The following is a 72,089-nucleotide window of genomic DNA, read 5'->3' as shown; positions in this document are numbered from 1 at the left end:
TATCGTCTCGGACTGCGAATATGTTTGAAAATCAAAATTTTACTTTTTGCTTTTGATTTTTCTCATAATTGAAAACTTCTCAATTATATTTTTCTTCATCAATCATATATTTGTTACTGACGTAACTTTGCTGCAGAAGCTAGTTACACATCGTTCCGATTCAGTCGAGCCGTTGATGATCGTCCAAATTCTATCGAGCTACTGTTGGTACATGATCTTTTGTTATATGATATACTCGTTCATTGATTCTCGTATAATTATTCTTTTAAAGATATAGTTTACGTCGTTTTATTGATAACTTCTCATTGATACCATAGTGATTTTGATGCTACCATGATGATGTTTTGTTAATACTTTGGTCATGGTGATTTTCGTTGATACCATGATGATATGTCATTGATACCATGGTTATTCTCGGTGGTGCCATGATGATATTTCGTTGATACCATGGTTATTCTCGGTGATTCCATGATGATATTTCGTTGATTCCATGGTGATTTTTGTTGATACCATGATGATGTTTTGTTGATACCATGGTTATTCTCGGTGATACCATGATGTTGTTTCGTTGATACCATGGTTATTCTTGGTGATGCCATGATGATGTTTCGTTGATACCATGGTTATTCTCGATGATGCCATGATGTTGTTTCGTTGATACAATGATTATTCTCGGTGATATCATGATGCTTTTCATTGATACCATGATCATTTACTCATTTTTATTGATATAATGATGATATTTTGTTAATACTTTGATGGTATTCATTGATCACTATATTTATAAATGTTGTTTTATGTAGTATATACACATATCATTTGTATCACGTAATCACACATTTTGTACTTTTACGTTTATACTTTATGTACCATATGTTGTCGTGCGTATATATGTCGTCAAAAGAGTGGCGTCGCGAACCATCTCTTATGGCATTGTGAACGTAATTATTTCATTAACGATGCTAATAATTTTCATGACATGTTTTTTTTTGGAGTCTATGATCTATGTAGGATTGATCAAAGAATTGATTTTATGAAGACAAACTTGGTGACAATAAAAGATTTATGAAGATATGTTTGGTGATGCCATATTGATGGCAACATGAAGACATGTTTGGTGATGCGATATTGATGAAAAGCTACACAGCAGATTCACGGAGACACTTTTGATTACAAACTAATCGATAGCTTTTACACCTCTTTATTGAACCTTTGTATTCATTATTGTATTGATAGGATAGGAGTAATGTAACTCCTCATAAAACATTCATTGTAAAAGGAGTGATGTAGCTCCTCGTAAACGTTTGTATATTCAATGATTTTTATAATATAACGGTGGGTGTATATAGAGCTATGGGTTTTTCCCTTGATCCCCCAAGGGTTTTTTCATCCACAGTTAGGGACCCTTATTTGAGCGGGGGTGTTGAGCTTATATGTGAAGCTACTCAATATATGGCTTCTCTATATATGGCACCCAGGTCCCCTCTATATATACATCATCTCATGTGTGTATTCTACACACTTTGGGGTTCTACTTCTGTGCTCTCCCCTTCTCTCTCAACACTATCCACCCAGATTCACCTTCAAAACAACAACATCGCAACCACAAATGTCTGCCCCATTATGGCAACACACATCTACACACCTTGGAAATCTTAAACGCACACCATGTGTACTCCCAAATTTTGATTACAGATTGCAACCACATACACTCAAACCTCTCTCTCTCTCCCATTGCACAACACAACCTTGCTTCAGGGTTGCACACAACCACACCGACATTGGCAACACACATCAAAGTAGAAGAAAAAAGAAAAGAGGGATGGGAATTGGACACAAAATGGGGCAATGGTGAGCTTCTCTTTTCCCAAAAATGATTACAACCTTATCTTTTTCACATTGGAGATCTCTCCTCCTGTTCTCCTTCTCCATGTTGAGAGTTACAACCTCTTTCTTTAGAAACTCGGCATGTGAGCACCCCCTTGCTATTACAGGCTTGCCTTTGCATGCTCGGCCTCAGATGAGCCTTGTGCTTGATCTTATGGGGATTTTCACGGCATTGTGACAATCCCTCTATGGAACCACCCCCTCACTAAAGTATTTGGGTTCCCAAGGGCACTGAAAAAACCCATGCGTGTAAAATTCCACATCATTCCCTGCTACAATAGTACAAAGCCACCACAAATGGCAATCACACCACCACAACAAGCAACAACACCGTGCACCTCTCGATCGGACCGTGCACACGTGCAGGCCGCCATAGACAAGACCACAAGCTCCAAGGGATCTCTCTCTCATTTTGATGCTCCTAATGAAGTGCTGATCTTGACTTTATATCCTCCACCTCGGGGCCATGTCATCAAATATAGGCCTATTGGCCTACCACATGGTGGCCCTAAGCTCACCCCCATATTTTTCAAAAAAAAAATTGTCATCAAAACAAGCTTTTCCACTTACTTCTATTCTCTAAATACAGCAATGGATCCCCTCTATATATATACCACCCTATGTGCGTATTCTACATTTTTCATATATCATATGATGTACATCATAACATTTGGTCCCACATAACAAAATCATTGAGCATTAAGAAGATATTTTAGTTTTACATTATGGATATACCACAACATGACAACACACGTCACGATTGGATGGGCACAGAGGATACTGGATGGGGGATGATAATCAGGTGATGGCCGATTGGAGTGTTCGTTCATGGACTCAAAATGCAATGCAATCCACTTCAACAATTACTTTAGTAGAAGAGGGGGGGATAAGGAGGCCCCCACATGAAGAACGGTGTTTTTCTTTGACGCAAGCATAATGTGAAACTAAAATATCTACCTCACTCTCAATGCTTTCGTTATGTGGGACCAAGTGCTATTATGTACATAGTGTAATATATGTAAAAATAGATGTCACGATTGTAGTATTGTATATACCTTTTCGGTATAGCAACGCCCTAGACGTGACACTATGGCATGTTTTTTCACATAAACATATACCTAGTTTGATTTGGAAATGTACAATCATCAAGTGTTTCAAAGTGTCACGCTCCTTTTGCCTGGAAAGTTCAATCCGAGCGATCTTGCACATATGTAAGAGATGCATCCAAAGTGATTTCTAAGTTAAAAATGTTGAGAGAGAAGGAGAGAACACAGAAGTAGAACCCCAAAGTGTGTAGAATACACACATGAGATGATGTATATATAGAGGGGACCTGGGTGTCATATATAGAGAAGCCATATATTGAGTAGCTTCACATATAAGCTCAACACCCCCGCTCAAATAAGGGTCCCTAACTGTGGATGAAAAAACCCTTGGGGGATCAAGGGAAAAACCCACAGCTCTATATACACCCACCGTTATATTATAGAAATCATTGAATATAAAAATGTTTACGAGGAGCTACATCACTCCTTTTACAATGAATGTTTTATGAGGAGTTACATTACTCCTATCCTATCAATACAATAATGAATACAAAGGTTCAATAAAGAGGTGTAAAAGCTATCGATTAGCTTGTAATCAAAAGTGTCTCCGTGAATCTGCTGTGTAGCTTGTCATCAATATCGCATCACCAAACATGTCTTCATGTTGTCATCAATATGGCATCACCAAACATATCTTCATAAATCTTTTATTGTCACCAAGTTTGTCTTCATAAAATCAATTCTTTGATCAATCCTACATAGATCATAGACTCCAAAAAAAAAACATGTCATGAAAATTATTAGCATCGTTAATGAAATAATTACGTTCACAATGCCATAAGAGATGGTTTGCGACGCCACTCTTTTGACGACATATATACGCACGACAACATATGGTACATAAAGTATAAACGTAAAAGTACAAAATGTGTGATTACGTGATACAAATGATATGTGTATATACTACATAAAACAACATTTATCAATGTAGTGATCAATGAATACCATCAAAGTATTAACAAAATATCATCATTATATCAATAAAAATGAATAAATGATCATGGTATCAACGAAAAGCATCATGATATCACCGAGAATAATCATTGTATCAACGAAACAACATCATGGCATCACCGAGAATAACCATGGTATCAACGAAACATCATCATGGCATCACCAAGAATAACCATGGTATCAACGAAACAACATCATGGTATCACCGAGAATAACCATGGTATCAACAAAACATCATCATGGTATCAACAAAAATCACCATGGAATCAACGAAATATCATCATGGAATCACCGAGAATAACCATGGTATCAACGTAATATCATCATGGCACCACCGAGAATAACCATGGTATCAATGACATATCATCATGGTATCAACGAAAATCACCATGACCAAAGTATTAACAAAACATCATCATGGTAGCATCAAAATCACTATGGTATCAATGAGAAATTATCAATAAAACGACGTAAACTATATCTCTAAAAGAATAATTATACGAGAATCAATGAACGAGTATATCATATAACAAAAGATCATGTACCAACAGTAGCTCGATAGAATTTGGACGATCATCAACGGCTCGACTGAATCGGAACGATGTGTAACTGGCTTCTGCAGCAAAGTTACGTCAGTAACAAATATATGATTGATGAAGAAAAATATAATTGAGAAGTTTTCAATTATGAGAAAAATCAAAAGCAAAAAGTAAAATTTTGATTTTCAAACATATTCGCAGTCCGAGACGATAACCCAAAATCGGTGCAGAATTTAGAGAAACTTTCTTCTGCAAAGTTATAGACCACATCGATTCCAATCCCCATCGCGGGTAGTTTCTTCTGCAAAGTTTTAGAACACATCAATTCCGGTCTCTCACGCGGGTAGTTTCTGCAAAATCGTTTTCAGTAAGCAGAAAAATAAAAAACAAAAAGCGGAAGTTGCTTTTCAGGTATGTACGCAGTCCGTGAACGATAACTCAAAATCGGTGAAGAATTTGAAAACACTTTCTTCTGCAAAGTTGTAGACCACATCGATTCCGGTCTCTTCAGCAGGTAGTTTCTGCAAAATCGTTGCCAATTAGCAGAAAAAGCAAAAACAAAACGCGGAAGCGGTTTTTCAGGTATGTACGCAGTCCGTGAACGATAACTCAAAATCGGTGCAGAATTTGAAGAAACTTTCTTTTGCAAAGTTGTAGACCACATCGATTCCGATCCCTTTCGCGGGTAGTTTCTGCAAAATCGATTTTGATCAGGAGAAAAATCGAAATCAAAAACGTGCTGCTCTGATACCATGTTGAGAGAGAAGGAGAGAACACAGAAGTAGAACCCCAAAGTGTGTAGAATACACACATGAGATGATGTATATAGAGAGTGGACCTGGGTGCCATATATAGAGAAGCCATATATTGAGTAGCTTCACATATAAGCTCAACAAAAAAATGAGGGGTCAATATGAAATTTAATCCCGCTACAATTTTTCCACCATTTTAGGGACTTTGCTGTTGCTAATTTGGATATTTTATGGGCAAAACAGGGTATTTTTTTTGTTTAAAATGAAAAAAAAAGGTCATAACATGGTTAAAAATGACCCTTAAATGGCTCAAAATTACACATCACTTACGGTTTTGTGAATAGGAGGGATGAAGGAACATTTTAGAATTACAATATCAGCACTTTGAGCTCTTTTGTGAAGGGATATAAAGCCTGCACCTATGGTCTGGTAGCGCAGTCCTCTGCTGTTCCAACCCTATATTCGAGGCTCTGAGGCCATCAATTAGGTTTTTTACTCTTGAAATGTTTAGTAGGGATGGTCTCATTAAGTTATGAATCTTCCATTAAATGGCTACGATGGAGAATTGAAGCATTTGTTTAGGGTTATTATAAGGGCAAAAGAGCACTGCAACTATGCAATTGGCTACACCAAATCATCACACACATACATTTTTGACTTGATCTTGGGTCTTTTTCAACATAAAGCTTTCATGGCTGGATTTTTGTTCTTTTTGAGTGTGCTTTTAGCTTCAAATCTTCTACGACTTGCTTGATTTTGTTGCTAACTCTCACACTCAGAGGCCCAAAGCTTTCTTAGCCGCACTACATATTTTTGAAGATTCAAAAGTGAAGGTCTAGAATCAGAGCTCTAAAACTATGGAGCAACAAGAGTAACAAGGGGTTTGATTTGATCCAGTCACAATGTAAATGTCTCAAGCCTTTCTAGTGCTTATGCTAAAAGGAGTGAGATTTTCTCAACCAAAATGCTTCAATATGTGGTAAATAAATTGGAAGAGTTCAATAAAAATGTAACAAATTATCTTAGTGGGTATGTAGAGGAGATGTTACAAAGTTTTCAGCTAATTGTGGTTCCGAAGATCAGAGAGCATGTAAGGGGAATTAGAAATGAGCATGGGGCATCATGGAAAAATTTCAATCTAGCCTTAAAATAAGGGTATTTCATGGAGGACTCCTAAAGGGTGACAAAGAGAACTTTTTAAAGTGGGTAGTCAAGCCAAAAGAGGGGCTTTCGTGTACCGAATTGCGAAAGGAATTTGATTTCTTCTATGATCAACTTTCAAGGACTAAAAAGGCTACCCTAAATTCAGATAAGACAGAGTTATTTTTGCAAGCAACAAACAAAGAGATTCAAGAGAAGCTAGATTTACTACTTGAGGCAACAAGCAAAGAGATTCAAGAGAAGTTAGAGTTGCTACTTGAGGAAAAGGATGTTGAATACGGATTAAAGACCAATTGGAATGAGGTCAAGATGTCATTTCACTACTAGCTAAGTGACAAGATGAAGAGAAAAAATGCTTGTCAACCCTACTCAAGCCCCAAGTGTTTGTGAGAGTCCCATTAAGCCTGTGATTGTGGTTCCAAAGAGTTAAAAATCCACCCTTGATGATATTTCTAAAGGAATGCAAGAGCTAAAGTTAAAGCTTACAAGTCTAGAAGGAAAGGGTCAACTATCATCTCAATCTACATGGTAAAACGACCTCAAAACAGAGAAGGCTTTCAAAACAGATGCATATGGTGTGATAGTGCTGACCATGGAAGGAGGGATTGTGAAAGTTTCAAAGATGCTTTGATGAAGGATATTTTTTTCTTTAAAGTTGGAAAAATTCACATAAGTGAAGCGGGTAAGCTCTTGGCGACAAACTTTGGCAAAGGTGGGATGAAGAAGCTAGTTGAGGACATAGCTACTAGCCATTCCATATCAATTGTTGAGGAAACCGCCTATGGGTTGAAGGTAGAACCTATAAATAAAAAAGGAGTCAAGGTTGGAAAAGAAGAATCTAATGAGATTGTAGAATTGTGGATTGCTATGAAGGATGGTAAAATGACTAACAGGTCTTGCATGAAGCTCGAGATTCCATTTGGCTAGAAACAATTTGAAATGACCCTGTAGAATCTTTTTCAATGCATGCATACATTGCCAAATGTCAAGCCAATGAGGCCATTGTCGAAGAGAAACGGAAGTGTGAGAATGGGGATGAAGGGCCTTCAAAACAAGACACGAGGAGTGGAGAGAGAAATGACACAGTGACTCATAGATTAGCTTCCCCCCAAAACAGATGCCTCAGACTCCACAAAGTTCCTATGCAAGAAACCTCTAAGAAAAAGCAGAAGGATGCAACAAAAGCTATAGCAAAAGGTCCAGCCTGCAAACTCCAATCTGATATAGAGACAACAATTGATCTTACAAAGGTTTTGGAAGAGAGGATTTTGAATAGTAAGGTGGAATCTTGCTAAAGTAAAGGGTCCGGCCTACAAACTCCAATCTGATATAGAGGTAGCAATTGATCTTGAAAGGTTTTGGAAGAGACGATTTTGAATAGTAAGGTGGAATTTACCTTGGATGAGATCCTTGGCATAGCAAAGAGGGAGTTCCATGAAGAAAATAATTGATATCATCAAAACTAAGCGGAAGTCTCTTATTGAATCTATCCATATACAGGGTGAATAAGAGACTTTAAATGCACTTGGACTACAAGTCTATGGAAAGCAAGGTGATGAAACTATTGTTGGATGCTACAAGTCTAGGGGAGGTGTAAAATAGATTTTCTTCTTAAATGATGAAGACAAATTTGAGACTACTCTTAAGAGTTATTACTTTAAGAGTCACTGGGAAAGAGAAACTATTGAAACCCTAGTAAACGGGGTAGACTTGGAAGAGCCATAAATTGCACTTATAGATCATGGGTCAAAAGTTAACGTCACGTCAAAGAGTCTATATCAAAAAGGAAAATGGTGGATCGATATAAACCATGGATGGATGATCCGTGTAGAAAAAAGCTCATAAGGGAGTTGTATGGAGCTTGTCTGAATGTAAGGGTGACTATAGGGGACGTGAAAGATTATGGAAATTTCTTTATTCAAGAGATGTCTACGTACCCTCTTATCCTTGGGCAACCATACATCACTAATACTCGTATGGAAACAAACGTAATGGATGATGGTTTAGCTTGTGCAAGGATAAGGAGTAGGATGGGAAGCGTGCAATCTAGTTTCTTACTATTTGTATGGATCATGAAATTCTTAGAGAGAAAACCTTGTCAAAGACAAACAAAGAATTGAAGGATTACATGGATATGAGGAGTTTTGGTGATGTACCATTGTAGAGCGGGATTGTAGTGGTATAAGAAGGGAAAAGTTCTCCCATGACGTTGTCAAGTATTTTTTGGATGAGTACAAAAGCCATAAATGATGCCAAAAAAACTTGCTGACCACCCTCATGTATATATATGTACATAGTGCTTCCAGCTTTGAAAGTGTCCGTGTACAAAACCCTGTACAAATGCTTGGTTTTGGTCAAGCTGTTGGTTGAGTTTTGGGTTGGTCGAGATTTCAAAAAATAGTTTTTAATGAGAATTCCTAGCCATGCTTGATAGCTTGCAAATCGGACTCCGACATCATGAGTTACACGCACTCGAAGTGGATGGTTTTTCACTTAAAAAGAGGCGGCGGATGCACGTGGGAAGACGGCAAGTGGGCCGACTTGATGGTATTTTTTAGCAATGGTATGTTTACGAATTTCTAGAGTTAGCCAGGGTAATAAGCTCCAAGCCATGCTTTACGGCGCTACATTTAGTGGTCGGGGTCACCCGCTACGCCTCCGAGAAAATGGCTCAAGTTGGGGGCAAAACAAAAATTTCAGGTTTGGGCATGGGGAAGTTGGGAAAGATGGGAGGATGGTGCTATGTGGCAATGGAATAACCCCACATGGGGGGGAACATGTGAAAATTGGAGGGTATAAGGGGGGGAGTGGGTACCCCTAATGGTGTATCAAAGGAGTTAATGGAGCTTCTTGGCCTTGCTTGAGAGGGCTCGTGGGATTTGGGGAGAGGAGGGGGTGCCCAATCTGTGTTCCCACTGCTTGGACACGTGCCTGGCCCTTGTTTTGGTCCCCAAACACTGTCCCCCCCCCCACTTGCCTTGGTCAAAAAGTGGCCGACAGCCCATTTTTAACCCAAAAAAGGCTCAAAATGGACCAATAAAAAGGTGCCTAAAGGGGGAAATGAAGTCGGCTAAGAAGGGAGAGAAAATCCCTTGGGATAAGAACCAAAAAATCCCCCTTTAATAGCTGTATTTTCCTGCACATCTTTTTTTGCTTACAGAGACTTGTTTTTTGGAGCTTTTGAGAGACCTTCCATCTTCAAAAGCTTGTAGCTTTCTCGTCGGTTATAAGAATCAAGCATATGGATGCTCTACAAAGATCCTCACGACACAAGCTTTGTCTTCATAGTCTCGATTTTCTAAAATTTTAGTCATGTTTCGACTTTGGTGTTTTCTTCCGTAATACAGGGTTTCTTTCCAACGGTGTGACTTGTGCAGAGCTAAAGAGGCACTTGTTTTCCTTGTCATTTGCACGCGAAAATTGTTTTGGTGCCCCCATGGAGGAGAAATCCTCATGTGCTCCAATTTTCACAAAATTTGTCTAGTATGCAGACAGAGAATGTAAAGGGGATGTGGGTCCTTATGGACAACCGCCTCTGTATGTGCTTATTGTGGATAGTAAGTGAGGTGGTCATTTAATTTGGATTGCAGCCTTTGTGAGGGTCATGAGGTTTTGTGAAGCCAAGCACTCGGGTTCGGGCTGCCCAGTGTGAGGTGGATTAGGTACTGGAGTGATCCATCGACATCCCTTGCAGTTTCGACATCACATGTAAAGTCTTTATGTGGGAATCAAACATGGCAAACGAGTTTCCTAAGTTTCATGGATTGCCTAGTAAAAATACACACTCTTTTATTGAGAAATTGGAAGTTACTTGCTTGCTTCGGGGCATATAGGATCCGGCTATACTGTTATGACTGCTGCAATACAGTTTACACGATGAAGCAAAAGCTTGGCTACAAAATTATGGAGTGGCGGCACAGGCACAAACGCCAGGGATTGTGTTGGACTATAATCATGTGAAGCTGGCATTTTTGGCACAATAGAGGAATGTCGAAGCACCTAATGAAGTTTGGCATAAGATTTTGGGCTACACTCAGAGGGCTCATGAGAGTGTGTATGATTTTGTCATGCATTTTACCCGCCTTTGGGATAAATGGGCCCGAGCATTGGGAAATAAAACCCCTCCTACCATGTTATAAAAGGACCGTTTTGTGGCAACCTTGAAGGAGAGTTTGAAGTTTAAAGTTGAGTTGAGTGGCCTACCACTTTTGAAGAAGCAGTTGTAATTGCCAGGGGGAAAGAATGGAAAGCTCAAAGACTTAACGAGTATGGGAGAGTGGTCCATGGACAGGTTAATGGTGGCCAAAATGAGGAGAGCCAGGTAGAGGCTGGAGTTCAACCTATGCGAAGGGCTGTAGACACTGAGAAATTGCAGCGTAATATGCAGGACATGATGACTATGATGCAGGAGTTACGGCTCAATGTCCTTGGTGGTGGTCGTGGTCGTGGTCGTGGCGGTGGTAGAGGGGTGGCCCAGCCATATGAAACTCAACCTAATGCCAATGCAGGTCATGGACAAGGTGCTCCTCAGCCAGCAAGAAGGTTTATCCCTACTTGTTACAATTGTGGTAAACTAGGACATATCAGCACTCATTGTACAAAGCCAAAGAGGATGGGAGGTGATATGTACCCACTTCCTCAGCAGGTTTGTGGCAGGTCTAATGATTATGCCTTGGATATACGAGAGGATCATGGTGCTGAACAAGAGAATCAAGATTCAACATCAAGTGGTCACGTGGGTACTATGCAAGTTGACAATAAAGAGGCAGATATGATGCCATTGGGGAAGCATGAAAGGGCACCAAATGGTGCTGGCCCTAGCAAGAAGAAAGGGTAAGAGAAAGAGGGTGAGGATGCAAAGACCAAGAAGAAAAGGAGACCTTGCAGGAAGTTTGAAGTAGAGGATTTTCCATTGGGAGAAGGTCAGACAACTTATAATCTCAAGAAGGATCAAAGTAAATTGTACTTTTGGACAGTTGATGAACATGGTACCCAAATTTAAGAGGCAGTGGAAGTCGTTAGTGAATCCTATTGAAAAAGAGCCGAAGCGTGGTCATTTCAGAGTGTTGTCTCTAGAGGAGTTACCCGATATCTGTCCTGTGGTGAATGCTTGGCACAAAGGTGTGGGCATGGGAGAGGCCTACATTGATGAAGGTGCGCAAGTTTGTGTGATCACACAGTCATGTGTGGAGAGACTTGGCTTGATCATGTCTGGAAGCTCAGGGTTCAGGATTCGACTAGCAAATCATGCCAAAGTTAAGTGTTTGGGACTAGTCAAAGGTTTGGAGATGGAGTTTTTTAATGTGAAAGTCATGGTGAACTTTCATGTTATGCCGGCAGGTTTGGGAGCTTTTCGTCTCATATTGGGACCACCTTGGTTAAGAGCTTTTGCTGATGTACAAAATTGGGCCAAGGGCACATTCGCTGTGTATAGGAAAAAGGGAGAGAAGAGGATCTTTGATATGATTACCAAACAGCCTCTGGCATTAGAAGAGGCGTCTGAAGATGATGAATCTGAAATCACCAGTGAGGGAAGTTCAGAGGATTCAGATAGTAGTGCTACTTCGAGTTCCAGTGACGAGGGTGAAGTGTCCTTTTTGTTACTAAATGAAGAGGATAAAGAAGATGGTGAAGTGCTGCAGATTTCAGAGGATATAATGCGTCAAGTCGGTTGGAGCATCTTGAAGAGTTAATGCAGCCCGAGTAGGAGCTATCAGTAAAGAAAGGACTTGTTCAAAATATGCTAAGTACAGATTTGTCACAAAAAGAAAGGGCAGAATACATGAAGATGATGGACAAGTTTCCGAATCTTTTCATTACATCATATCAAGAAATAAGGGGTTTTGTTGGGGACCCAGTGAAGATTGAGTTGATAAAAGGAGCAAAGACACTGAGACAGAAACTAAGAAGAATAGGTAAGGAGAAAATGAATGCTTTAAAAGAAGAAGTGGATAAGCTTTTGAATGTAGGGTTTATTGTTCTAGTAGATAATGCTGAGTGGGTCAGCCTTTTAGTGGTCACTCCCAAGAAGGATGGGCGTTGGAGAGTTTGTGTTGATTATAAGCCGTTAAATGCAGTGGCCAAAAAGGATCCTTACCCGTTGCCTTTCGTTGATCAACTCTTGGATACAGTGACTGGGTTTGAAAGGTATAGCGTCTGTGATGGTTATTCAGGATACTTTCAGCTTATCCTTGCTCCTGAAGATTGGAAGAAGACTACCTTTATCACTCCATGGGGTTGTTTTTACTTTCTTAGCCTTCCCTTTGGGTTGACAAATGGGCTGGGGCTTTTGAGAGAAAGGTAGATTGGGTTCTTACCCCATTCCTTGGGAAGTTTGTCAAAGGGTTCATAGATGATTTGTGTGTGTACAGCTCACGCAACGAGCATGTTCAAAATCTTGAGATGACTTTTGCAAGGTATGATGAATGCGGGGGTCAATTAAACCCTAAAAAATGTCATTTGGCACAGCCAAGGGTGAAGCTTCTTGGGCATATGATCTTTGAAAATGGAATTGAAGCAGATCTAGGGAAAGTAGAAGCTTTGCTATTGCTGTCATCCCCAAAGGATACAAGAAAATTGGCTACTTTCATTCAGAAGGTCAAATATCTATCTCGTTTCATACCTTTGGCATCAAAGCTGTTGTATCCTTTGCAACAAGTGGTCAAAAATGACTCTTTGGAGTGGACACGTGACTGTGAGGATGTTTTTGAGAAAGTTAAAGAAGTGTTGAGTACTTTACCTGTTATGCAGGCCCCTAATTGGGAGAAGGAGTTTTATGTTAACCCGTCAGTTGGAGAAGATTCTATTGGGGCTATGTTGTTGCAAAGAGGGAAAGCGTCTCAGTAAATGAAGCCTGTTTATTATGCTAGCAGGGTGAAAACTCCTCATCAAAGAGAGTACTTAGAGGTTGAATTGGTGATGATTAGCATGGTCTATGCATGTAGACGATTTAGACATTACTTGTTGCAGAAACCGTTCACCTTTCTCACCAGTTTTTCATTGATTCCTCAATTGTTCAATAACTCAAATATATCAAAGGCAGTGATGAAATGGGTTATTGAGCTGCAAGAGTTTCAATTCACTTTCTAGCGGAAGAGAGTACTCGGGCTACTTTGGCAGACTTACTCACTTATAAAGAGACTCCTGTTTTGGTTAAAGAGGAGGTGGTCCAAAGGAAAAAAGTAGAAACCCCTGCTATATCAAATGCTTCACTACTACATTTTGATGTCTCTTATCGAAGAAGTCATGATGCTGCTTCTGGTGGGGTTGTTATTTATGATGTGCAGGGAAATCTTGTGAGGAAGCAAGGGTTAAAACTCAATGCAAAGAGTAATAATGAAGCGGAGTATATGGCTCTTGAAGGCGGGTTACACATTTGTCTACAATTGGGAATCAAACTTTTGCAAATCAAAGGTGATGCGTTGTTAGTGGTAAAGCAAGTGTTGGAAGTATGGAAGAATAAGAATCCTAGACTGAAGAATCTATGCTTCAAAGTGAAATCTCTACTCAAAAAGTTTGAGGCATGGAGCTTGAAGCATGTTGAAAGGACTGAAAATGAAGAAGCGGATGAGGCCGCGCAAGCAATGATTACTTGTGTGTTTGTGTTGAAAGCGGATGCCCCTGTGTATCATGGAAGAGATGTGTTGTCAAAAGAGGTGGATTTCGTATTGACCGGTCTCTTGCCTGAAGATTTGCCTTCATCTAAAAAATATGCTTTTATGAGAAGAGCAAGGAAGTACAAAATGATTGGTGATATGCTTTACGTGAAAGGAAGTGATTTGGTGTTGGGTCATGTGCCTTGGAAGGAGGAGATTTACAAAATTTTAGAAGAAAACCATAAAGGGTCTTGAGGAGGTCATTTTGCTGTGAAGATTATGCTTCACAAGATCTTGCAAGAAGGCTATGTTTGGCCTAGTATTCAACGGTATGTCAATCACTGGTGTAAATCTTGCTTGTCTTGTCAAAAGATGGGAAAAAGGGTTCTTAAACCTGAGCTGCGAAAGACAATACTGGCTAATGAGGTGTTTGAAAAATGGGGCCTCGATGCTATTGGGCCATTACCCACTACAAGTAAGAGGAATGTGTATATATTGACAGCGGTGGATTATTTATCATGTTGGGCAGAGGACAAGGATGTCAAACAAATTACCAGCAAGGAGATGGGAAAATTTGTGTACGAGCACATATGCTGCAAGTTCGGGGTGCCATTGGAGTTATTGTCTGACAGAGGGCCAGGGTTTAGAGGTGAAATGTTTGATTTCTTATGCAAGAAGCTTGGCATAGAGCATAAATACAGCACCCCTTATTATCCGCAGTGCAATGGACTTAATGAGAGGTTTAATGGATAATTGGTGAAAAAATGACTTTAACACATGCAAAAACTTAGGACTCAGAGTTGCCTTGTGCGTTATGGGCATATAGAACGGCAATAAAAACTAGCACGGGATTCTCACCATATCACTTGGTTTATGGCAAAGAAGCCTTGATGCCTATTGAAGTGGAAATCCCTGTACTCAAGTTTTTGTCATTGCAAGATGAAGAGCAACAAGATGCTTGGCAACAAAGGTTATTGGATTTACAATGTCTGCACCTAGACATGCTTTTGGACTTGGATTACTATCAAGAAATATGTAAAAAGGCCTAGAAAAGAGCTAATGAATGCATGAAAGATAAGGGAATTGAGAAAAGAGATCTTGTTTTGCGATACAATGGTAAATTGGACCACACTTTCCAAAAGAAGCTTCAGATCAAGTGGGAGGGCCGTTTTATTGTTGTAAACAAGTTTGATAATGGGACATATCAGCTGGCTCATTTAGATGGTACACTACATAGCTGCCATGTTAATGGTTATAGACTTAAGAATTATTTAGCATGGTTGATGACTATTGTGACAGATGAGATGCTATCAATGGAAACAAAGAGTGTAAATGCGCCACAAAAGGTGGATGAGGTTTCTGGGGATGAGCTGCATCAATTGTTCACCCTGGAGACCTCTGCTTGTCAAGCTAGGGGGGGTTGACAAGTTATGTCATGTATTTTTTGGATGAGTACAAAAGCCATAAATGATGCCAAAAAAGCTTGCTGACCACCCTCATGTATATATATATGTACATAGTGCTTCCAGCTTTGAAAGTGTCAGTGTAAAAAACCCTGTACAAAGGCTTGGTTTTGGTCAAGCTGTTGGTTGAGTTTTGGGTTGGTTGAGCTTTGGGTTGGTTTAGCTTTTAGAAAATAGTTTTTAATGAGCATTCCTAGCCGTGCTTGATAGCTTTCAAATCGGACTCCGACATCATGAGTTACACGCACTCAAAGTGGATGGTTTTTCACTTAAAAAGTGGCGGCGGATGCACGTGGGGAGACGGCAAGTGGGACCACTTGATGGTTTTTTTTAGCAATGGTATGTTTATAAATTTTTGGAGTTGCCAGGGTAATAAGCTCCAAGCCATGCTTTACGACGCTACATTTAGTGGTCGGGGTCACCCGCTACGCCTCCGAAAAAATGGCTCAAGTTGGGGGCAAAACAGAAATTTCAGGTTTGGGCATGGGGAAGTTGGGGAAGATGGGAGGATGGTGCCATGTGGCAATGGAATGACCCCACATGGGGGGGAACATGTGAAAATTGGAGGGTATAAGGGGGGGAGTGGGTAACCCTAATGGTGTATCAAAGGAGTTAATGGAGCTTCTTGGCCTTGCTTGAGAGGGCTCGTGGGCTTTGGGGAGAGGAGGGGGCACCCAATATGTGTTCCCATTTCCTGGACAGGTGCCTGGCCTTTTTTTTGGTCCCCAGACACTGTCCCCCCCCCCCACTTGCCTTGGTCAAAAAGTGGCCGACATCCCATTTTTTACCCAAAAAAGGCTGAAAATGGACCAATAAAAAGGTGCCTAAAGGGGGAAATGAAGTCGGCTGAGAAAGGAGAGAAAATCCCTTGGGATAAGAACCAAGAAAATCCCCCTTTAATAGCTGTATTTTCGTGCACATCTTTTTTTGCTTATAGAGACTTGTTTTTTGGAGCTTTTGAGAGACCTTCCAACTTAAAAAGCTTGTAACTTTCTTGTCGGTTATCAGAATCAAGCATATGGATGCTCTACGGATATCCTCACGACACAAGCTTTGTCTTCATAGTCTCGATTTTCTAAAATTTTAGTCATGGTTTGAGTTAGATCTGTTTCTCACCCATCTTCATAGGTGTTCGACTTTGGTGTTTTCTACCGTCATACAGGATTTCTTTCCAACGGTGTGACTCGTGCAGAGATAAGGAGGCACTTGTTTTCCTTGTCGTTTGCATGCTAGCAACGTATTTACAAAAGATGTGTTTTATACAAGTTTTGTAGGATTAACAGGCTATGGATCTATAACTTTTACAAAGTGTGAGGACTTGAAGCAAGGTGAAAGACAACATGTAAATAGTGTACAGAAAGGTTTGAGAACCAATGGTTTGATAAACGATGAGGAATGCATTGCAGGTGTGTTTGATGAGTGTTCATTTGTGGATAATATGCAAGACTTGGAGTCTCTAGTGGATTATGATTTGTGTGTTGGGAATCAGGTTGTTAAAGTTTGCTCCATAGAATTGTACAAAGTTATTGAGTATTTTGAAAATGTTGAAGGTATTGATGTGTGAGTGGATACTAAGTATAAGTTTGTGCTTTGTAGCCTAGTCTTTGTGACCCGAGCAAGATATTTCACAAGTTTATGCAGGATTTTTTGGAGGAGTTAAAGGTTGGTTGTGAGGACAGATTGACAAAAGATACAAAGAGATTCTTTGAAGACAAACATGATTTTTTTTTGCATTTGAGTCGTATGAGATAAGGGGTGTTGATCCTTCCATTGTTGCTCCTGTGGTAATCTTCACAATACCTTATGTACCTTGGAACTTGCGACCTATTCCATTTCCAAACATTCATTTTCCAAAACTCATCAAGTTACTCAATGGAAAGATAAAGATTTGTATTTTGGAGATTTCTTATGCTCCATATTCAAACATGTGATTCCCATTTCCAAATAAAATGGTTCTTTATGCTTTATCCAGGATATGCAACCTATCAACAAGGTTACAATTAGAAATGTGGGTATAGGGCAAATTGTAGATGAGTTTGTAGAGGCATTTGCAAGAAGGGTGATATATTCTATGGGGGATTTGTACTCAAGTTATGATCGGTTCCAACTAGGAATGGAAAGCGGGGACATTTACATTACCTCAAGGAGCAACTTATTCAGTTGGGCATATGATGAATGGTATGAAAACATTCCTACGTGAATTCATAACACAAACTATGATGCCCTTTCTTGATGATGTGCCGATCGAAGGATGCAATGTAAGTGATGTAGATGTGCCTCTGGACTTGAGGGGGTGCCACAAGTATGTGGAAAATTATATCAATGATTGTGACAAGATCTTGTCAAGGTTGGAAGAAGCGAACCTTATCTTGTCTAGGAAAAAGTCAGTGTTTCGAGTGAATGAAGTGCTTATTGTAGGACATATGTGTGGTCCATATGGTAGAAGCTCTTGTCCTGAAAAAATGATGCAATTCAAAGAATGAAAAAGAAATGTATGAATGTGACTGAGGTTCAAAGGTTCTTGGGTGCATGTGTGTTTCATGTTATTTGGAGTCCACATTATATGCATATAGCAGAACCTTTGTATCAATGTTTTGTTGATGAGATGATGAGAGGCGCATGACGAGAGATGAGAGAGACAAAAGAAACCATAATTGCATCCCCAATAGTGTGTAGACTCTACAAACTAAGTGCACATATATAGTAGGGACCCCACCCTATATATAGAATTAGTGTGAGCTTTATACATAGCTCTTACACCCCCACTAAAATCGGGGTCCCTAACTCTAGATGAAAAAACCCATGGGGGTTCAAGAGAAAAACCCACATTTCTATATAGATACACTGTTGTATTAATAAATTTTCAAATTTACAAAATATGTTCTCGTGGGTTTACATCACTCCATAATAATGTCATAACAGCAAGATCTACATCACTCCTATTTTACAATGTGCACTTTCAAGCGTCTTTGGAATTTCAATCACCCTATGTATACAACTGAATTGAATAGAGCAACTTAAGTATCTTTAAAAGGCTTCATACTTTAGAGGGCCTTGTACATGCTGCCTGACGTGACTTTTATCTGTAAACAATATCAACTCAAGAAACATATCAAAATGTGAAGGTTAATAATTATCACATCAAATTGTCCTTAGAGACGGTTCACGACGCCACTCTAGAGAGGACAGAGAAACAAATGTAATACCATGTAATGTCAATACAATTACATGTATATACATATACTAGAAAGTAAAACATCTGCACACATAAACACAAGGCCGGTACATAAATAGCCATTGATATAAGTGAGTAAATATGGCTATCGGTGTAGACCAATATGATGAAGAGATGAAGAAATTTTGGCCTAGCCATAACACAAGTCTTTGACGACATGAGAGAATTTACTTTAATCATCATGGTATCACGTACCATGGAACCATGGAATTATTCAAGACACAAAAAATAACTTTGTCATGACAAAATATACGATCGTCAAAGAATGGAATATCAACATCCAAAAAAATATATTCAACATCAACAGATAGAAATAGGATACGAGAATCTAAGAGATGTACCCTTAAATCTTTGTCATGTATATCCGGAATGAATACGATGTAAATCTCCGACATCAAGATTAAACCATGGTCGGGTATCACCTCTGGTGTCAAGAGTATAGTCGAAAGAATGTACATGACATGAACATTTGACAAAGTAAACCATGGTCACATATCACCTCCAGTATGAAGAGTATAACTAGATATGAACTTCCACATCAAGACTATAGCCAGATAAATGAACATGATGTAAATCTCTAGCATCCATGGAGTATCAACTCTTCGGCATCGTGAAAATTTGAGATAGTAAACCATGGTTACATATCAACTCCAATATCCAGAGTACAGCTAGATATGAACTTCCGCATCAAGAATATAGCAAGAATAACGAACATGATCTAATAAGCTTCTGACATCAATGGAGCATCACCTCTCCGGCATCAAGAGTATACCCAAAAACATTGTTAGGTACCATCATCACAATATCAAGAGTATAGCCGGATTCTTATCTCTCTTAGAGTCCTCCTCATAGTTGGCCTTGACCTTTGAAAATTGTATATCTTTTAAAATACCATTTGTACATCTTTGAAATCCATCACCTTGATCAATGACTTGATTTTGGATATACTGCAGTTGCTTTGCACAATCAGTAATTGAAGTACATAGTGCGATCTTGATATACCTTCTGCCGGACCGATTTTTCAATCATAATTAATACGTATATAATTCAAGCTAACTAAACCATAAGCATAGAAGAGATTATGTGCGTCTTCTAGTAGTATGACAAAAACGTGATGCACTTGGTCAGGAGAATCATGGTGAGAGTGTAATCAAAGTTTGCTTCTTCTAATTAGTGCAACACATCCCAAATTTTGTAGAATCTTGATCTCAAGATCTTATGGCTTGTGTTGAGCCTGATGATGAAACCATTAAATAAGTTTTATCTCTCAAGCAGGATATGGCTCCAATGAGAAAAAACTATTCCAACTGATAAAAACGCCACCAAATTTCTTTTGAAACTCAATCAATATAATCTAATTTGACCGTAATTTGGTGCTACATCTGCGTCATGCGAGCTCCCAAAAATCGCAAAGACGTTGGGGAGAGTCCTCATAGCTATGTCCTACACTACGCGTGATTTCTAGTTAGATCTCATACTTTAAGGTTTGATAATGGGCTCACATAGGGCTGCTCTGATTTGCTAAGCCAAAGTTTGGACATGATGAAGAAGAGCTCAATAAAGAGGGCTCCATATGGAAGCATCCCTGCCTCAAAGAACCAATAGCCACAAAGGGTACTTCTATTTTGATGGCCGCTTCTAAGGAGCCATCACACAAAATTGATTCAAAACCAATCTATGTGCCATGAAGGGTTTGACAAAGCCACAATAGCTCTCATCTTTTGATCGTCTTTCTCACATTAACAATATTTGCAATTCAATGAAAGCCCCTCTAGATTTTAACAGCGTGAGAAGAAAGCGTGCTCATGGACTTTTGAAGGAAACCACCCATGTTGCTTGCGATGGATACAGATCAGTGAGAGCCTCACTTGTAAAAGGGGTTTTTCTTGATATCCCTTCTATCTTGATGTCAGCCGCCATGCTCCAACCAGCCTCGGGGTCCATCACGTTTTCTTGCCTTTCTGCTTTTTTTTCTTGCGTCTTTCAACCAGGGCCTCTAAGTTGCAACGTGGCTAGCATAGACGGCTCTAATTGTTGATGGCGCAGTTGAGCGTTTTCTACTTGCATATTTCAACCAGAGCTTATCGGTTGCTTTGATGCCATGTTGACGAGATGACGAGAGACACACGAAGAGAGACGAGAAAGAGAAGAGAAACCAGAATTTCTTCTGTAATAGTGTGTAGACCCTACACAAGTTGAGCTTTTTCTACTTGCATATTTCAACTAGAGCTTCCCGATAGCTCTGATACCATGTTGACAAGATGATGAGAGACACGAAGAGAGATGAGAGAGACAAGAGAAACCAGAATTGCATCCCCATTAGTGTGTAGAATCTACACAAGTTTATCTTTTTCTACTGGAATATTTCAACCAGAGCTTCTCGGTTGCTCTGATAACATGTCGACGAGATGACGAGAGACACACGAAGAGAGATGAGAGAGACAATAGAAACCAAAATTGCATCCCCAATAGTGTGTAGACTCTACACATTGAGTTCACATATATAGTGGGGAGCTCAACCTATATATAGCATGAGGGTGAGCTCTATACATAGCTCTAACACTTTTGAGAAAGAACCAAAAATTCCAATGGGAAGAAATGCATACACAATCCATGAGAAAATTAAAGAAGTTGTTGCGCATGTTTCCAACTTTGAGGAAAGTAAACTATGAATGTGGAAGACATGTGATTGTGACAGTGGATACTAGCCCTAGAGGAATTGGATGGGAAATTGGCCAAGATGATGAAGATGGTAAAGCAATATGTAGTGAGATTTGGAGCAAAGGCCGTAAGTGCTCGTCAATGCAATTATCCACAAGTGAAAAGGGAATTACAGGGACTTGTTACAACATTGAATTGTGATATAAAGAGTATTGTGGAGTCTTGTGAAGCCTGTCAAATGTATTCAAGTGGACATCATCGTGATGGATTGTACCCTACATACCCACTAGCTATGCACTATAAGTGGGTAGTAGATCTGGTTACAATGCCATTGGGTTTATGGAAAATGAGCTGTATAGTGCTTACACGATAATAATTAACTAACCATATTGAAGGTTGTGCTATAAGAACAAAAAGCACAAAAGGCTATGTAGTTCCTCTTAGACACTGTGATTAGTTGTTGTAACTTATGGATGTGTTGGGAAAATAACAGCTGACAGGGGTGATTTGGATGTCGAAAAAACCAGGGAGTTTTCTCTAGGTTGGGCATTAAACTCACTCTTACTAACGCATACAATCATGGAGGGAATGGTAAATCAGAATGTGGGCATCCTTCTATCGTTAAAGCTTTGGCTAGGGCTTGCAAAAAAAAAAAGGGAGAATGGCCTAGGCTATTGCCTTATGCTTTATGGACTGATCATACGAGTCATAGATTAGTTACTGGTTCTAAGCCCTTTGAGTTGATGTACGGTCAGAAACCTATCATACCAATTGAGGATGTAATTCCAACATGGAATGTATTGATTTGGGAACGTGGAATGAGTAGGGAAGACCACATACATCAATTAGAAAGAAGGCCTCAAGATATTGAGATTCATTAGCACGATTAAAAGATGCAAGGTTGAAGAATAACGACATTAAATTTGATAAAAGACACAAACTCAAACCTAGAGCTATTGAGGAAGGTGATTGGGTGTTGGTGTATGAAAATAGTCTTGATAACCAACATTCAACAGTAAGAAATATTTTAACAAGAGGGTTTGTTCCTTACGTGGTTAAGCATGTACATAGGAATGCAACTTACACCTTGCATGAGCTACATGGGACATAAATAAAGATTCCCATTGCCAAAAAAAGAATCAAGCTGTTCAAAAGAAGAGGTGATCCAGATCCCTTTGAATCACAAGATAGTCAAAATTATGAAGGCTCCGATGAACATGTTGTGGATGAGTATGAAGAAAGATATGATGATGCACTTGAACTCATTGGAAGTGATGAGAAAGATGATATGTATGCTGACTTAAATAAAGGCTAAACTTGCAAAGGATATGTGTGGCACATGCTGGGGGATGTCCAAGTTTAGAGGGGGTGGATGTCGTTTCGTGACATATACATAATGTAAAACTAAAATATCTTCCTCACTCTCAATGTTCTTTTATGTGGGATTAAATGCTACAATGTACATAGTATGATATGTGCGAAAACAGATGCCACGATTGCCGTTCTGTATGTACCTTGTCAAGATTAAATTTAAGCATAATGGGATTTTTCCACCATTTTAGGGATGCATCCCAAGTCGTTTGGGCATTTTATAGGCAAAAAGGCCATTTTTTGGGCTAAAAATGGCCAAAAAGGTCATAAAATGGTTAAAAATGCAACATCACTCACAATTCCATGACTATGATAGATGAACATTTTTGATGTACAATATCATCACTTTGAGCTCTTCTATGAAGGGATACAAAGACTAAACCTATGGTCTCCTAGTGCGGTCCCGTGATGTTCCAACCCTGTATTTGAGGCTGTGACGCCACCAATAAGGGTTTTTCCTCTTCAAATACTTGGGATTTTGTAATGAAGATGTAAAGCTTCCATGAAATGTCTACGACTGACAATTTAAGCGTTTGTTTAGGGTTTTTAGCAAGGCAAAAGAGCACTGTAACTATGCAATTCGCAGCAAGTATATACCAAATCATCACACACATAAGAGTATTGAGTTGATCTTGGCTCTTTTTCAAAGTTAAGCTTTCATGGCTGGAGTCTTGTTCTTTTTGAGTGTGTTTCTAGCTTCAAATCTTCTTCGACTTGCTTGATTTTGCTACAAACTCTCACACTGAGAGGTCTGACGCTTTACTAGCCGCATTGTGCACTGCTTAACAATGGTGCCTATTTTTGAGTGACCCCTCCATCCTGCCACTAAGTGCACCTCTTTAAGTTGTAGCTAGAGCCACAAAATCTACCTCCCCCTTGCCATTTCATGTGTGCATGACCTCCTATCTCATCGAATGCTTTGTCAATCTCATCTTACCTCTTACCCCCTCAAGTTTGGTTGTTATCTCATCAAATGAATACCTTGTCAATCCCATCTTTTCCTTTATGCTCTCCCATGTAGGGGGCACCTAGCTTTTCCAAATCTAACTACACCTCAAAACGGTGTACTCAATGGAGGGAGGATGGGGGTAAGGGCATGGTCACACGGGGTGCAATTATTAATCATTGAAAACTATGACTATTGCACATTATTCTAAATAAAGAGCCAAGTAGCAAGCCTATACATGGCCACTTGCAAAAAATGGGCCTAGAATACTGCCATTAGAAGTTGAGCAACATCCACCAACCAGCTCATATAAATATAAATATAAATATAAATAAATATATATATATATATGTGTGTGTGTGTGTGTGTGTGTGTATATATGTGCATCTGCATGGATATAGTGCAACTCCAACATGCTAAGCTCAGCAAACACTTCCCTCCTTTCCCAACACTACCTGTTTTGCTGAGCTAGCTAAGGGCTCATCTCATCCTTTGGTGAGTTTGCATTTTATCCATCATTGTTGATAGAAAACCCTTGCGTTAAAACACACAACAATGTGTGTGTGTGTGTGTGTGTGTGTGTGTGTGTGTGTGTGTGTGTGTGTGTGTGTGTGTTGTGTTGGTGGGGAGAGGGGGTAAGAGGTAAGAGTAGATTGACAAGACATCTGTTGAGAACGCACGTCACACGCATGCAAAGTGGGAGGAAGGAGGCAAGGAAGCACCTACACGAGGGGCGATAGCTATTTTGAGTGGCCCTCCTCCTTGCACTAAATGCATCTCTTTACAGTATAGTTAGATTTGCAAAACAAACCTTCCTCCCTCCCATTTCATGTGTGCCTGACTTGGTGTCTCATCAATTGCATTCTCAATCCCATCTTACCCCCTTGTGTGTGGCTCTTAACGTCTTATTCAAATGTCTTACCAATCCCATCTGCCCTCTTCCAGGTGTTGGGGTATAAAGCCCAATGTGGTCGCCCAGGTAAGTGGGCGGGCCGCCAGGTATGTACACATATTCTTTTGTAAAAACTTAATAAGAACTCACTATGCTCTATACATTACAACACAGCGAGTTCACCATATCGTCGTGCTCTTCTTCTCGCACTCTCTCTCGCGTCGCACTTCCGCTCATACTCCTTCAACTGGTATCAGAGCTCAGATCGAGGCTCAGGGCAGCATTGTAGGAAGCTAGAGTCACCTGCTCAGATTGTACTGAGATTCGACAGGCGAAGACATGGACCCAAATCCTGTGGGAAAGGCCAAAGGACTTGGTGTTCTCAGAATTTCATTCTGAGGTCATCTCGGCCACCGTTCGGCTTCGACAAAGTTCTGCGCAGGCCATTTTCAACTATGTGGTCTAGGCGGGTGCAGATCCGACTCTGCAAATTTGGGGTTTCGGCCTACGACTGCAGGTGTTGAGGATATCGGCACTCCCAAAGTGCTGATTTTTGGTTGTCTACACATCGAAGGATGGCTCACAGTTCTTGGAGGCGTGTCACATACGACACGGACACATCTACACACAGACTATAGGCGACATCCACTAGCTCATCAGGTAGCTTGTGTTTGTTGCTTGATATTCCAGATTTCATCCTGACATTGCAGGTACTTCCACATGGGATGTATTGTCAGAGATGATGTATGTCTGTTGAGGGTTTGCTGGCTGTGAGTCAGGCAGCAAACAACCGCCGCAGCGGTTGCATCATATAGTGGTAAATTTGTGGATGTATGACTTTGTGAGAAGTCTATGTATTGTCAGATTTACTGCAACGTTTTTTGAGGGTCGAGTGAGGTTTTATTGAGCTGGGGGATTCTCGAATGTTGAGATCCTTTCGGTGATACAGGTCTTGGAGCGATCCCTCGAGCACCCTTAGATAGGCAGCTAGGATGTATTGACTGTGAGTTAGACAGTTGGGATTGCATCTTTGCGTTACTGCCATCAGTCTATGGTTACAGGACAGTGACAGGACAATGAGAGACAGTACAGGTGCAGGACACGTTTACCCACAGCTTAAAGTGTTAGAGAGATAGTGGGTTTTTGAGCTATTTTTTGGTCTGTTTTTTAGTACACCAGAGCCATTTTACAAAGGAGACTCTGCCAAAATTTCTGCAGAATCTGAAGCTTTCTTGGTTCATTTGACAGGTTGATATTGGTTCAGAGGTCAGTTTACAGGGGAAACTCTGCCAAATTTTTCCCAGGAAAGTAAACTACTATGAAGCGTAGCTATGGATGGATCACAGGACACTGCTCTTTACAATATCAAGAAGCTGGATGGAACCAATTTCCCATGGTGGAAGAAGCAGATTTGGCACGTGCTGGTACAAAAGAAGAAGATAAAACCTATAAAGCTTAAGGGGATAAAACCAGAAGATATGGACGAAGATGAATGGAGCGAAATGGATGAATTGGCACTTTCTACCATTATGCTGACTTTGGCAGAAAGCGTTTACTTCAATGTAGCAGACGAGATGTTGGCTTATGAAGCATGGACAAAACTGAGTGATCTTAAATTATGAGAAGCAGAGTACAGCTTCACAGGTATACTGGCTTAAGAAGCTTTTTGACTTGAAGATGAAAGAAGGAACACCTATGTCCAATCATCTGAATGAATTCAACACCATCTACAGTCAGTTGTCAACTCAAGGTGTCAAGTTTGATGAACCTATTAGAGCTATGTTCCTGTTGATCACATTGCCGGAAAGTTGGGACACCTTTCGCACGTACAGCTTTGAGTAATTCTGCACCTCCAGATGGTTTGACCATAGCAGGTGTAGAAGGCAGTCTGCTTACTGAAGAAACCAACAGAAAGACAATGGACAAAGGCAAAGGAACAGCCTTAGTTGTCAGGGGAAGGACCAAAGAAAAGTACAAAGGTGGAAAGAGGAATCAGTCTCGTAGCAAGTCCCGCAGTGCTAAAGGCAAGAGTGACATAGAATGCTACCATTGTGGCAAGAAGGGTCACATGAAAAGAGACTGTAGAGAATGGAAAGCAGAAAAAGGCAAAGAGAAAGCTGAAGACCATGGTGAGAAGAACAAGTCCTCAGTGAAGATTCAAGAAATAAATGTGACAAACACTGTTGCAAAGCATGACAGCTAGTGTCAGGAGACATCTACTTCTTGAAGAATACAATGGACTCAGCTCTTCTTACAGCATCTGATGGACATGCACTGAGTGACTGGATTATGGACTCAGGGACATCACTTCATGTGTCTCCAAACAAGGAGTGGTTTACCTCTTATGTGACCACTAAAGATCATGTTCGGCTAGGCAATGGGCAGACATGTGAGATCTTAGGTGTTGGAGATGTTCAATTGAAGTTTCATAATGGCTCTTCTTTCACGCTGAAGAATGTGAGACATGTTCCCGCAATTACAAAGAGCTTGATCAGCACAAGTTTACCTGATGATGCTGGCTACATCACCACTTTTGGACTGAACATGTGGAAGATATCCAAGGGTTCTATGACAGTAGCACATGGAGTAAAGTCTGGAGGACTTTACATGATTCATGTATCAAATGTCTCTAAAAATGTAATCAATGTAACCGAGCAGCCGAACGTTCCTTTGTGGCATAGCCGGTTAGGACATATGTCCAGGAAGGGAATGGAAATCTTGTCTCGTTCCGGTTATTTGCCTAGCTTTTCCTTTAATGATTTTGAATTCTGTGAACATTGTCTGTATGGTAAGCAAACACAGCAGCCACATAAGCATAGAAGCAGTAGAAGAGATACACAGTTGGCACTTGTTCATAGTGATTTGTGTGGACCTATGCCTGACCTATCTCTAGGTGGAGCTTCTTACTTTATGACATTTATAGATGATTACTCGAGGAAAGTATGGGTTTACTTTCTCAAGCACAAGGATGAAGCGTTTAGTGTTTTCAAAACGTTTGTGACACTTGTGGAGAATCAAAGTGGCAAGAAGCTTAAATGCTTACGCACTGACAATGGTGGAGAGTATGTTTCAAAGGCCTTTCATGACTTTTGTGAGTCAAAAGGTATAAAACGTGAACTTATTGCTCCTTACAATCCTCCTCAAAATGGTGTTGCTGAGAGGATGAATAAGACCATACAAGAGAAGGTCAGAAGTATGTTGTCTAATGCACAGTTGCCAAATGGGTTTTGGGCTGAAGCTGTATCAACAGATGTTCATCTTATAAATAGATCTCCTAGAAAGTCTTTGCAGAAGGATTCAGTTCCAGAGATGGTATGGTCACGCAAAATGCCCTCATACAAGCATCTTAGAGTCTTTGGCTGTGAGGCATATACTCACGTTCCAAAGGAATTTAGGAAAAACTTGAGCCAAAGAGTAGAAAGTGCATCTTTCTAGGCTATGGTAATTCTGGTGAGATGGGGTATAGACTTTGGGATCCCGAATCCAGAAAGGTTATGCGCAACAATGATGTTCACTTTAATGAATCCAAATATCATTCTAAACCAGAGAGGGTTGAGGAGATTAGAAGAGTTGTCTTCCAAGAAGATGGACCTGCACGTGCAAGACAAAATGTCACGGCTCAAGAGGAGCAAGGATAGGATAGATTGGAACCACAGGTTGTGGCTGAGCCTGATCCACCTATTTTGCGTAGATATAAACGTATCACGCGACCTCCTGATTGGTTGTTCCATCTATGAACTATTTCATGTTGACTGATTGCAATGAGCCTTCATGTTACAAGGAAGGAGTGCAAATGAAGTACTCCGGGAACTGGCAATTGGCCATGAAGTCAGAGATGACAGCTCTGCATAAAAACCAGACATGGAAGCTAGTTAAATTACCACAGGGAAAAAAGGCTCTACCTTGTAAATGGGTTTATAGGTATAAGATCACCGCTCATGATAGTCAGCCAAAGCACAAAGCAAGGCTTGTTGCCAAGGGCTTTAAGCAAGAACAAGGCATTGACTTTGATGAAGTCTTCTCTCCGGTGGTCAAGATGACTACATTGAGATGCTTTCTTGCATTGGTTGACATATTAGATTTGGTGTTGACCCAAATGGATGTCAAGACAGCGTTCTTGCATGGTGATTTAGATGTGGAAATTTACATGCAGCAGCCAGAAGGGTTTGTTGAGAAAGGCAAGGAAGATTTGGTATGCCAGTTGTTAAAGAGTCTTTATGGCTTAAAACAATCACCGAGGGCATGGTACCATGAATTCCACAAGTTTATGATTTCTCAAGGCTACAAACGTAGGGAGTTCGATCACTGTCTATATAAAAAGAAGGCTAAGGATGGTAGTTGGCTGATCCTTATTTTGTATGTGGATGACATGTTGATTGCTGGCAAGCACTTGGAAGAAATTTCAGCTTTGAAGTCAAAGATGGCAAAATCGTGTGACATGAAAGACATGGGTGAGGCAAGTCATATACTTGGTATGCGCATTGAGAGAGACAAATCAAAGAAATTGATTTGGTTATCTCAAACAGAGCATATTGACAAGGTTTTGCAACGTTTCAATATGGAGAAGGGAAAGGCATTGAGTGTTCCATTGCCACTAATAGCCAACTTTCAAAAATCAAAGAGAAAAAAAAGAAAAAAACTTATTTTCCCCTCCCCACTCTCATTACCCTCCCGCCCGACGGGCATTCGATAGATACCACCCTCTCTCTCTCTCTCTCCCTCATTTTCCCTACATACCCCTCCCCCCCCCCCCCCCCCCCCCCCCCCCCCACTCTCAAACCCCCCCGGCCATGCGGAAGCTTTTAAAAAACCCCCCCAACCCCTGTCTCAGGCTCCTTCAGTGTGAGCCGCATGGAAACCCCCCCCCCCCCCCCCCCCCCCCCCCCCCCCCCCCCCCCGCCCCCCCCCTGGCCCACTAATATTCCCTCCCCGACCCCTCCTCCCTCTTCCCCACCCGCTTGCCTCACCCTCCCTCGGCCTCATTCCCCCCCTCTTGGCCCACGGATATATTCCCTCACTCCCACCCATTGACTTGTTCCCCCCCCTCGTACTCAAGATCCCATGCAAGACAATGAACCCTCCCCCTCTCTCTCTCACCCACACATCTCCCCTACCCCACTCCACACCTCACCCCTCCCTCTCCCTCTCTCTCTCTCTCTCTCTCTCTCTCTCTCTCTCTCTCTCTCTCTCTCTCTCTCTCTCTCTCTCTCTCTCTCTCTCTCTCTCTCTCTCTCTCTCTCTCTCTCTCTCTCTCTCTTATCCAAAGACTCACCCCTCCCTCTCCCTCACAATCTCTCTCTCTCTCTCAGCTCAGCGCGGACCTGCTCTCTCTCTCACCCGGGCGCTTAGGCCATGCAAAGGAAAATCCTCTCTCTCTCTCCTTCTCATGGAGAGTGTCAATAGGACCACCTCTCTCTCTCTCTCTCTCTCTCTCTCTCTCTCTCTCTCTCTCTCTCTCTCTCTCTCTCTCTCTCTCTCTCTCTCTCTCTCTCTCTCTCTCTCTCACACCATACACACACACACACACAATCACCCCCCCCCCTCCCCTCTCTCCCCTTCAGCGTTGTGCGCTCAAGTCCGCAGGCCCACCCACACACCCACCCGAGCGCTCACGCACCATACACACACACACACCATACCACAACACATACATACATATACACACACACACACCGCACACACACTCTCTCGACCCCAACCCTCATTTCCCCCCCAGTGGCCTCGCGCACTAGAAGGCAGCCGCCGACCATTTGCCATCAACAAGAAAAAAAAACAACATATATATATATATATATATATATATATTATATATAAAGCCCCCCTTCCCATGCACATTTTCGCACACACATACATATACAATACACACACACACACCCGTCCTCATGCACGAATACATACACACACACGCCTATACGCACCACACCACAAATACGAAGGAGGAGAAAAGACTACGACATCGACGAATAAAGAAGAAGGATCCAAAGCACGCACCGCCAACAACAAAAAGAGAAAATGCGCCGAAGGCATGCCTCGGCCGACTCCGAAAAGAAGTACGCTCGACACCGACGCACCAGTAGCTCACCATTTGCCGGCAACACGCAACCACGATGCCATCCCAGTAATTTATAGGTTATTTTTATCATTATCGTCAGTTTTCACCCGAGCCATTGTAAATTTCTATTTTTTGTAAATATCCTCTCTCTAGGTGATGGTCACAAAGGCCCACCTAGAGGTTCACATATTTTAATAACCTCCCAAAACAATGCAAGGGTCAACCACACTGGGCCCACCACTTGCTTTGTCTCCCCGATTAAGCTTACCCTAACCACACTAGGATTACCATAATACAAGCAGCCAACACCTATAAATTGGCACTGAGAAGTCACTATCGGGGGGGGGGGCAATTCATGAGGAGCCAAGCATTTGGTAGAGTGTAGTGGGAGGGATTGACATCATCACCATCACGGGGAGGGCGCGTGTATGTTGGGTTTGCCTTAGGAATTGCACCATGCGAAGGGAACCACATCCATCTCTCAACTCCAATGGTCGATGCACACACGTATGCACACTCTTGGTAGTGAGTATTCACAATCATTGAGTCGTCTTAGAGAACGCACCAAGTAGGTTGCACCACCTCCTCTCCCTACCTCTCTACCACCACGGCATGTCACTTTGTAAATATTGCAGAAATAATTCACCCTCACACCCCCGAGGGTTTTCATCATTTGCAAATCTCTCTCTCTCTCTCTCTCTCTCTCTCTCTCTCTCTCTCTCTCTCTCTCTCTCTCTCTCTCTCTCTCTCTCTCTCTCTCTCTCTCTCTCTCTCTCTCTCTCTCTCTCTCTCTCTCTCGGTGTGTAGGTTTGCGGTGTTCATATCATCGCGGTCTTGCGTCCTAGCCGCTCAAAGCTAGGTGGTGCCCCCTATTCACTTTACCGTGGCAGGCTCGAGGCGCGCCATTCGGCCCCCGGTGTTTTAGAGGTCATCGGGGTTCGGGGTCCGCTTTGCATCCATCACCACCATATGGGAAACTTAGCAAACAAGATTGTCCTGTGTTTGAGGAAGAACAGGCTGGAATGGATAATATTCCATATGCGTCTGCAGTGGGTAGTTTGATGTATGCAATGATTGCTACTCGCCCCGACATTGCATTTGCAGTGGGAGTAGTAAGTCGATACATGTCAAACCTAGGCAAGAAACATTGGGAGGCAGTGAAAGGAATATTGAGATACCTGAAAGCTACAAAGAGTATGCGTATATGCTATGGGATTCAAGAGCTAAGTGTAAAGGGATTTACAGACTCAGATTATGCAGGTGACTTAGACAACCGAAGGTCTACGTCAGGGTATGTCTTTACATTGGATGGTGGAGCAGTATCATGGTGTTCTAGATTACAAGATTGTGTTACTCAGTCTACTACAGAGGCTAAATATGTTGCAGCATCAAAGGCATGCAAAGAATCAATTTGGAAGGCATCAGAGGCCTAATTTTCTTTAAAAATGAAAAAATTTCAAGTGTTTCTAAGTGGCACGTTCGTTTTGCCTAGAAAGATCAATGCGTGCGATCTCGGCCAAAAATAGTAAGTTTCATATGTGGGCATAATAAATGCATCGAGTATGCTTGCCAAGTGGAAAAATGAGGTTCAAGATTAAATTTAAGCGTAATGGGATTTTTCCACCATTTTAGGGATGCATCCCAAGTTTGGGCATTTTATAGGCAAAAAGGCCATTTTTTGGGCTAAAAATGGCCAAAAAGGTCATAAAATAGTTAAAAATGCAACATCACTCACAATTCCATGACTATGATAGATGAAGGAACATTTTAGATGTACAATATCAGCACTTTGAGCTCTTCTATGAAGGGATACAAAGACTAAACCTATGGTCTCCTAGTGTGGTCCCGTGATGTTCCAACCCTGTATTTGAGGCTGTGAGGCCACCAAGAGGGGTTTTTCCTCTTCAAATACTTACTTGGGATTTTGTAATGAAGATGTAAAGCTTCCATGAAATGTCTACGACTGACAATTTAAGCTTTTGTTTAGGATTTTTAGCAAGGCAAAAGAGCACTGTAACTATGCAATTCGCAGCAAGTATATACCAAATCATCACACACATAAGAGTATTGAGTTGATCTTGGCTCTTTTTCAAAGTCAAGCTTTCATGGATGGAGTCTTGTTCTTTTTGAGTGTGTTTCTAGCTTCAAATCTTCTTCGACTTGCTTGATTTTGCTACAAAATCTCACACTGAGAGGTCTGATGATTTCCTAGCCGCATTGTGCACTGCTTAACAATGGTGCCTATTTTTGAGTGACCCCTCCATCCTGCCACTAAGTGCACCTCTTTAGGTTGTAGCCAGATCCACAAAACCAGACATGGAAGCTAGTTAAATTGCCACAGGGCAAAAAGGCTCTACCTTGTAAATGGGTTTACAGGTATAAGATCACCACTCATGATAGTCAGCCAAAGTACAAAGCAAGGCTTGTTGCCAAGGGCTTTAAGCAAGAACAAGGCATTGACGTTGATGAAGTCTTCTCTCCGGTGGTCAAGATGACTACATTGAGATTCTTTCTTGCATTGGTTGCCATATTAGATTTGGTGTTGCACCAAATGGATGTCAAGACAGCGTTCTTGCATGGTGATTTAGATGTGGAAATTTACATGGAACAGCCAGAAGGGTTTGTTGAGAAAGGCAATGAATATTGGGTATGCCAGTTGTTAAAGAGTCTTTATGGCTTAAAATAATCACCGAGGGCATGGTACCATAAATTCCACAAGTTTATGCTTTCTCAAGGCTACAAACGTAGTGAGTTCGATCACTGTCTATATACAAAGAAGGCTAAGGATGGTAGTTGGCTGATCCTTATTTTGTATGTGGATGACATGTTGATTGCTGGCAAGCACTTGGAAGAAATTTCAGCTTTGAAGTCAAAGATGGCAAAATCGTTTGACATGAAAGACATGGGTGAGGCAAGTCATATACTTGGTATGCGCATTGAGAGAGACAGATCAAAGAAGTTGATTTGGTTATCTCAAACAGAGTATATTGACAAGGTTTTGCATCGTTTCAATATGGAGAAGGGAAAGGCATTGAGTGTTCCATTGCCACCATATGTGAAACTTAGCAAACAAGATTGTCCTGTGTCTGAGGTAGAACAGGCTGAAATGGATAAGATTCCATATGTGTCTGCAGTGGGTAGTTTGATGTATGCAATGATTTCTACTCGCCGAGACATTGCATTTGCAGTGGGAGTAGTAAGTCGATACATGTCAAACCCAGGCAAGAAACATTGGGAGGCAGTGAAAGGAATATTGAGATATCTGAAAGCTACAAAGAGTATGCGCATATGCTATGGGAGTCAGGAGCTAAGTGTAAAGGGTTTTACAGACTCAGATTATGCAGGTGACTTCGACAAACGAAGGTCTACGTCAGGGTATGTCTTTACATTGGCTGGTAGAGCAGTATCATGGCGTTCTAGATTACAAGATTGTGTTACTCAGTCTACTACAGAGGCTGAATATGTTGCAGCATCAGAGGCATGCAAAGAATCAATTTGGCTTTATCGACTAGTAACAAATTTGGGAATCAAATAAGAGATGCCTGTGTTATATTGTGATAGTCAAATTGCTATACAATTGGCTCGCAATCCAGTTTATCACTCAAAGACAAAGCATGTGGATGTGAAGTATCATTTCATCAGGGAAATGCTCGAGGATAAGAAACTTTAGCTTGTCAAAGTTCACACCACAGAAAATCCTGTTGATCTACTTACAAAAGGACTTCCCTCAGAGAGCTTTGCGCATTTTCGCAAGCAGTTAGGTGTAGGGTAGTACATCAGTTCTCTACATCTCTTGTATATTAGCTTGTATAGTAGCTTCTCTCACACTTAAAGTACCAGATTGGACATTAAGTGGGAGGTTATTGGGGTATAAAGCCCAATGTGGTCGCCAAGGTAAGTGGGCGGGCCTCCAGGTATGTACACATATTCTTTTGTAAAAACCTAATAAGAACTCACTATGCTCTACACATTACAGTAGAGCGAGTTCACCATATGGTCGTGCTCTTCTTCTCGCACTCTCTCTCGCGTTGCACTTCCGCTCGTTCTCCTTCAAAAAGGTCATAAAATGGTTAAAAATGTAGCATCACTCACAATTCCATGACTATGATAGATGAACATTTTAGATGTACAATATCAGCACTTTGAGCTCTTCTATGAAGGGATACAAAGACTAAACCTATGGTCTCCTAGTGCGGTCCCGTGATGTTCCAACCCTGTATTTGAGGCTGTGAGGCCACCAATAAGGGTTTTTCCTCTTCAAATACTTACTTGGGATTTTGTAATGAAGCTGTAAAGCTTCCATGAAATGTCTGTGACTGACAATTTAAGCATTTTTTTAAGGGTTTTTAGCAAGGCAAAAGAGCATTGTAACTATGCAATTTGCAGCAAGTATATACCAAATCATCACACACACAAGAGTATTGAGTTGATCTTGGCTCTTTTTCAAAGTTAAGCTTTAATGGCTGGAGTCTTGTTCTTTTTGAGTGTGTTTCTAGCTTCAAATCTTCTTCGACTTTCTTGATTTTGCTACAAACTCTCACACTCAGAGGTCTGACGCTTTCCTAGCCGCGTTGTGCATTGCTTGACAATGGTGCCTATTTTTGAGTGACCCCTCCATCCTGCCACTAAGTGCACCTCTTTAAGTTGTAGCGAGATCCACAAAAAGCTACCTCCCCCCTGCCATTTCATGTGTGCATGACCTCCTATCTCATAGAATGGTTTGTCAATCTCATCTTACCTCTTACCCCCTCAAGTTTGGTTGTTATCTCATCAAATTAATACCTTGTCAATCCCATCTTTGCCTTTATGCTCTCCCATGTAGGGGGAACCTAGCTTTTCCAAATCTAACTACACCTCAAAACGGTGTACTCCGCGGAGGGAGGATGGGGGTAAGGGCACGCGGGGTGCAATTATTAATCATTGATAACTATGACTATTGCACATTATTCTAAATAAAGAGCCAAGTAGCAAGCCTATACATGGCCACTTGCAAAAAAATGGGCCTAGAACGCTGCCATTAGAAGTTGAGCAACATCCACCAACCAGCTCATATAAATATAAATATAATATATATATATATATATATATATATATATATATATATATATATATATATATAGAGAGAGAGAGAGAGAGAGAGAGAGTTTCATTGTAGTATCGTTGAGTAGATTCCTTGTGCAAGCTAACAGGACAGCTTGGGCTAGTTGCTAGCGGCTAGACTTTTGCCATGCAACAAAAGTGTAGGTGATGTAGGGCTTTCTTTCAAGACGGGGACGGTAGCCTTTTGCAACTATGCCAATTTTGGCATAGTTACAAAAGGCATGCTTAGTAGAACTTAAGATAGTTTCACATGGATGGGGGTTCTACCCCCTCCTTCCTCACCTATCGTGGCTCGACATAATAAAAGAAGGAAACATGAGTCCTTGGTGAGCTGGGTTGCGCTTCAAAAATTCGATGTAGAGGATTGGGTTCTCGAGCTAACCAAAATAGACAGAGTTGGGGAATGAAGCCAGTGCTTGCTGAGCTCAGCATGTTGGGGTTGCACTACACCCGTGTAGATGCGCCCTTAGCTAGCTCAGCAAAACAGGTAGTGTTGGGAAAGGAGGGAAGTGTTTGCTGAGCTTAGCATGTTGGAGTTGCACTATATCCATGCAGATGCGCCCTTAGCTAGCTCAGTTGTGTCTGCACAACCACAAAGGATTCTTTGTAATCTCGTCAAGTTATTGTTGATTGTGTCTCACATGACCATGACCTAAATAAAAAATAGTCACCACTCCTCGTTTGGATACCTCTTTAGTATGCTCTAAAATCAATTGATCCACTTGTGAGTCCCAAGGTCATGTAGAAAAGTCAAACGCATATACATGATGTGTCCCATCTCGTTGCCATTTGCCATTAGCTTCCAGTGGGTAGTCACGGGGTTGAGTTTGCATTCATCCTTTGGTGAGTTTGCATTTTATCCATCATTGTTGATAGAAAACCCTTGCGTTAAAACACACAGCAATGTGTGTGTGTGTGGGGGGGGGGGGGGGGGGGGGATGGGGTAAGAGGTAAGAGTAGATTGACAAGACATCTGTTGAGAACGCAGGTCACACGCATGCAAAGTGGGAGGAAGGAGACAAGGAAGCACCTACACGAGGGGCGATAGCTATTTTGAGTGGCCCTCCTCCTTGCACTAAATGCATCTCTTTACAATATAGTTAGATTTGCAAAACAAACCTTCCTAGTCCCCTGCATTTCATGTGTGCCTGACTTGGTGTTTCATCAATTGCATTCTCAATCCCATCTTACCCCCTTGTGTGTGGCTCTTACGTCTTATTCAAATGTCTTGCCAATCCCATCTGCCCTCTTCCAGGGGCGTCCACAAAGTAAAATTTCCTTACATCACCCCTTATACCCCTATTGTACACATGAATCTGTAAATTCACAAGAAATTAAAATCCCTTCGATTGAATTAGGCACGTGCTATGCTACATATACTTTAGTGAACTCCTCGGGGACCTCTTTATGCCCTCCCATGTGGTCGGGGGACACCTATCTTTTGCAAATCTAAGGTGTCGTTAGTAGAGGAAGGAGGGGCAAGGGCGTGGTCACATGCAAAAGAGTTATCAGTAATCGATAACTACCTCTATTGCACTTTATTCTAAATTAAAAGCGGACTACTCATGAGCCATTCGATGGTCACACAAAAAAAAATGCGCCTAGGACATGATTGATACAAAACCTAGTGAGGAAACTAATGATTTTGATTGTAGAGGATGAAGTCAAGATGCTAAATATTACCCAAGGCAATATCTAAGTTAAGTCTCTTTACATACAACATAATCAAGGTGTTCTTTTATATCTAAATTAGTGGTGTTCTTAATTGTGTCTTGTTTTTGGCAGGCCTCGTGATTTTATCACCTTTTTGAGTTGCAGTAAGAAAGGGATTGTATTCTCAGAAATGTGTTAATATTTGGAAATTGAAATGTTCACCAGCTGTGAGTCCCGAATAAACCGACTCCAGAAAAGTCAAACGTATATAAATGATGTGTCTTCCAGCTCACTGTCATCTGGCATTATCTTTCCAGGTGGCAGTCGCGCAGTTTGTTCGCTTCATCCTTTGGTGAGTCTCGATCCATCAATGCTAGAAAACTTGCGTTAAACACAGCAATTTGTGTTGGGGATGATCGAGTGAGAGAGAGAGAGAGAGAGATCAGCGCGATAGAGATCAGACTGCGACAAATTAGCAAACGCTAATATGTCGCAGTCTCTCTCTCTCTCTCTCTCTCTCCCCCCCCCCCATGTCATCACGTACACAACACTACCACACAAAAATCGGCACGTGCTTATAGTCGGCATTGTCAGGACATGTACTAATTGATTGCAATATTTTACAACATGCATGTAGGTCTTCTGCAGAGAGAGGAAAGCGTAAGAAACGCTAGTGAATATGGTCGGAGTGGGCAAGAATATGGATTTATTGCGGTCCATCATGAGGCGTAAATATGGTTTTTGTCCAGACGAATATGAATCGAGTACAGAGGAGATCATGCTGAGCCCAGGTAGCCCTAGCTGCTATTCGCCCGTGGCTGATCCTGCAATTTTAAAGGCAGGCTGTAACTTGGAATGTGATGTGTCCGAAGAGCGCGTGGTCAGGAGAAAGAGGAACCGTGTAGGATCTGCAAGTGAAGCAGTGCAGGTGGTAGCAAATCATGAGGAAACCATGAAAGAGAAGCTCAAGCAAGCAGGATCAATTATGATTGCGGAAGATCAGCGCCATGTCGAGCTGGAGAGTAGTGGAGCTGCCATTGATGTAAAGAAAGGTCCGGAAGGAGCGAGAACGTTAGAGATACGTTGCAAAACAGCTGGAACCGGGAAGGGCGCAGAAGCCACAGGGAGTATGTGTGCAGCGACCAATGTGATGACAAATGAGGAAACAGTGTATCAGCGCGCTTCTCTAATGGAGTACATGCGACTCGAGCACATGCAGAAGCACTTGGCGCTTGCGCGACCCAAGGGTGACCCTCGGAAAACGTGCCCCTCAATATTATATTTGATTCAAGATAAAATCTGCTCTGTGTGCGGCGAGGAAGACTTGCAGTTTTCACCACCACCAATGTTCTGCGAAGAATGCAGGAATGAGGTAAGGATGGGCATTGATGAGTACTATATCACAGGCAAGGCTGATGTGAATATAAGTATCAATACAAGCAGGCGCTTAGGCAATCGGTCCAGAAAAGCCAGTACAAGTGTAGCATCGTCCGCATTGCCAGTTACTGCTGATAAGGAAGTTGATGAAGGAAAACTTGTCAGTGATAAGAATAATATTGCGGCACCGCAGATAGTTCTGTGCAAGCCATGTTTCCAGGAAGTTGGTAAGAATGAGATTGTGGAAGTCGGAGTCACTGGCCTTCAGCTTCACACGGGCCAGTTTCAATATTGTGGGCCAGAGGTCGAGATAACAGTTCATCAGGAAGCGGTACATGCGTATATAATACTGTCTTTAAATGTATTTAATCTGTACTAATTAAGGTCATGATCCTGCATTAATTAAGCTGAGTTCCACTCCACAGTCCACTGTTTTGTTTTATGCATTTTGATCTGCTACTTAAAATAAAATATATAGATATGCTGATCATGAACTAGCGAGAGCTGTTTTTGTGCATGCAGTGGGTAAAATGCGACACCTGTGTCTTCTGGCAGCATCAGATTTGTGTTCTGTTTAATCAGGAGTTGAACGTGGGTGACAAAACTCTTTACAATTGCCCTGACTGCTGCGTTCAGCTGAAGAGCAGCACCGAGCAACGGCCTGCAGCTGTCGGCGGCGGATCAGAGAGTGTGATCCAGACAGATGAGCAGGATATTCCGGCCGACACGACTGGGAATATTATGCAATATTATAAATGGCGTGCTAAATCATTGCCAACCACATCCCTGAGTGATCACATTGAGAATCGCCTGGCTTCTCGACTTACGCAGGAGCGAGCTGAGCGTGCAGCAGCCGCCGTCCGATCATCCTCTGATCCTCTTCAAGTAACTCCACTCCATTATATAAACTGTTTGCCGGTTTTAACTCCGCATATTATAGCTAATTAATTGTAGATGAGCACAAACGTCGTACAGCATTCCAACTTAATTTTAACGTGTATATAGCTCTCGACTCTAGAGACTTGCTTGATAATTAGGTTTCTGCAAATATCTCACAAGAAGATTTAGACTTAGCAATTTTCTCATGTAGGAAAACAGAGTCTTTTTCAAGTGTTTTTCATACAATGCATAACATCATGAGCTTCTGCTCGAGAGGCACCGTATACCTAGCTAGGTACGATTGGGGGCAGGGGACCACCGGGCCGGTGGTCCCTCCCTCCAATCATATCTAGCTAGGTATGCGGTGCCTCCCTGACAGAAGCTCGTGCTGTTGAGGTAAGTCACAATGTGGGAATTCGTGATGTTGAGGTAATTAAGTCACAATGTAGGATAAGTCACTATATGGTCTTGTCCGTTATACAATTAATATCTAATTTGTACCAACTTTGCTCTAATGTACATATTATATGCAGGTCCCCTCTGCAGAGGGCCTTGTCGTCCGTGTCGTCTCATCCATAGAAAAGATAGCCAAATTCAGCCCCAGGTTTTCTCAGGTTGTTCAGTCTCACGTTAACAATATTGACCAAATGCCAAAGCAACTACCTTACACGTCCAAGGTGAGCCATCTGCAGGAAAATCTTCCAAGTTCTATGCTCATTTTTCCATGAATGCCCTATCATTGATTAATTATACACCCCAGCTCATGTGCCTACGCGGTTTAAAAACTGCCATTTACAGATGGTGATGCTATTCCAAGACGTCGGCGGTGTTGATGTATGTCTGTTTGCCATGTATGTGCAAGAATATGGCAAAACAATACCTAGAAGCCATCCTAACCACAACATCTCTTACATAGCGTACCTAGATTCCATAAAGTACTTTGAACCAGCGAATGTTAGGACCGTGCATGGGGAGGCACTTCGGTCCTATGTATATCATGAAATCTTGGTAAGACATAATCTCCTTTATCATTTGAAATGTTGAAACTTTGCAAAAGTGTGTCTGTATGCTCCTAAAAAATGAGACTCCTTAAGATCATAACTTGCGATTTGTGAGTTACTCTTTACTTCATCTTTACTTTGAGATGCAGAAGCCAAATGTGGTTAGATCTTAATGAAAAAGATGTAAACTTATTGGCCTTCGCTTAATATTGCACACATTACATGCTTAGGGGATTTCATATGAATGAAATTTTTTAACAGATCTTTTCCATGTGGTTCCACAAGATAATTTAGAAATTTTCTCATGTAGGAAATTCGAGTCTTTTGCAAAAAAATTTATACAATGCATAACATCATGTGCTTCTGCTCGAGAGGCGCCTCATACCTAGCTAGGTACGAGGGAACCACCGGTCCCCTGCGGTCCCTTGCTCCTAATCGTACCTAGCTAGGTATGGGGTGCCTCCCTCACAGAAGCTCATGATGTTGAGGTCATGAGTCACAATGTGGGAATTATTGTGAGAATTTGTCCAAAACTTCTTGTGAATTCATAGATTGGCTATCTGGAGCATGCAAAACAACGGGGATTTAAAGAATGTTATATATGGGCCAGCCCTCCTAAGAAAGGAGACAGCTACATATTTTACCGCCACCCTTCTACTCAGGCAACACCACAGCAAAAGAAGCTTTGCACATGGTACGTCTTAAAAACCTCTCTCTCTCTCTCTCTCTCTCTCTCATGAGTCAACAAAGGAGCATATTAATTTTGATTGTTTCGCAGGTACCATAGTATGATTAAGAAGGCTAAAGAAGAGGGTATCGTTGTTGAACACTGTAGTCTCTTTCAGCGCTACTCTACGCTCAAGGGAATTAAAGACATCGTAAAGCTTCCATACTTTGCTGGGGACTTTATATCACAGACCATTGACGTCTTACTCTACGAGAAAGTCTATAAAAGAGCCGATCAACTTATGGATGCGGTAAGTCACAATACCATTAAAATGGGGGGCTCGAATCTCGCCCAAGTTTTCGCACTACCTTGAATTTGAATACATCGGCATTGGATTTATATAAATCCTCAAAATCATAATTAGATATGACATTAGCATTTCCTATCATGACCATAAATAAAAGTTCTCAAAATATTTGATGCATACATTTAAATAACGCATTTTGTACAAAAGCTATTTAATCTCGATTCAATTCAGTAACTCTACCTATGCAATCAACTTTGCAGTTAAAAAGGAATATTAAGCATGAAAATGAAGCTATTATGGTTCTTCAGCTCAACCGGAATTCCTCTCAATCCGCACGTGATTGCATCGACATCTCTTGCCAACACAATGGGTAAGGAAAAAGTAGGTTTGTGTTAGAGAATTTTCCTAAAGTTCACTTGATGTATGTAGAGACTTAATTTTAATGGATTTCTGGTGTAGCTACTATGATCATTCAAAGCAAGAGGAATGCCATTCTTTTCGGGAGGGAGTCGAGGACAATAGCGCATTATGGATGGTAAAGCACACGTATTTATTTAAACTCTTTTGAAAAATTTGATAGCATTTGTTATTTTACACGGCCTCATTTTCTTTGGATGCTCTTGTAGGGGAATCCAAATCAACCCCCATGTCATGAATCCAATCTTGACCGTATCATGAATGGAGGAGTCTTTGACGATAGGAATGATTTTTTGGGCCTTTGCCAATCGAACCATTATCAATTTGATAGTTTACGACGAGCAAAGCACTCGTCGATGATGATACTCTATCATCTTCACGACCAGAACTTGTCGAGTTCTTCAAGGAAGTAGCTCAAAAACAACACAAAAGAGCAAGAAAAGCTCCAAGAAAGTATAATTAGGAGAGTTCTCTCGACCTTTAAGTACTAAGGAAAACAATTTTGGTGGCTGAGGTAAACAATATTAATTTTTTGCACGTAAATGGAATTTTTTTAAATCTATCTTTAGAGAAATGTGTTTAGATTCATTCATTTTTAATTCTTGCATATGAAAATCCAAATTCTCAAAGTGAAGTTACAATTGGTAACTTTTTTGGCTTTGGATTCCTAATTATTACCAGAATTATCCATTGCACATGTAGAAAAAAATTATCAACAAAGAAATTGTTTATGATCAACAAAGAAATTCCCACTGCTTTTGCGAGTATTGGACACGTGATTCTATTGAAATGCAAATCATTTATGATCAAAAAGAAAATTCCCTCTTTTTTTGCGAGTATTGCACATGTAGTTTCATTAAGATGCAAATGATTTATATAACAATATAAGTTGTCATGACAAATGCACCTAGGTGAAAGTCTCTTCGAAATGTACATTGCATTTGAGCCTAGCTAGCCCTATAGGACCATATCATGGTCATTCAAGTGCATTCCTTACCAAATTAGTGCCTCGTTTCACCAAGCACGATGTGAGAGATTACAGGTAAGTTGCAAAATGTGAGGCCTTCATGATCAAACTTTGAATATGATCAACTGAGGTAATGTATTGAACAGCCAAAGTAAAAGGGATATGATATTTCATACATATAATGATTGTTTCATATGAGCCACTTTGTTTTTTTATTAGAATTTGTGCATTCCCCTTCCAAAACTTCTATTATACTTCTATCACATATCAGATGATATGTTTTAAATCAAAAAGAAGGGCCATATACAATTAAATCTCATGGCTTACCCTCCCTTCAATCTCTGTTAGTAACCACGACCAAGTCTCTCTTGTGCAGGTCGTCTCCATTAGAAATCATCTCGGACCAATCATGGCAACCTCTCTCTCTCTCTCTCTCTCTCTCTCTCTCTCTCACACACACACACACACACACACACACACACAAACACACAATGATTTTGTTACGTGGGACTAGGGGCTATTATTTACATAGTGTGATATGCATAAAAACGGTTTCCATTGTTACAATTGTTGTCGTGGCACGTGCATAATGTGAAACTAAATTATCTACCTCACTCTCAATGCTTTTGCTATGTGGACCAAATGCTATTGTGTACATAGTGTCATATATGCGAAAATTGATGCCACGATTGCAGCTCTGTATATACTTTGCGGGGACAGCGAGGCCCTCGACGTGGCACTATGGCATGCTTTTTCACATAAATATATGCCTATTTTGCTTTATAAATGTAAAAGTGTCAAGTGTATCAAAGTGGCACGCTCGTTTTGCCTAAAAAGTTCAATGCGGGCGATCTCGACCAAAAATAGCAAGTTTCATGCACGGACGGAAGAGATACATCCAAAGTGCTTGGCAAGATGAAATTTAATCCCAATGGGATTTTTGCACAATTTTAGGGATTTTTCCCAGCTCGTTTGGGCTTTTTACGGGTAAAAAAGGGCTTTTTTGGGCTAAAAATGACCAAAAATGGTCAAAAAAGACCCAAAATTGGTCAAAAATGGCTAAAAATGCCACATCACTCATGGTGCCGTGACTATGAGAAGTGAGGGAGCATTTTAGAACATCAATATCAGCACTACAAGCTCCTTTGTGTGAAGGGTTACAAAGCTTGCACTTAAGGTATGCTAGTGCAGTCCCGTGATGTTCCAACCCTGTATTGGAGGCTGTGAGGCCACCAATTAGGGTTTCCCCTCTTCAAATAAGGGAATGAATAATGAAGTTTTGAAACTTCCATGAAATGGCTACGACGGAGAATTGAAGCGTTTGTGTAGGGCTTTTATCAGGGCGAAAGAGCACTGCAATTGTGTAATTGGCAGTGAGGCTACACCAAATCATCACACACACAAGAGTTTTGAGTCAATCTTGGTTCTTTTTCAAAGAAACTCTTTCATGCCTGGAGTTTTGTTCTTTTTTAGTGTTTTTTTGGCTTCAAATCATCTACGCCTTGCTTAATGTTGTTGCGAACTCTCACAGTTAGAGGCACGACGCTTTCTTAGCCGCACTCTGCACTTCTTGACATATGTTTGGTGAGCCCGACGCGAAATAGGATAGGGTGAGGGTTCAAAATCTTCATTGAAGTTCTCAAAGCAAAGTTTTAAAGATACGGAGCAACAAGAGCAGCAGGGGGTTCTGTTTGATCTTGTCACAATGCAAATGTTTCAAGCTTTTGTGGTGTTTATGCAGCAGCAGCAAGATGCGGAAAGGAGGGAGCTTTCCTCAACTAAAGCGCTTCAATTCGTGGTGAAGAAAATGGACCAATTTAAAGGTAAAGATGTAACAAAGTATCTTTGTGGATATGTAAAGGAGATGGAGCTTCATCGAGTGCCCGAAGCAGAGATGGTGCAAAGTTTTGAACTAGCCGTGGTTCTCGAGATCAGAGAGCATGTAAGGGGAATTCGAAATGAGCATGGGGTAGCTTGGGAATCATTCAAATCATCCTTGAAAGAAGAGTATTTCATGGAAGACTCCGAAAGGGTGACAAAGAGGACTTTTCTAGAGTGGGTAGTTCGGCCAAAAGAGGGACTTTCGCCTACCGAGCTGCTAAGGGAATTTGAATGCCGCTATGATCAACTTTCAAGGACTGAGAAGGCTACTCTAAAATCAAAGAAGACAGAGCTCTTTTTGCAAGCTGCAGGCAAAGAGATTCAAGAGAAGTTAGAGTTACTGCTTGAGGATAAGGATGCGGAACAGGGCTTAAAGACTGATTGGAATGAGGTCGAAGATGAAATTTCACTGCTAGCCAAGCGACAACGACGAAGAGACAAGATGATCATCAACCCTAGTCAAGCCCCATGTGTTCTCGAGAGTCCCATGAAGCCTGTGATTGTGGTTCCAAAGAGTGACAAATCCATCCTTGATGATATTGTTAAGGGAATGCAAGAATTGAAGTTAAAGCTTATAAGGCTAAAAGAGAAGGGGCAACCATCAGGTCAGCAACGACCTCAAAGCAGAGAAGGTTTTGTGAATAGATGCATATGGTGTGATAGTATTGACCATGGAAGGAGGGATTGTGAAGGTTTCAAAGATGCATTGACAAAGGAGCTTGTTTTCTTGAAAGATGGCAAAATTCACTTAAGTGAAACAAGTAATCTCTTGGGTACAAACTTTGGAAAAGGTGGAATGAAGAAGCTAGTGAAGGACATGGCTACTAGCCATGCCATCTCAATGGTTGAGGCAGCCGCCTATGGGCTAAAAGTGGAGCCTATAAAGCAAAAAGGAGTTAGGGTTGGAGAAGAAGCATCTAATGGGATTGGAGAACTGTGGCCATGTGCAATAGAGTCTTCTCTGAAAGGTAAAATGACTAAAGGAGTTTTACATGAAGCTGGAGACTGCATTCGGCTAGAAACAGGTTGGAACGGCCATGTTGACTCTTTGTCAGTGCATGCATACATTGCCAAATGTCAATCCAATGAGGCTGTTGTCGAAGAGAAACGTAGGCGTGATAATGGGGATGAAGGGCCTTCAAAACGGGCGACGAGGAGTGGAGGCAAAAATGACACAGTGCCTCCTAGATCACCTTCCCCACAATAGATGCATGTCCCCAAAGTGCCTATGCAAGAAGCCTCTAAAGAAAAGAAGAAGGATGCAACAAAAGACAAAGCAAAGGGTCCGTCCTAGAAGCTCCAATCTGACATAGAGGCGGCAACAGACCTCAAAAAGGTTTTGAAAGAGAGGATTTTGAACAGTAAGGTGGAATTTACATTGGGTGAGGTCCTTGGAATAACAAAAAGGGAGTTTCATGAAGAGATAACTGATATCATCAAGAGGAGGCGGCAATCTCTTACTGAATCTATCCATGTATAGGGTGAATAAGAGACTTTAAATACACAAGGAGTACAGGTCTATGGTGAGCAAGGTGATCAAACTATTGCTGTATGCTACAAGTCTAGGGGAGGAGTAGAAGAGGTTCACTTCTTGGATGATGAAGATGAAGTCGAGACCACTCACAAGAGTTACTACTTAAAGAGTCACTAGGCAAGATCAACTACTGAGACCCTAGTGAAAGTGGGAGACTTAGAAGAGCCATACATTACGTTGATAGATCATGGGTTAGAAATTAATCTTATGTCAAAGAGTTTATATCAAAAGGGAAAATGGCCAATTGATATAAATCATGGATGGATGATCCGTGAAGCAAACAACTCATCAAAAGAGTTGTACGGAGCTTGTCCAAATGTAAAGGTGACCATAGGGGATGCATGTGAAAGATTACCAAAATTTCTTTGTACAGGAGATGTCTACATACCCTCTTATCCTTGGGTATCCATACATCAGTGCTACTCGCATGGAAACCAAGGTAATAGATGATGGGTCAGCTTATGCTAGGATAAGGAGCAGGGATGGGAAGTGTGCAGTACAATTCCTTACTGTTTGTGTGGACCATGAAAGGAACTGTGAAAGTCTTAGAGAGCAACCCTTGCCAAAGACAAACGAAGAATTCAAGGACTACAGGGATATGAGGGGTTTTGGCCATGTACCATTGTAGAGTGGGATTGTAGTAGTACAAGAAGAGAAAAGTTCTCGCATGATGTATATGCAAAGGAAACATTTTCTTCAGGTTTTGTAGGATTAACAGACTATGGATCTATTGCTTTTACAAATGTGAGGACTTAAAGCGGGGTGAATGACAACATGTAAATAGTGTACAAAGAGGTTTGAAGATGAATGGTTTTCTAGAAAATGATGAATGCATTACAGGAGTATTTGATGAGTGTTCGTTTATGGATACTATGCAAGACTTGGAGTCTTTAGAGGATTGCAATTTGCGTACAGAAAGTGAGGTTATGAAAGTTTTCTCAATAGAAATGTATAAAGTCATTGAGGATTTCAAAAATGCTCAAGGTGTTGATGTACGAGTGGAGACCAAGTATAAGTCTGTGGCAAACAAAGTGAAACCAGTGGAATTACCTCTACCAAAAGGCTGTACGGATAAGATGGATCAAGCTGCTTTGCAACCTAGTCTTCGTGAGTCGAGCAAGATTGGAAATACGTTTACACATGATACTTTGAAGGAGTTAAAGATTGGTTGCAAGGACAATTTGATAGATGTTGAAAGAGTATGCTTTGGAGAAATGCTTGCCAAACATGGAAACGATTTTTCATTTGAGCCTCATGAGATAGGGTGTGTTGATCCATCCATTGTTGCTCCTATGGTGATCTTCACTATCCCTCATGTACCTTGGAACTTGAGGCCTCTTCCAGTTCCAAAGGCTCATTTTCCAAAACTCATTGAGCTGCTTAATGAAAAGATCAAGATGGGTATTCTAGAGCCTTCTTGTGTTTCATATTCAAACAGGTGGTTCACAATTCCCAAGAAAAATGGTTCTTTACGCTTTATTCAAGATATGCAACCTGTAAACAAGGCGACAATCATAAATGTGGGTACAAGGCCAATTGTAGATGAATTTCCAGAGGCATTTTCAAGAAGGGCAATATATTCTATGGGAGATTTGTACTCAGGGTATGATTAGTTTCAACTAGCAATGGAAAGTAGGGACCTGACAACCATGAGGACACCTTTGGGCCTGGTAAGGATGTGCACCTTACCTTAGGGAGAAACTAATTCAATTGCACATATGATGAATGGTATGAACAAAGTCCTACGTGACTTCATACCTCAAACTACAATGCCTTTCCTTGATGATGTGCCAATCAAAGGATCTGATGTAGGTGATATAGATGTGGCTCTAGACTCAAAGGGGTATCGCAAGTATGTGGCAAACCATATCATTGGGCTTATGGCAAATGAGATACATAGTGCTTGCACGAGAAGACTTAACTAATCAGGTCAAAGGTCATGCTCTAAGAACAAAAAGCACAGAAGGGATATGTAAGTTCCTCTTGGTTGATGTAATTAGCCGTTATGGCTGTGTTGGGAAAATAACAGCGGATAGGGATGAGTTGGATGCTGAAAAAGCAAGGGATTTTTTCTCTAGATTGGGCATGAAACTCACTCTCTACTGCATACAATCCTGAAGGGAATGGTAAATCAGAACGTGCAAAGGTAAAATGGGAGAGTGGCCTAGTTTATTGCCTTACGCTTTATGGGCTGATCGCGCAACTCATAGCTCAGGAACTGGTTATATGCCTTTTGAGTTTATGTATGGTCAAAAACCTATAATGCCAATTGAGGATGTAATTGCGACATGGAATGTATTGCCTTGGGAAGATGGAATGAACAAGGAATACCTTCTTGCTTTGCGCATACGGCAATTAGAAAGAAGGCCTCAATAGCATGATTGTAAGACGTAAGGTTGAAGAATAAGGACATATTTGATAAAAGGCACAGGCTTAGACCTAGAGCTATTGAGGAAGGTGATTGGGTGTTGGTGTATGACAGTAGTCTTGATAACCAACATTCAGCAATAAGAAAGACTTCAAAGAGATGGTTTGGCCCTTACGTGGGTAAGCATGTACATGGAAATGCAACTTATACCTTGCATGAGTTGGATGTACAGAAATGAAGATTCCCATTGCAGGGAAAAGAATTAAATTGTTCAAAAGAAGAGGCATACAAATCTTCTTGTTTCACAAGAAATTCAAAATTAAGGCTCTGATGAACATGTTATGGATGAGGATGAAGAAATAGATGATGATGCACTGGACTTCACTGCAAGTGACGATGACATCAATATGTATGTTGACTTAAATGAGGACTGAACTTGCAAAAGCTATGTGTGGCACATGCCGGAGGATGTGCAGGTTTAGAGGGGGTGGATGTCCTGTCATGACACGTGCATAATGTGAAACTAAATTATCTACCTCACTCTCAATGCTTTTGCTATGTGGGACCAAATTCTATTATGTACATAGTGTCATATATGCAAAAATTGATGCCATGGTTGTAGCTCTGTATATACCTTGCGAGGACAGTAAGGCCCTCGACGTGGCACTATGGCATGCTTTTTCACATAAATATATGCCTATTTTGCTTTAGAAATGTACAAATGTCAAGTGTATTGAAGTGGCACGCTCGTTTTCCTAGAAAGTTCAATGCGGGCGATCTTGGCCAAAAATAGCAGGTTTCATGCGCAGACGGAAGAGATGCATCCAAAGTGCTTGGCAAGTGGTAAAATGAGGTTCAACATGAAATTGAAGCCCAATGGGATTTTTGTTGGAGCTATATATGGCTCACTCTACTCAACTTGGTCTCACCTATATATTTGTATCTTGTCCTCAATATGAATCAGTCTTTGGGAGCGTACATGGTGTGTCTCTTGTCTCATCTCTCTCTCTCTCTCTCTCTACATCTCAACATGGTATCAGACTGGTAATGATCACACGCCGATTCAATTCATGGTGACAAAACAATATGCGTATGTGATTCACATGTAAGATTCAAAATTGCTACAAATTTTATTTTTTGAGGATTGATTCTTGAAAACTTTGGTTGTTTTGTGTTACGAAGAATATGATTAGTGTTTCTGTGGTGTTTATTGCTAATCAATATAATAAATCATTGATTATGTTTTCTTGTTGATTTGTTTTTTGACACCCTGAACTTCGTCTCAATTTTTGCGGGTCTTCTGCTCAAAATTTGGAGAAACGGGAAAAGCGCAATGGAGCATAGCACAATAGCGCATTTCATCCAAAACTTGTTCATCTCCTCGAGCTCTTTGATTTGAGTTCTAGGTTTGCGTCAATCAAAGTTCGCAGCAGAAAGTTATGTTGTTTTTACTACAAATTGAGCTTGACGCAGCTTTCTTCGTCGTGAGTCTTCGTAAAGCGTCCGCGATCGTTTTTTTTATTTTGGCATTAACTTTTTCGAGAAAATTTAGCTTTATTCATATTGTGGCTGTCAATCTTGCGTCTCATGTCACTCTATTTGAGGACTCTCGTCTCACGTCACTCTATTTTGAGGACTGTTTTATTATTGATCGACGTCTCCTTTTCCATGCTTTTTTGAATGACGTCTCTCACATCTTTGGACGTGTATTGAGCATCCTTCTTGCATTTATTGTTGATAGAACACACTCATCATAATTCTCGCGTTCTCAATTGCCACCTTCACCATATATGGTGTGCAGATTCTACGATCTTATCTTATAAGTCTTCTTGTAACCAAATATGGCTATGACTATTCTCGTCAACGGCTTTCCTTCTGGCCAGCGTTTTGTTCCTCCTTTCCAAGGCCAAGGATTTCCAAGGTGTAAAGCAAAGATGTTGTTAATTCTTGAAGGCGATGAACTCTCTGATGTTGTCCTTGGAAATCGTGTTTGACCGCCTCAGCTATTGATACGGATCATGATAACGTGCTTATCACTGAAGGACCTATATTTGAAGATTGGAATGTTGTGTATATGGATTAGCAACGACGTAATAAAGTAGCTCGTCGGTATATTCTTTCTGCTCTTAGTGATTCTCTTTTGCTTGATATGTATGAGCTACCTACTTCTCACAACGTATGAAAGTACCTTATTACAAACTTTCAGAAGAAATCTGTTACAGAAATACTTTATTTGAGAGGGTTTCTTAACAAACTAGAATATGAAGTTGGTACTGCCATGATGGGACATATTGAGTCTTTCAAATCTGTTATTAATCAACTTGCTGCTGCCGGTGATCCTGTTCCACAAAAGCAACTGATTACACTTCTCCTTGATACGGTGAAGGACTCCTCTTATGATAACACTGTTACTATTCTCTCTTATAAAGATGGTCTTGATTTCGACCAAGCCTGCATGTCTTTAACTGAATTGTCTCAACGTTAAGAACGCCGTAATGCTGGTCATGATACATCTATGATTTCACAAGAGGAGACTGAGTCACAACAGATGGAACGCATTTTCTATGCTCGAAGACGTTCGTTTCAAAGAGGAAACCACAGAGGTGGCTGTTGTGGTAATATTTTCTCTCGTCTCAAATTTTCTAGTAAGCAATGCTCTTACTACAACAGAAATGGCCATATTGAAGATGATTGTTGGGCACGTCAATATGATGAAGAACACAATATTACTACGAAACAACCACGTTTATCTAGAGACTTTGCTTCTTCTTCTTGTGAATATTGTGGACGATCTGATCATCCCACTCATATGTGTTATAAGCAGCGATTCGACACAGATCAAAATAGAGCATATGCTACTGAACATCGAAACAACATTGTACCAAAAATAAGTTGCATCCTATGTTCAGTTGCTCCAAACAGAATACTTCATGTACATGATGGTTCACTTTTTATTGTTGATTCTGGTGCTACAGGAAATATGTCATATCAGTATAAGTGGCTCCATAACTATCATCCACTACCAGTTCAACATGTTGTTTATCTTGCTGATGATATGACTTGTCAAGTAAATGGTATTGGAGATTTATATCTTTGTACCTTATCTTCTTCCACTCTACTTTTGCGAGGAGTATTACATATACCAGATCTTCAACGTAATCTTCTTTCAGCTGCTAGACTTGTTGATCTTGGTCTCTTTGTTGGATTTGATCATACCAATGCCGAATTGAGAAAGATGGACAGACTATAGCCATTGCTTCTCAAAATGGTAAATTGTTTCAACTCTCTCTCAATGATGCTGTAGCAAATGTTGTTACTTCTCCAGGTGATCATGATTGCAAAGTATGGCATCACCGCTTTGTTCATGTTGATTTCTCAAAACTCCTTGATCTACAGCGTTGTGATCTTGTTCATGGCATGGATCTTAAAGCTCATCCCTATATGGGAATTTGTGAGTTTTGTGCTCTTGGGAAACATAATCGTAAACCCTTTTCTCTTTCAAATACAACTCATTCTCATGACATGTTGGATCTTGTTTATAATGATATATGTGGACCGCTACCTTCTTCAAGATCACAATATCACTACTTCATTACTTTCATTGATGATTTCTCGCGGTATATGACTGTATTTTTACTTAGACAAGGTCTTATCTATTTTTAAACAATTCCACAAGGCTGCGGAACTTCAACCTGGTCGTCGCCTTCAGAAGCTTTGTAGTGACAATGGAGACGAATATGTTCTCGAGAGTTTATGAAGTACTGTGTTGATAGTGGAATTCATCATGAACACACTATTCCATATTCACCTCAATATAACGGCGTTGCTAAACGAAAGAAACGCACTATTCTCAATACTGTAAGATGTATGTTGATTCATTCTGGTTTATCTCGTGTTTTCTCGGCTGAAGCTACTTTGACATTAGTATTTATTCAGAATCATCTTCCTACTACTGCACCCTCTAGTAAGATACCCATCACAACATGGATAGGTGACATTCCTTATGTATCTCATTTCAGAACCTTTGAATGTATTGCTTATATTCATGTTCCCAAAGAAACACGAACAAAGTTTGATGCTTCTGGCCTTAAAGCTATTTTTATTGGATATTCTGACACTTCCAAAGGCTACAAATTCTATGACCCTTCCTCCAAGATAGTAATTGTGAATCGTGATGCTACTTTTAACGAACAGCTTATGGGAGGCTCATAGTCCATGGATGATGCTAATGATACTAAATCATAATTGCTTCAGGCTTTTCCATTTCTTTTAGATGATGAAAATTTTCCTATAGAGAAACTTTCCTCTTCACAACCATCCATTCCGAATGCTACCAATGATGATATTGATATTTTTGTTGATCTGCCTATTGATTTTGAACATGGCTCATGTCATGTTTATGATGATGATATTGTTGATAATGCTTTTTCTACTTTTGAAGATCCCGTTACTTATGATGAAGCTATCTCTTCACCACAAAAGGATCAATGGAAGCAGAGTACGATTCTCTTATCTCTAAAGGTACATGGATACTAACTGAATTACCTCCTGGTCATACAGCTATTAAGTGTAAGTGGGTGTATAAGACAAAAGTAAAAGCAGATGGATATTTTGACAAGTTCAAGGCACGTTTAGTTGCAAAAGGTTACTCCCAAGTAGCTGGTGTTGATTATCAAGGTTATCAAGAGACCTTTTCACCAGTTGTTCGCATTACAAGTGTTCGAGTTTTATTGGCAGTTGCTGTTCAATTTGATTTGGAAGCTCATCAAATGGATGTGCGAACTGCTTTTCTTAACGGTGACTTGGAAGAGGAAATTTATATGGAACAACCAGAAGGGTTTGGTATTCCAGGTAAAGAAGACCTTGTTGCTCAACTCCATAAGGCACTATATGGTCTCAAACAAGCTTCACGAGCCTGGTATAAAAAATTTGATCTTTTCCTCACCTCTAAAGGATTCATCTCTTGCTCTTTAGACCCCAACTTATACATAAAATGCCAAGGTGGCAGTTTTGTGATTCTTTCTCTTTATGTGGATGATACCATCCTTGTTTCCAATGATTTAGGATTTCTTCTGCAAGTGAAAAAGTTATTGTCTTCTACATTTGATATGGTGGATGTTGGAGAGATTCACTCGTGTCTTGGTATTCAAATTCAACGGAATCGTACAAAGCGTATTTTGTTCCTTTGTCAGTCAAAGTTTATTGCAGATACTATTCAAAAGTTTGATATGGAATTTGCACATTCAGCCAACACACCTTGTCTTGCGAGCTCTACGAAGAACACTTCTGACAATGGCGGTCAACTTGTCACAAATCAGCCTTATGCTAACTTGATTGGATGTCTTCAGTTTGTTGGCATGAACACTCAACCTGATATTCTCTTTGTTGCTAATTATCTTGAACAACATCTTGCACATCCTTCTATTAAGCATTGGTTTGCACCAAAGCGTGTGTTGAAATACTTGAAAGGCACTACAGATTTTGGTTTGCTCTATCAACGACAACTCACATCGGATTCTATACAATATATTTCTCTTTTGGGTTACACTGATGCAGACTGGGCAAGCTCACATTTATCTATGCAATCTACTAGTGAAAACTGCTTCTTTATAAATGGTTGTCTTGTTTCTTGGACCAGCAAGAAACAAGGTTGTGTTGCAGTTTCTACGACCGAGTCAAAATCTGTTGCAACATCACTTGCAGCTCTTGAATTGATATGGCTTCAACAAATGCTACTTGATATTTTTCACCCTCCTCTTTCTAGCACACCCTTGCGGTGTGACAACCAAAGTGCTATTAGTCTTGCAAAAGACTATGTTCAACATAATAAGTCAAAGCACATTGCTGTCCATTATCATTATGTCAGGTATGAAGTACGCAAAGGAACCATTATGGTTGAACACTATCCAAGTGATCAGATGATTGCAGACATTCTGACCAAAGGCCTCAATGAGTCACGTTTCATTCTCTTGCGCTCGGAGCTCGGAGTTTCTTCGGCCTCACTCTTTCTAGATTAGCTTCTTTGCTATTGTAATAGCTTTGTACATATGACATTGTAATCCTATAGGTACCATGCACTATGCACACTCCAGATCTGCACATTGTGATCTTTGAGTCACTTGTATATTTGTACATAGATGCACAGTTCACTTTCACCTCATCATCACTGGTTCATATTTTCACATTGTATAGGGGCTTGGGTTTTTCCCTTGAACTCCCCAAGGGTTTTCTCATCCAAAGGTAGAGATCTTTGTTTGAGTGGGGATGTTGGAGCTATATATGGCTCACTCTACTCAACTTGGTCTCACCTATATATTTGTATTTTGTCCTCAATATGAATCAGTCTTTGGGAGCGTACATGGTGTGTCTCTTGTCTCGTCTCTCTCTCTTGTCTCTCTCTCTCTCTCTCGCTCTCTATCTCTCTCTCTCTACATCTCAACAATTTTTCCACAATTTTAGGGATTTTTCCCAGCTTGTTTGGGCTTTTTACTGGCAGAAAAGGGTTTTTCTGGCCAAAAATGACAAAAAATGGTCAAAAAAAGACCAAAAATTGGTCAAAAATGGCTAAAAATGCCACATCACTCATGGTGCCATGACTATGAGAAATGAGGGAGCATTTTAGAACATCAATATCAGCACTACAAGATCCTCAGTTAAAGGTTACAAAGCCTGCACCTAAGGTATGCTAGTGCAGTCCCGTGTTGTTCCAACCCTATATATCAAAATTGTGAGGCCACCAATTAGGGTTTCTCCTCTTCAAATAACCACTAGGGAATGAATAATGAAGTTCTGAAGCTTCCATGAAATGGCTACGAAGGAGAAATGAAGTGTTTATGTAGGGTTTTTATCAGGGCGAAAGAGCACTGCAACTGTGTAATTGGCAGTGAGGCTACACCAAATCATCACACACACAAGAGTTTTAAGTTGATCTTGGTTACTTTTCAAAGAGAAGCTTTCATGGCTGGAGTTTTGTTCTTTTTTAGTGTGTTTTTGGCTTCAAATCGTCTACGACTTGCTTGATTTTGCTGCGAACTCTCACAGTTAAAGGCCCTACGCTTTCCTAGCCGCACTCGGTACTTCTTGATTGTGTACATACCTTGACAGACATGTGAGGTCTCAGAAGTGGTACTAATGCATATTTTATCACAATAAAATATACCTAATTTGATTAAAGATGCACAAATGTCAAGTGTTTGGAAGTGCCACGCTCTTTTTTTCTAGAAACTTCAATGCGAGAGATATTGGGAGGAGAAAACAACATGTTTTGTGCATAACAAAATATCTTTGTGGCTATGAAAGGAGATGGCATTGGATGGAGTGCCTGAAGCAAAGGTGGTACAAAGTTTTGAGCTAGCCGTGGTTCGTGAGATTAGAACGCATGTGAAGGGAGTTCACAATAAACATGGGTGAACTTGGGAAGCATTGAAATTAGCCTAGAAGGTAGATTATTTCATGGAGTACTCCAAAAGATTAATAAAGAAAATCCTTTTAGAGCGAGTGGTCTAGCAAAACAAGGGACTTTTATCTAGCAAATTTCCAAGGGAATTCAAACGGCGCTATGATCAACCCTCAAGAGGAGTTACTACTTGAGACATGATGTTGGATAGGACTTAAAGACCAATTGAAATGAGGTCGAAGATGGAGTATCGCTTCTGGCTAAGCGACAACTACGAAGAGACAAGATCATAGTAACCACACTCATGTCCCAAGTGTTCCTAAGATTTTCAAAAAGCCTATTACTGTGGTTTCAAAGAAACATTGTAATGAAAATGGCTTATGAACTTTGAGTTTAGCGAAATTAAGAGAATTAAAGAGAGCATTTTTTTGAGATTACTTTGAGAACATAGAGGGTGAAATTAATTGACAGTAGCAACATAATCATAGTACTTAATTAACTTGGCATGAACAATACTTTTGGAAGAGAGAGAGTTTAGAGAACTTGACAATACTCGAGGACCATATTTATGTGGAGTGGGTCCCCCCTCCACTAGGCATTTGTATTATAGATTCTCCCATCAAGAGAGACTTGGTGATACAATGATGATGGAAAGCTTCATGTATCACGAGCATAACATAGACTTTGTAAAAAGCATTAACTATCCCAAGACTCAGCCCCAAGGACTCAAACACCTTCGAAGGTGGAGAGAGCTAGCCGGGAATAAGGCTAGGGAAGAGGAAGAACAAACAATCATAGGAGAAAGAAATAGTTTCTCACTTATCATCACTCTTTTTGATAGCATACATAATAGCATAGTAATAAAGATAAGGAAGATGGCAAGCTTAATCCTTTAAGCATGGCTCTTGGTTGGATTTGCAATCCATATCCAAGAGTTTTGGTCTAGACTCTCAACTTCTCTAGTCTAGCTTGGAGAAGGACATGGAGATCTTGCACTTTTCACTTCACACAATGAGTGAGTGTGTGAGTGTGTATGTGGGAGTGTATACCCCCCAAGCAACCCCCCTTCTTTATTTGGTCAATCCCCTCTTCTAGCTCAACTTGGAAGCTGGACCCCTGCAAGCCTGGCCAATCACATGCAAAATGCATATCAAGCAACAAGGGTAGTCTTGGAACAAGTGTCCCCCTTTTCACTTTGAGAGAGAGGACTTGATAAGTGCAAAAAATATTAAATAAATCAACTAAATTATCATTGGACCCCTTGCGAGGCTAACCAATAGGCTTTAGGAACACCATTAAGGCAACATGGGTAGGGGTTTGACATGTGTCCTTGCTGCCTCTTAATGATTGGGCTTACCTTGTGTGCGTGCGTGGGTGTTCTCTCTCATCCCCCTAGCTTTAGGGTCGCCCCCTCATTTGTACGGGCTTTGTTGATTGTTGGATCCCAAGCACCTTAGTCAGCAAGCACAACAAAGCACCTCAAGGTTGGGTAGTGTTCCCACAAGCACCTCAAGATTTTTATTCATTAAGCATGACAAGCACCTCAAGCATCTTAACCAGACAAGAGGTGCACCTTTGCAATGAGCATGCTCTTTTGGATCTTTGATGGTGGAAGCTCTAGGAGTCTCATTACGGGCATTTCTCTTGGGGCAAGAACGATAGCCATGTCCTTGCTCCTCACATTCAAAACATTTGTGGTCCTTGCAAAAATCTTCAAGTTCTTTAGGAGAGAGTTTAATTTTACCTTTGTAGACTCCCTTCTCCTTGGAACAATTGTTTCTGTTGTTGTTATTGTTGGAATTGCCTTGGGAAGAAATTTGGACATTGGTTTTTCCCTTTTCATCACTCTTGTCTTTGTTTTCCATGGGCTTGACATTTCCTCTAGCCCCTTGTTGAAAATTGATGTGCAAAGCAACCATGGTGTGGTGGATTACTTCAGTGATAGAACCAGGACATTGAGAGTTGACGTACTCGGCCATCTGTTCATGGTGTGGTGGATTACTTCGGTGATAGAACGAGGCCGTTGAGATTTAATGTACTCGGCCATGTCTTCAGGTAATCTCTCACAGAATTACTATTTTTGCTACTCAGAAAAGTATATCTTTTGAAAGAAAGTAGCGTTGAGATATAAATCCCAAAACTTGTCCATATATTTGTGAATAGACTCATGGGAGAGAACCTTCAAACTTCACCATTCGGTAAGCACTTTGTCCTTTGCATCGCTTGCAAGAAATTGCTTCATGATGGAAACTTGTAGAGTTTTCCATGTCTTTGGGGCTTCACCGTTGCCAGAGGCCAGCCCACCATTGACGAGCCGGTTTCTAGAAGTACATAGCTACATGGAGTAGCTTGGAGGACTCCGTGAAGCCCTAATCTCCAAAGGACGCATCAAATTGCTGGATAAGGCCAATACTTTGTGTGGCACCAAAGGTGCCATCATAGGTGAGAAAAGAGACACTCTTTCCTCCCTCCTTGAACTTCTTGAGCTTTTGTGACCTTCACCATGCAAGGTATGATTTACGATGTAATAAGACTTATTAAGAAAATTCTTAAAGTAAAAAAGAATGTAATAGGCCATATCCAGCAGGGTATGATTTACGATTTCCATTCCAGCACAACCTCTCATGTAATATGGACGACTTGAAAGATTTTTGAATAGTCTATTAGATAGAGAGTAAATGTCTTATTTAAATGAGTTTAAGATATTGAGAGAGAAAATATATTCTCTTCTTTTTAAATAATACACTAAGGATATATTTGATAAAGATTAGTAAATAACAAATAGTATGTCTATGAACATCATAATAAAAACGTAGTTGTCAATGTTTTAATTTATGTGTTTTAGCTCAAACACATGGGTAAGCTTACAATAAGTTAAAAAAGTCGTGAAGATCCAAAAATATAGTTTTTATGATTTGCGAATAAAAATTTGCATATTTATTAAAAATAACAAGTTTTTTGCAATTTCGTTTGCGTAGTCTTCTAGACCAAACTTGTTCCCGTCGTTTTGAGTACCTTGAAGTCCATATTCAAAGTTTATATAATAAAATTATGGGATACAAAAATTGTGAGATGCAGTAATAGGGTAACCTACGCGCTGCAACATGTTAGCTTACAAACATATATACACAGGTAATATCTCTTTTGTGAAGTGATTATACGCTTTTATGATGATACAAAATTATATTTTCTAATTTGATTATCATGTTGAATTGGTTGCACAAGTATTTTCTTTTGGCTATCTTGTAGAAGTTACAAAAACCAATGTGTAAAACGGGATCTGTATAAGGTGTCATGATACTAAGATTGTGATCGTGTTACAATTCGGAGTGTGATTGAGATTGAGAGTGAGAGTGTGATTTAGATTGAAATTGTGCACAAGATTAAAATTGAGATTGAGATTGCAATTGTGAGTCAAAGTGAGAGTGTGATTGAGATTGAGATTGAGATAGCTTGGGGGTGGTCGTGAGGTTTATGAAACGAGCTACGCTCTTCTTGTAATGATTACCTTACATCAATACGTATTCTTTATTCAATCTATTTATTCTGCTTACTTTGTATTTTTCATTATCAATGTATTTTGCTCTCCCTTCTCGCGTCACATACGATGTCCTCCCCTATTGTATTCTCTAGGAGAATTGCCATAGCTTTCGTCGGAAGAGGAGGAAGGCGAAGAAGAAGCAGAAGAGGGTGACCTCTTTCTTGCCCTTTCTTCCTTTGTTTCCTCTTTTCCCTTTTGAAGTGACGAGGAGAAGGGTTGTGGATTGACCGTTCTCTTGGCAGGAGTTGGCGGTTGATATCATATGGGAGAGAGTCTTGTTTTGGGGGTCTCATCAGGAGGCCTACTAAGCTCTCTCTCCTCCTGCAGAGGAAAGGAAATCCCATAAGCACAAAGTTGTTGAGTAACTTTGTCTTGCAAAGTAGGGTTCTCCATAGTGTAATGGAAATGGCCTATTAACATTGAGAGTAGTGGAAATCAAAGAAACTACTTTTGTGAAATTATTTTGTGAGCATAGCGGGTGAACTTAATTGATGGTAGCAACATCAACATAGCATTTAGTTAACTTGGCATGAACAATACTTTTGCAGGAGAGAGAATTTAGAGAACATGACAACACTGGACCAAATTTATGTGGATCTGGTCCCCCCTCCTATAGGCATTTGTATTATAGTTTTTCCCATCAAGAGAGACTTGGTAGAATACAATCTTGGTGTTGCATGTGACCTATGTGATGCAATGAAGATGGAAAGATCCATGCATCATGAACATAACATAAACTTTGTAGAAAGCATTAACTATCCCGAGACTCAGTCCCAAGACCTCAAACAACTTCGAAGGTGGAGAGAGATAGCAGGGAATGAGTGTAGGGAAGAGGAAGAAGAAACATTTCTTAGGAGAAATAAGTACTTGCTAGCATACATAATAGCATAGTAGTGAAGATGGACAAGATGACAAGCTTAAGAAGTGAAGCATGGCTCTTGGTTGGATTTGCATTCCATAGCCAAGAGTGTTGGTGTAGGCTCGCAACCTCTCTACTTTCTTGGAGAAGGATAGGGAGCTCTTGCACTTTGGACAATTCATCATGAGAGTGTGTGTGCGTGGGAGAGTATACCCCTCAAGAAACCCCCTAGCATGCTTTGTTCAACCCCCCCTTATAGCTCATGCTTGAAGCTCATTGGACCCCTCCAGGCCTAGCCAATCACAAGCAAGAGGCATATCAAGCAAGAAGAGTAGCCATGGGACAAGTGTCTCCCTTTCCCCTTTGAGAAAGAGGACTTGATAAATGCAAAAAAAATTAAATAAATTAACTAATTTATCATTGGACCCCTTGGGAGGCCAACCAAGAGGCTTTAGGCACACGATGCGGGCAACATCAGGAGGAGCTTGAGAAGTGTTCTTTTTGCTTTTGTTGCCAAGATTTCCTTGTATGAGGGTTTTTTGTGTTCTCTCTCTACCCCCTCTTGTAGGGCTCGCCCCCTCCTTGTAGGGATAGTTGTTGACGTTTGCACACCTTAGCCCCAAGAACCTTAGTCAGTAAGCATGACAATGAACCTCAAGTGTGGGTAGTGTTCCCAGAAGCACCTCAGGCTCCCTAGTCGGCAAGCACGACAAGCACCTCAAGCGTCTTAGTTATCAAGCACGACAAGCCACTGAAGCACCTTAGTCTTCAGCACGACAAGCACCTCAATCACCTTAGTCAGCAAGCATAGCAAGCACACTAAGCTAGGGCCGGTTTTCCACCTCAAGATCAGCCCTAGCTTACCTAAGGTCAAAGGAATTTTTAACAACAACCTTTCGAGGTCTTTAATGAAGCTAATCCTATGGTATTTAAGCTCCCTTAAGGTAGCCTTGCTCTTTGACATACCATCTCTCATTTGGACCCCTTTACCATTGGCCCCGTGTTGAGATAGATATGAAAGCACATGTCTATATCGTAACCCTTGATCAATTGAATATGTGAAAAGCATTGGGGTTGGTTACATATTAGATTTTATGACATTACCTCTTTCTTGAAATCATAGTCGTACTCAACTATGAGGTAGAAGAGACAGAGCCTTACTCATTAGTCAATCTCGCTTAGCGGGTAGAGGATCCCTTTTTACTCTACCACATCTTTCCAAGATTGATGACTAATCCATTTGGTGCTTGGGAGACATAGCTGCCGTAATCATGTCTACTCCTTAGTCCATTTCATTCTCCCAAAGTAGAGTGACAAATTCTGCTTGGTGTTTGAGAGACATCATCATCACAAACATGACTCTAAGCATGCATACTACTTAGATTTGCGCAAAATAAAAAGAGAAGTATTCTTATAAGACAAAAAAAATGGTCATTTAAAAGAAATTTGTACATTTTCTTACTCTAATGTAGCATTTTAAGCATGGTCAAGGTTCATACTATCCTTAATCTATACTCCTTGCATCCATCTAGCATCTTCAAAAGGATAATTTTTAAATTTAATAAGATACCGTCGGATAATCTTACCATGTTGTAGTACCTTGTCTCCATGCCAAAGGATAGCTTCGGGTTGTAGGACCTCTTCTTGGCCTTCAATTTTGGGAGAATCTTTAATATTTGGTTCACTTGGTAGCTGTCCTTTTCTAGGGCTTAAGTACGCTCACATGAAAAGCATTGTGTATGAGCCAATGGTTGGGGAACTTGAGTTGATAAGACATCTCATTGATGGTCTTCAAGATTTGGAAAGGACCATAGTATCTTTTGGCTAGTTTAGCATAATAATTTTGATAGCCGGTAGGATTTTTGCCTGTCATTTTCCTTAATTGAGCCTTTTGAAACTTAAGTAAGACCCAATCATTTTCTTTGAACGTTAAGGCCCTTTTGTGCTTGTCAGCAGCAACAGCTTTTTGCCTTTTTTGGGGAATGGATATAGCCTCCTTAATCTTTTGAAAAGATTCTTGTACGTCACGGCGATACACTACAAGAGGTTGTGTGCTCTTGTGACGCTGTTAGCGATGGAAATACACTGGGTTTTTATAACCCCCGGCGTCGCTAAAACCGTCGCTACGAGCGTCGCTATAAGCGCCGCTATATAGAGACGCTCATAGCGACGGTTATAGCGACGTTTACACAGAAGACTATAGCAACGCTCATAGCGACGCTACAGAGCCATAAATAGCGACGGTTATAGCGACGCCCGAGAGAAATTTTTTTTGGTGGCAGGGCAGTGAATGCCCTGTCACCCATCAACCATATTGTACTTGATTCACTTTTTAAAAAAAGTGCAAGGATAGATAATAGACCCAAAATAGTCACCCACAAGACGCATTGTTTGCAAAATTGACAATTGTACACATCATAGGCAAAATGAATTGATTGGCAAATGTAATAATGACAATTGTACAACATCATAGGCATAAAGAATTGATTGGCAAAAGGAACTGCGGTGACATATGTAATAATATACATGGTTCAAAAAGACGTATAAAATCCGTCTCATGATACATAAGCTATGAGAAACCCTAAACTAATGCTATCTAGCTACGGCTAAACTGACGTCGTCTAGTCAGACGTCTCATCGCGTCCAAGCGGCGTATCTGTCGGATTCTACAAAAAAAGACAATAAGACAGCTTTCAGTAAGTATAAACATATAACGACATTTATAAAACAATACAAAAAATAGAAAAGAGTAAACCCTAATAATAACCATGCCGCCGTGAGAACTGAGAATGTCCATCAGGGCGTTTAATCCCTTCCTGCCTGCGTACTCACGCTCGTATGGTGTGGGATCACGTCCTGTCATCGACCACTGTCAAAACATACAAAGATTTCATTATGTTAGAATTAAAAAAATCATAAACCCTAAACTATCGAACATAAAGAGCAATGCGAAAACACTTACAAAATCGGCCTCAAATGATGCCCATCCACCGCTGCCCAAGTGGTGCGAGCTCCCTGCCTCTACTCGCGCTCTGGCTGCATCCTTTTGTTGCTTCCACTTGTCGGGATTCTCACGCGCTGCTTTCTTCGCATTCTTCCAATCTTCTTTGGCCAGCCAATCTGGCCTGTTCCACCCATTCTTGATTGCTTTTTGCACTTCTTAACGCTTGTGTTTGCAGTATTCGCGCATTCGAATCTTCATCAGGTCTTCATTGAAGCGCTGATCCCGTGTTGGAACGGGAAACTCATCATGAAGTATGCTGATGACTCTGTTTTTTAAATCACTTGGTACTTCACTCCATTTGTTTAGTATGTAGTGTCTAAACAGCTGAGAGCAAAGACCACGCATGCGCGAGATCACCTTCTTGCCGTCATCATCCATGATGATGCCGCCGCTGAAGTCGACGGAGTAAGACAAGCCCTGTGGCCGGTGACGCGTGAACCTGGGTGTCCCGACAGGGGTCTCTAGCGGCGTGTCGATGGGGGTACGGACGTCAGGTGTCTTCACCGGTGTCTGGGCTCTGAAGCGAGGAGTGTCGAGTGGGGTGGCTCCTAGCGGAGTAGGTAGATGTGTGTAGCTTCTAGGAACAGTCAGCCGTGCAAAACCTGGCGTAGATGGCGATGCTGTGGCTGGTGTGGGGGCGGGCAAAGAAGGGGAGGGTAAAGAGCCTTGTCAAACAGGAGGCGGTGTGGAGGCATCGGTGGCGAAATCCCCACAACAACCGCCACCGCCACCACTAGAGCGCCGGTGTCTAGACGAGTGTGAAGCTCGTCTCGTCGACGCCGAAGCTTCGGAGCGCGCCGAATGCTCCGAAAGAGAGGGAGATACGGATGGATTAGGAACGCGCGACGATGTGCCAGAGCGATGACGCTCCACGTACCACTGTCTCTGCTGCGGTGACAAAGAAGAAAGAAACTCCTCATCATCCATACCTGCATTAAACACACGAATATTTAAACTTAATATTGAATGAATAGAGTAGACAATGACGCAAAGACCATTAAATACAATGACGTAATGACGCACGTTGAACAAGTCGACAAAAAATCCTCTGTAATCGATCCTCAAAATCTCTTGCAGCGTGCCGAAGTAAGTGAGTTCCGCCACCATAGGATCTGCATCAGAGGAACGTCGTCGACTAAACTGTTCAAATTTTGCCATGATTCCACAATCTTGAGTAAAACGCTTTTTGTCGATTCGTTCCACCCTAAAATGTCGACCTTTACACCATGCTGCTGTGTATGACTTATACTACAACGAACAAAGATTATGAGTGGCCGTTCAAACGTTTATAAATAAAGTCACTTGCTAGTCATACATTGCAAGCTTACCTTGGTCGCGCAACCCCGAGAGTACTCCCACTCTTCCTCAGTCACTTCGTCACCGCATTGTTGTGCGCTTTTCAATTGGTTGTGAAACCATCTTAAGCTCATGAAGGTTGGTAGGCTCTCGAGAACCGCTGGATAGTGCATCGGTGGTCTTCTTCCCCGTCTCCACTCGATTCGTGCCCTTTGTCGCTCTTGCTTTGCATCCTCATATTGTGAAATCCACTTTTGCATCACTGGATTGTGAAGCATGCAAAATCGGTTGATTTTAGCCTCTAGATCTTCCGTCATCTTCTTCTCAACACCGAGATTGCACATGACAATCCCAGATATGCGCTCATCATCTATGGTTCGCCATAGCGTGTCCCGGGTTTATCAAATCCGTCTAGCCACTCTCCAATGTGGAGATCTACTCGATATCTTTCGGAATCACATTTCGGACACTTCTCCATGTCTATGTATTCCCCTCTGAAAAGAATGCAGTCATTAGGACAACCGTGGATAGAATTGTAATCCATCCCCAAGTTTCACAAAATCTTTCTTGCTTCATCTCGGGAATCTGGCATCACATTGTCAGCTAGTAGTATGTGCTCTTTCAGCAATCTACACAACATAAAAATACGATACAGTCGTGTAAAAATCTATCAGATCATTATACATTTAGAGTTTTATTAAAGTAAACTAATTGTAATAGATCACCTGAAAAGCGCTGTGACGCTAGTATCACTCCATCCAAACTTTGCCTGCATGTTGAGAAGAACCAGGAGTGCTTTCAATCTAGACATACGTGCTCCATTATACAATGGCGTATCGGCTTCACTTTTCATATCATCATAGATAAGCCTTTCTGAATCCATGATCCTCTCGATCATTTCATCAATCTCGGACTCAAACATTGCCTCGTTGGGAATGTGCTCTGCATGATCATCCCCCGAGCTGTCAGAGGCTACATCTTGTGGCCTCACATATGCTACTTGACCAAAGCGCCTGCGAACACGTCTATTGGGTTGCAAGATTGCTGCTTGTTGGCCAGCGTCAGAGTCCGACGAGTTATAATTGGCAACAACTCGATCTATAATAGATGGATCGAACTCACCAAATTCGCGAACGTGCTGCAAAGAAACACGTCTTGTCCGTCGCACAGCATGCTTGCATTGATTACAAGGACATAAGATCCTCGTTGAGAGATAGGTGTTTCGGTTGGACGGTCCCACATCCTCGTCACTGTTGGAGCTATATATGGCTCACTCTACTGAACTTGGTCTCACCTATATATTTGTATCTTGTCCTCAATATGAATCAGTCTTTGGGAGCGTATATGGTGTGTCTCTTGTCTGGTCTCTCTCTCTTTCTCTCTACATCTCAACATGGTATCAGAGCGGTAACGATCACGCGCCGATTCAATTCATGGTGACAACAGTATGTGTATGCGATTCGCATGTAAGATTCAAAATTGTTACAAATTTTATTTTTGAGCGTTGATTCTTGTTAACTGTGGTTGTTTTGTGTTAAGAAGAATATGATTAGTGTTTTATGTGGCGTTTATTTATAATCAATCTAATCGTTGATTACGTTTTCTTGTTAATGACACCCTGAACTTCATCTCAATTTTTCTTCCTGTTCTGCTCAAAATTTGGAGAAACGGGAAAAGCGCCATCTTTGGACGTTCCTTGAGCATCCTTCTTACGTTTATCGTTGACAGAACGCAGTACTCATATCTCTCTCATTCTCAATTGCGGCCTTCACCATATATGGTGTGCAGATTCTGCGATCTTATCTTATACGTCTTCTCGCAACAAGATATGGCTATGGATATTCTCGTCAACGGCTTTCCTTCTGGCCAACGTTCTGTTCCTCCTTTCCAAGGTCAAGGATTTCCAGGCTGGAAAGCAAAGATGTTGTTAATTCTTGAAGGCGATGAACTCTCCAATGTTGTTCTTGGAAATCGTGTTTGTCCGCCTCAGCCTGTTGATACGGATAATGATAACGTGTTTATCACTGAAGGACCTATATTTGAAGATTGGAATGTTGCCTATACGGATTGGAAACGACGTGATAAAGCAGCTCGTCGGTATATTCTTTCTGCTCTTACTGATTCCCTTTTGCTTGATATGTATGAACTGCCTACTTTCCATGACGTATGGAAGTACCTTATTGCAAACTTTCAGAAGAAATCTGTTACAGAAATACTTTATTTGAGAGGGTTGCTTAACAAGTTACAATATGAAGTTGGTACTGCCATGACGGGACATATTGAGTCTTTCAAATCTACTATTAATCAACTTGCTGCTGCCGGTGATCCTGTTCCACAAAAGCAACTGATTACACTTCTCCTTGATACGGTGAAGGACTCTTCTTATGATAACATTGTTACTATTCTCTCTAATAAAGATGGTCTTGATTTCGACCAAGCTTGCATGTCTTTAATTGAATACTCTCAACGTCAAGAACGTCGGAATGCTGGTCACGATACAGCTATGATTTCACAAGAGGAGACTGAGTCACAACAGATGGAACGTGCTTTTTATGCTCGAAGGCGTCCATTTCAACGAGGAAACCGCAGAGGTGGCCGTCGCGGTAATATTTTCTCTCGTCTCAAATTTCCTAATAACCAATGTTCTTACTGCAACAGAAATGGCCATACTGAAGATGATTGTTGGGCACGTCAATATGATGAAGAACACAATATTACCACAAAACAACCACGTTTATCTAGAGACTCTTCTTCTTCTGCTTGTGAATATTGCGGACGATCTGATCATCCCACTCATATGTGCTATAAGCGTCGATTCGACACAGATCGGAATAGAGCATATGCTACTGAACATCGAAACAACATTGTACCAGAAACAAGCTGCGTCCTATGTTCAGTTGCTCCAGACAGAATACTTCATGTATGTGATGGATCACTTTTTATTGTCGATTCTGGTGCTACAGGAAATATGACATATCAGTCTAAGTGGCTCCATAACTATCATCCACTGCCAGTTCAACGTGTTGTTTATCTTGTTGATGATACTACTTGTCAAGTAAAGGGTATTGGAGACTTATATCTTGGTACCTTATCTTCTTCCACTCGAATTTTGCGAGGAGTATTACATGTACCAGATCTTCAACGTAATCTTCTTTCAGTTGCTAGACTTGTTGATCTTGGTCTGTTTGTTGGATTTGATTATACCAAATGCCGAATTGAGAAAGATGGACAGACTATAGCCACTGCTCCTCGAAACGGTAATTTATTTGAACTCTCTCTCAACGATGCTGCAACAAATATTGTCACTGCTCCAGGTGATCATGATTGCAAAGTATGGCATCACGGTTTTGTTCATGCTGATTTCTCAAAACTCCTTGATCTTCAACGTCGTGATCTTGTTCATGGCATGGATCTTAAAGCCCATCCCCATATGGGAATTTGTGAATTTTGTGCTCTTGGGAAACACAATCGTAAACCCTTTCCTCTTTCAAATACAACTCATTCTCATGACATCTTGGATCTTGTTCATACTGATATATGTGGACCTCTACCTTCTTCGAGATCACAATATCGCTACTTCATTACTTTCATTGATGATTTCTCAAGGTATACGACTGTATTTCTACTTAGACAAAAATCTGAAGCCTTATCTGTTTTCAAACAATTCCACAAGGCTGCGGAACTTCAAACTGGTCGTCGCCTTAAGAAGCTTCGTAGTGACAATGGAGGCGAATATGTTTCTTGAGAGTTTGTGAGTTACTCTGCTGACACTGGAATTCATCATGAACACACTATTCCATATTTGCCTCAACAGAATGGTGTTGCTGAACGAAAGAATCGCACTATTCTCAATGCTGTAAGATGTATGCTGATTCATTCTGGCTTATCTCGTGTTTTCTGGGCTGAAGCTACTTTGACAACAACATTTATTCAGAATCATCTTCCTACTACTGCACCCTCTAGTAAGATACCCATCACAGCATGGACAGGTGACATTCCTTCTGTATCTCATTTTCGAACCTTTGGATGTATTGCTTATATTCATGTTCCCAAAGAAACACGAACAAACCTTGATGCTCCTGGTCTTAAAGTTATTTTTATTGGATATTCTGACACTTCCAAAGGCTACAAATTCTATGACCCTTCCTCCAAGAAAGTAACTGTGAATCGTGATGCTACTTTTAACGAACAGCTTATGGGAGGCTCATGGTCCATGGATGATTCTGATGATACTAAATCATTGCTTCAGGCTTTTCCATTTCTTTCAGAAGATGAAACACTTCATATAGAGCAACTTTCCTCCTCACAACCATCCATTCCAAATGTTGCCAATGATGATATTGATATTTTTGTTGATCTGCCTATTGATTTTGAACATGGCTCATGTCATGTTTATGATGACGATATTGCTGATAATGCTTTTTCTACTTCTGAAGATCCCGTTACTTATGATGAAGCTATCTCTTCACCACAAAAGGATCAATGGCAAGAGGCTATGGAAGCAGAGTACGATTCTCTTGTCTCTAAAGGTACATGGATACTAACTGAATTACCTCCTGGTCGTACAGCTATTAAATGTAAGTGGGTGTATAAAACAAAAGTAAAAGCAGATGGATCTTTTGACAAGTTCAAGGCGCGTTTAGTTGCAAAAGGTTACTCCCAAGTAGCTGGTGTTGATTATCAAGAGACTTTTTCACCAGTTGTTCGCATTACAAGTGTTCGAGTTTTATTGGCATTTGCTGTTCAATTTGATTTAGAAGCTCATCAAATGGATGTGCGAACTGCTTTTCTTAATGGTGACTTGGAAGAGGAAATTTATATGGAACAACCAGAGGCGTTTGTTATTCCAGGTAAAGAAGACCTTGTTGCTCAACTCCATAAGGCACTATATGGTCTCAAACAAGCTTCGCGAGCCTAGTATACAAAATTTGATCTTTTTCTCACCTCTAAAGGATTCATCTCTTGCTCGTCAGACCCCAACTTATACATAAAACGCCAAGGTAGCAGTTTTGTGATTCTTGCTCTTTATGTGGATGATACCATCCTTGTTTCCAATGATTTGGGATTTCTTCAACAAGTGAAAAATTTATTGTCTTCTGCATTCGATATGGTGGATCTTGGAGAGATTCACTCTTGTCTTGGCATTCAAATCCAACGGAACCGTACAAAAGGTATTTTATTCCTTCGATAGTCAAAGTTTATTGCAGATACTATTCAAAAATTTGGTATGGAATCTGCACATTCAGCCAACACACCTTGTCTTGCGAGCTCTACGAAGAATACTTCTGACAATGGCGGTCAACTTGTCACAAATCAACCTTATGCTAACTTGATTGGATGTCTTCAGTTTGTTGGCATGAACACTCGTCCTGATATTCTGTTCGCTGCTAACTATCTTGGACAACATCTTGCATGTCCTTCTCTTAAGCATTGGTCTGCTGCAAAGTGTGTATTGAAATACTTGAAAGGCACTACAGATTTTGGTTTAGTCTATCGACGACAACTCACATCGGATTCTATGCAATCTCTTTCTCTTTTGGGTTACACAGATGCAGACTGGGCAAGCTCACATTTATCTATGCGATCTACTAGTGGAAATTGCTTCTTTATAAATGGTTGTCTTGTTTCTTGGACCAGCAAGAAACAACGTTGTGTTGCAGTTTCTACGACTGAGTCAGAATATGTTGCGGCATCACTTGCAGCTCGTGAGTTGATTTGGCTTCGACAAATGCTGGTTGATATTGGTCACTCTCCTCTTTCTAGCACACCCTTGCGGTGTGACAACCAAAGTGCTATTAGTCTTGCAAAAGACTATGTTCAACATAATAAGTCAAAGCACATTGCTGTCCATTATCATTATGTCAGGTATGAAGTACGCAAGGGAACCATTATGGTTGAACACTGTCCAAGTGACCAGATGATTGCAGACATTTTGACCAAAGGCCTCAATGAGTCACGTTTCATCCTCTTGCGCTCGGAGCTTGGAGTTGCTTCGGCCTCACTCTTTCTAGATTAGCTTCTTTTCTATCGTAATAGCTTTGTACATATGACATTGTAATCTTTTAGGTGCCATGCACTATGCACACTCCACATTTGCACCTTGTGATATCTAAGTCACTTGAATATTTGTACATAGATGCACAATTCACTTTCACATCATCACCACTGGTTCATATTTCACATTGTATAGGGGCTTGGGTTTTTCCCTTGAACTCCCTAAGGGTTTTTTCATCCAAAGCTAGAGACCTTTGTTTGAGTGGGGGTGTTGGAGCTATATATGGCTCACTCTACTGAACTTGGTCTCACCTATATATTTGTATCTTGTACTCAATATGAATCAGTCTTTGGGAGCGTATATGGTGTGTCTCTTGTCTCGTCTCTCTCTCTTTCTCTCTACATCTCAACAGTCACTACTCATAATGAGGATAAAAATCTTATAACCTGGACAAAAAATTTAATATTCTATTGGAATTCTTCGTCTTATCTCTCTCTCTCTCTCTCTCTCTCTCTCTCTACCTCACATTCTCTAGTCATGTCCAATCCCCGCACACCTCAGTCTAGAGGTGCACGGAGATCAGAACCACTGGGTTATGATCTCATCTTTATTGGTCAATACCTATATTTGTGGGTACAAGAAATCTACACACCCACGTCTACATGATACTGCATGTAGTGGACAAAACCCCTTTGCCTCTTCTCTAGCTGTAGCACTTCATAGCATCTTAACATCTTTTCACAGTAGATCTTTTCACTGTTCGTCTAACTCTAAACCCTAAACCGTAAGTAATTCTTGCGTGGACTCGATCTAACGTAAATCTAAATAAACGTAAATCTAACTAAAAATAAACCTAAATCTAATTTAACGTAAGTCTACATCTAACCTAATCTTTAACGTCTTTTGGGATAGTTTCCTACGACGTTAAAACTCTCTTCTTCTTGTGTGTGTGTGTGTGTGTGTGTGTGTGTGTGTGTGTGGGTAAACCTAAATAAACCTAAGTCTAATCTAATATAACATAAATCTAAATCTAACGTAAATTATGTTATATTAAAACAAAGAACTAAACTAACAGGGATTATAAGAACCTTAAAACTGATTTAACACATAATTTTTCACATAACTCGGCAAGAGTTGGCATTCTCATCAGTAAAGATGTGAGAGTTAACTTCCGGCGGTGACGCTGCCTCATCTCCATCCACATCTGACGACAGCAATTGGCCCTTTAGACCG

At 40.8% G+C, this 72,089-nt stretch overlaps 1 protein-coding gene across 1 annotated transcript; it reads left to right on the top strand.

Annotated features, from left to right (window-relative positions):
• Positions 1-38,046: 38,046 nt before the first annotated feature.
• LOC147448662 (histone acetyltransferase HAC5-like) lies at positions 38,047-42,428 on the top strand. The gene is made up of 9 exons (XM_086521431.1): positions 38,047-39,075; positions 39,327-39,629; positions 40,157-40,300; positions 40,422-40,631; positions 41,176-41,318; positions 41,403-41,601; positions 41,859-41,968; positions 42,058-42,133; positions 42,225-42,428. The coding sequence occupies exons 1-9, from the start codon at positions 38,047-38,049 to the stop codon at positions 42,426-42,428; spliced, it is 2,418 nt and encodes an 805-aa protein (XP_086377557.1).
• Positions 42,429-72,089: the final 29,661 nt, after the last annotated feature.

This window comes from Adiantum capillus-veneris, chromosome 10 (assembly GCF_014529385.1).
Source record: "Adiantum capillus-veneris isolate H3 chromosome 10, ASM1452938v2, whole genome shotgun sequence".
Taxonomy (NCBI): domain Eukaryota; kingdom Viridiplantae; phylum Streptophyta; class Polypodiopsida; order Polypodiales; family Pteridaceae; genus Adiantum; species Adiantum capillus-veneris.
Note: the sequence above shows the minus strand (reverse complement) of the source record. Positions and strands in the feature narration are given on the sequence as shown.

Bases quoted from the DNA above. Each gene is read 5' to 3' on its own strand.
- LOC147448662 (XM_086521431.1), top strand. From the start codon at position 38,047: ATGGTCGGAGTGGGCAAGAATATGGATTTATTGCGGTCCATCATGAGG. The intron at 39,076-39,326 runs GTACATGCGTAT...CTGTTTAATCAG, and splicing joins TAACAGTTCATCAGGAAGCG to GAGTTGAACGTGGGTGACAA. The intron at 41,602-41,858 runs GTAAGTCACAAT...TCAACTTTGCAG, and splicing joins CCGATCAACTTATGGATGCG to TTAAAAAGGAATATTAAGCA.